Source organism: Ambystoma mexicanum, chromosome 6q (genome assembly GCF_040938575.1).
Source record: "Ambystoma mexicanum isolate Mex_15411 chromosome 6q, UKY_AmexF1_1, whole genome shotgun sequence".
NCBI classification, from domain to species: domain Eukaryota; kingdom Metazoa; phylum Chordata; class Amphibia; order Caudata; family Ambystomatidae; genus Ambystoma; species Ambystoma mexicanum.
In genome coordinates this window covers 973404479-973476567 of record NC_090937.1, presented here as the reverse complement: position 1 = coordinate 973476567, position 72089 = coordinate 973404479, and positions in this window count along the sequence as shown.

Below are 72089 nucleotides of genomic sequence, written 5' to 3'. Positions count from 1 at the left end.
CATGGCGAGAATGCTATGATTGATATGAATAGTATGGGATGCGCAATTGCGTAGTGGACGATAAGGCAGGACGTTCCCAAATACATGTTACTTCACTAGACTGGAATTACGTGCTGGGGCACTGTGGAGTTTGCAGGCTGCATAACGCACAGACTCAATGGATATTTCTAATGTTATGTGAGTAAATATTCAGGCGTTTTCATTACGGGATGAGGGAATGATGAATGGATGCATGGGCAGGTGATTTGATACAGTGTTTGCCATGTACAGGGCTTCTTGGGATCTGTCCGCCCCCCCTGCGCTATGTGATGCAGGGCTGCCATAGTGGGACCATCGTCTATCTGGCCTTGTTGAGCCCTCCCTGTCTCGACGCGCCTTCAGACACTTGTGTCCATGCACGTTACCAATCCCATCTGAAGGATTCTGTTTTCACAGGCGCATGCACAGGTACACTCGTTTGTGATGGTGTTTTCACCTCGATATAGATAGTTATGATTCGCAAGTGGTTTTGGGGTGGTGATGATCCTTTGGAGTGGGCTTGCATGCATATGGCTGTGGATCTAGTGTGATCATTGAAGTGAGTTGTTCGAATGTAGTTCTGATGGCCATTCTATTCTGTTTCTTTTCTTTTGGTTGACAGGTATCTCCTCCCCTTTTGCCACTGCCATCTGTATGCCACTCCTGCAGATGGATTTTACTCCCGACACCTGCTGCTTCGTGTTAATCAGTGGAGCAGCATTACGATCTTATGGGACGATCGCCAATGGGCCACATGCCCTTACGCAGTACTGGTGGCTCGGAGCAACATTTCGGCCTTTCAGCTGGACTAGTGCCTCCCCATTGGGACGGCCCTGCGGTTCTGTGCGCTTCCATGTTGCCTTTTCGTACGTGTATGTGGCTCTGTGTACCATGAGGGAACAGGGCGTCACACGAGTAGTGGCTGGTCATTTCTTGCGGATGCAGCCCACAATGGTGAAATGTGTTTTGGAGTTCATGGCCTGATGGCTGTATGGGCTTGGTGATATTGATGTGCATTAAAATTCTATTCTGATATGGGCCGTGTAGCGTTCTTCTTTGCAAGTGATGTGGCATATTCCTATTTGGGGAGCGATGTATTGTGAGGGGATCTGCATTGGGTTCCAGCTTCGGAGTTTTGTTGCGTGGTCCTGTACTGGGCGCGTTTGCCTACGAAGCCCGTGAGGTCAGGGATGGGGGCTGCCAATATGACAGTTTGAATGTTGTCATGCTCAGGGGCGGGGGATTGGGTTTTGTGTGACAGATGCCGGTCAGCCAGGTGGACTGGTGGAATGTTGTGATTTTCTGAATATTGCTGGTCACAGGTGCCTGTGTTTGCGTGCGTTTCTTGGTGGGGGACTGTGGTCATGTCCATTGGGATGGCTTCTGTATTCGTGCCATCTGTGCCCTGCAGCTCCCATTGGCCCCTCTTGTGGTTCATTTGTTCGTTGGCATGCATGGGTGACTTGTGCATTTCACTGGTTGCATTGTGGCTTCGTTGCACCTACGGGGAGTTGTACTTTGTGGGCAGGGAGCGGTGTACGGGCAGTCAGTGGGGCCGTTTACGGTTGATTCGCGATGCTGTACTTCTCACCATGGCGGAATGGTGCATTCCGCCATGCTTGATGGCGTTAGGTACATGTCCGCTGGGGTCGGAATTGGCGTACCGTTGCGCCATGGTGGTGTTTACGGTTTGGTATGGCGCGCGCGCGCGTGCTTGGTGCAGTTTGCGTTGGCGTTCACTACGGTGTCGCTAATGGCATCGTACTTTGCGGTGACGGGTCATAGTCGCACCGAGCGCTATTCGATGGCGGTATTGCATTTCCGCCATCGTTTTCCGAATTCCGCCAGGGTCGTAATGAGGGCCAGTGTAAGAAAACCTCATATTAAATGCATAATTGTTTCGTAAGCACACACGTTCTAATTCTGTGTTGCATGCTAGCAGAAGTCATTCTGTAAAACTGAAAAGAAGTATCCCTTTTGCAGAATTCACATATATTTGAAGAAATTGTTCTAGTATATACATCTTTTATAAGAAAAGTAAATTAACAGCTAGAAACCTTCAAAAACGGGGATACCCTACTAACGTCATTGGTGAAGCATACAAGAAAGTGTGTTCCTTGAACACATACAATTTACTGGTGACATAAAAGAAAGATACCGCTGTATCCAATATCAGGGACTGATTATGTGGTATATGGCTTGACGTACAGCTGTACGAAGTGGTTTGTTGGGAGCACTACATGTAAACCTAAATTGTGTATTCTCCAAAATGTGAGGACGATTACAAATTCAGACTGTATGTACCCAATTGGCAAACTCTTTCAAAAAATATATTCAGGTTGCCTCAGAGATTTTCAAGTTTTTTGGGAATCCACACATTATAGATTCCCCTAGAGGGGGCAATCGCCAACTTAAGTTGAGGCAACTGGAAACTAATTGTATTGTTGACTTCGATATACACAATTTCCCAAAGGACACAATGTGGACGAGGAGTAGCACACATTTTTGGGGACATAATGACCTTTCATTTTTGCACATGTATGCAAAAGTGGCTTGCTTGTTTACCTCGACTTATTAATGTAGGGTTAAACAGGACATAAGACCTTTCTTTTCTTTTTTTAATGCAAGAAAGTGCCACGTAGGGTCACAGCTTTACTGATATGACTGACAGTATTTTAATACAGTATTAGAGGTTTTCCCTATGAATGAGGCTTTTTAAGCATTTTTACAGTTGTTAAAATGTTTTTCAGCAGTTAATTGTAACACTACATATAACCCATCTGCTGGGCAATAAAAATATGATTGGGATCATGTTCCATGAGCTGTACCCTAAAGAAAATGGGTTAAAGGATTCCAAAAGCTTTTCAAGCATTTTCTTTATGGTACATTTTCTCCCTCAATTTGTATGGGAGAGAGGAGGAGCGGAATACAACTTGTATTTCATCTACCTCCCTTCCGCCCGCCATACAACTACCCCAGCATTTAAGCCGGTCATGCATTTTCATGCTGGTGCAAATGCTGGGGATCCCTATGGAGCCTGCCGGCTTTATGCACCAGCATAAAGCAGGCAGACTCTATATGGATCCATTGTACATGCTCCCTACCATGGTCACATGGTCGGCAGCATTTACAATTACAATCAAATGCTGCCTACCATTCTTGGATGGCAGGTAGCATTTAATTTTTATTGTAAATGCTGCCTGCAATGCTAGCATGGAAGGCAGCATTTCTTAATTTGCAGGGTGGAGTGCAAATATGCAAGGAAAAAGGCAGCGTACACAGGTGTTCGGTGCCTTTTGCCCTGCATATTTGCGCTCTGCCGTGCAAATGACCAAAATGTGGTTCCGGGGAGCAGCCTACGTGTATGTCTACACGTAATGGCTCCCTGCCACCAAATTACTCTTCGGAGCAAAATAAACTCCAATGCATTTGCAATGAGATTGGTAATAAAGTCAGGGTATTTAATCTATCTAGAACGTAATGACATTTTGCAGACATTAGACCATTTTTATGAATCTATTTTGGGTCATTTTAATTTTTTTTCATTTGAGAACAGATATATGATTGTCTGAAAATGAAGTATATATTATAGTCACTTCAACATAATTTCAAAATAATACCTGCACGATATGTATTTATTGCTATGTGCAATTTGAATGGTATCTAGTATAGATGAGATTTGCTAGCATACATGAATTAGTTTATACATTATTTGGGGGATGGGTCACAAGAGTACATTTGTTCTGCTACCACAATGTTTATGATGAAATGGGGTGATTTGTTCTTTTCTTGTTTTTTCCTTCTTTGCCTTGAGCATATGCAGTACCACTTTTTAAATGTATTCCCTGTTGGAGTCCATAACAGTCATTTAGCAATAAGCTGTAAAGTTATGATGTGAAAAGGAGGCATTCAAATGTGGCTGCCAAGTAGTACCATGTGGCACCAAACAAAAAATATTTTAGCTTCATACGAGATATTGAATGGGGTAAAAGGACCACTTACTTACCATCAGTATATGCTGGGATCTACTTAACTGCCTGTTCCTATGTGGTTCTTCACTGTGAACAAGCTCTCAGAGAGCAAAACAATTCCAATAACATATTTTTGTATTTACCAATTAGTATGGAACTGTAAGTGCCTCCTTGGGTAATACTGTTTACTGTTGTCCTGGCGAGCAGTGTAGGTGAGCACCCGCTACAAAGAGCAGAGCGTGCAGACCCTATTTATGTTTGCCTGTTGGATTTGTCACATATGTTTCTCTGTTTATATATACTATAGGGTGGAAATAGCCACCCAGTAGTTAAGGTGAGTCGGACCCCCAAGGGAACTCCTTAAAATTCTATTGTTAAAACATTTTAATTTCAGTAACGGATTTGACCGAAATTCTGAAAGTGATTAGGGACTCACGGGCTCCCTCAGACTGTACAGCTTTGTTAAGAAGACTCATTTTTTTTCAAAAGTCGCTGGCTGCTTCCCATTCATTTTCCCATAGACAAACAAGTTCATTTTTTGCCAAAGCGCACAACCCAAACTGCTGGACAGATTTGAACCAGGTTCAAAACAACTTGGGCACAAAGGGTTAACTCGCGATCCATGCTTGGTTTGGGGTTATTCTGTGCAGTAGTTATTTAAATATTTGATGGAGACGGGGTGCCCCCTTCTCAAAAATAGATAGCTATAACTCAGGAATTTACGCAAAACTAGGTGTTTTTAGAAATTAAACAGCCACCATCTTGTTTTTATCTCGATGTGAGAGATATTCGAGGTATTTGGAAACTAAAACATAGGAAAAAAGCCATGTGCAGGTCAGAAAATATGCAAATCAAGCTAGAGGGCACCAAGTGAAATTTGGGACCTGCAGGGGGTCAAGGGACACCAGGGTATGTGTGGTTTCTGTGATGTCATCATTGTGGTCATAGGCTGCGCAACAGGGGCGTGAAGGTAAGGTAGCTTTAGCTGAATTCAGGGGTTTTATTGCACCTTAACGTCCATGCAACTACAGTTTTTCCTTGAATATATAGAGACACACACACACACACACACACATCAGGAACAGCACAACAACCTGCCCCACAGCATGAAGCGAGAAATCGCTTTTACAACTTCAAGAATAAGAAATAGAATTCTTATACCATATTTGCTCTGACAGCCACAACGACTATCTGTTCAGGGATCCCATAGTGTCAACTCTGAAGCAGATTGAGGACATCTGAAACACAGAACACCACATCAATATATCACAGAAGATGCAGCACCTCAAACCATGTCTCTCGGTGAGATCACATCAGTGTTGGACAGTGATACGTTCCAGTCCCTCATTAAAGCTGCTATCCTAAACCACAACTGAAGGCACTTTCAGAAACTGCAGTCTCATTGCACATCAGAAGCACTAGCATCACAAAGGGGTGTCTTCATAGTCAGAAATTAATTCTCAGTATCAGAAACAAGGTGTAAGTGGTTTCAACAAAGCACTCCACCTAAGTGTTACGCTCACCTGGCTCCCACAGGGGCGTCGATCGGACCCGGACAGCTACGACCTCCTCCAACGTGAAGCGTAGTGCAGAGATGACCGACTGGACTGGACCGCCTAAACTCGTCTGCTTGACCCATAGAAGTATTCTCCTGCAAGTGGAGAAAGGGATTTAGCCACCCGTGGATTCTAGTAATGGCACCCCACTGTTCTCCCCACTAATCACCACCGATATTCACTTTCAGTAAGCTCACCTTATGTTTTTAAATGATGAGCTCTCCATCCTGCGTGGAATGCAGGGACACGTAGATACCAGTTACTTCACTGGTTTGAAGGCGTTGGAAGAGTTCTGGATGAATATTGACTCCGAGGTTCCAGGCGAGAACCCGTATATATAAAGTTCAAAGAGTTCAATATGTCCGATGTTCACTCTTGTACATTCCTTTCTTGTGTTGCAGCTGGATCCAAGGGAAGATTGTCTTGTGGCAGCTGATGGTGTTCAGGTAAGAGTCTGTATTACCCAACACTGTCCGGAAAAAGATACGTGTATTTAAATTGCTGGTTTCTCTCTTCTTACAGGTGCGGCGTAAGAAGTAGCGGTTTGTTACAGAATAATGCCTCCGGTTGTTAATCAGGTAAGTCTATGGTGGAGAGGTTGTTTTTGTTGGCTCTCTCGGCTCACCTTATGTTTCTTTTGTCCCCTAGATGGTGGAATTCGGCGAAGAAAATGATGGAGGCTGCGCCGGATCGGAAAATGCTGTGAGGACTGGTGAGTATGGCGCGGCGCTGCAGCTGGTGATGCGACGCGTGTAGAATAATGTCCTTTTCAAGTTCGAAGACGTGATGGATCCGGAATTCAGGTAAGGATTGAAATAATATCTGTATTCTAACCTTTCCTCCTTCTTACTTCTATTGCTAGGAGCTCTGGATTCGAGACAGGCGTGGCTGAAGACTGGATGCTGACTGCAGGCACGGTGAGCGTTACGCTGCTGGATGCAGAATAACGCGAAGCATGTGCTGCTGTTCGGGCGTGGGATACGGCGCCAGGACTGATTTCTATTATGAGCCTGGCGCCTAGGGCACCAGGACTGAACCCAGACAGCCCCCAGCCGGGGCTGCTGGGGTTTTATTAAATATCTGGATGCCTGCTCCCGTGGCTGATGGGCTTGATCCGGATGCCCGGGGGTAGGCATCATGACAGCACTCCCCCCCAAGGCCCCTCCTAAAGTTGCTCTTCCCCTTGGTCCTGGTTTGTCTGGGAAGTTCCGATGGAATTTCTTCACCAACCGAGGTGCATGAACGTGGTCACTAGGCTCCCATGACCTTTCTTGTGGTCCGTAACCCTTCCAGTCGATTAAATAAAAAAGTCTTGATTTAACCATCTTAGAGTCCAGGATATTTTTTACCTCGAATTCAGGTTCTCCATCTATTAGGATGGAGTCAGGTGGTTTGGTTAACCTTGTCCCAGGTTGAACTGGTTCTAAAAGTGAAACATGAAAGACAGGATGAATCCGCATATTAGAGGGTAATTGCAATTTGACGGCCACCAGGTTGATAATGGCCTTAATGGTGTAAGGTCCCAAATATCTAGGATTGAAAGTTCGAGTTCCCTTTAGAGGTATATGTTGGGGGTGGTGACTGGTTGATAGCCTTGCGTCGATTTGCGCCAATTGACAGCATTTCTTCCAAAATTGCGAAATGAATTGACTACCTCGGTCAGAGACCAATACGGAAGGAAATCCATGGATTCGAACAATGTTTTCGAGAAATTCCTTGGCCAAAATCGAAGCGGAAGGTAATCCTTTTAAAGGAATAAAGTGGGCCATTTTGGAAAAAAGATCCACAATAACTAGAATGGTGTTAAATCCATTACACGGAGGTAGATCTGTAATGAAGTCTAAAGACAAGGTGTGCCATGGTGTAGGTGGAATATCCAAAGGTTGTAAAAGGCCAGCTGGTTTTTTCTTCTGAATTTTGTTTTGGGCGCAGATACCACAAGACATCACAAATGACTTTACGTCCTTTCGCCAGGTGGGCCACCAGAATTGTCTTTTCATTTTAGCTTCAGTTTTTGCGATACCTGGGTGTCCTTCCATAAGGGCGTCATGATAATTGGAGATGACTAGTTCTTGTAGTTCCTTGTGTGGTAGAAATAGACGTCCTTGATAGTAAGGTAGGTCATTGATGACTGAATAATCTTGCCCTTTCTTTACCCAGTCCTGCAGGGCTGCTGGATCGAAAAGTTGTTGGATTTTTAAATGAATGTCTTCTGGAGTCTGTAGAGTAGTTATGCCAAGAATTCTTTGTTCTGAAATTATAGGCACCGGTTCCGGGTTCGAATATACTTCTCCCATCCCTATTCGGGATAAGGCATCTGCTTTGCCGTTTTTACAACCTGGTCGATAAGTGATCACGAAATCGAATTCGGCAAAGAATAATGTCCACCGAAGTTGACGCGATGATTGGGCCTTGGCTGTTTTCAAATACTGCAGATTCCTGTGATCAGTGATTACAGTGATGGTATGCCTGGCACCGAGAAGATAATGCCGCCAAGCCTTGAAGGCGGACTTGATGGCTAATAACTCCTTATCAGTAACCGCATAGTTTAATTTAGGTGCTGAGAACTTTCTTGACCAGAATGCTACTGGATGAAGTTGACCGGTTTCGGGATCCTTCTGGGACAGGACCGCTCCCATGGCTAAACTGGATGCATCGGTTTCAACTATGTATGGAAGCTCAGGGTGTGGATGCTTTAAGACAGGTGCAGACGTGAATTTCGATTTTAGCTCTTGGGAGGCTCTTTCAGCCTCTTCAGTCCACAAAAAACGTTTTTTTTTTCTCGCAAAAGTGCTGTGATGGGGTGTACAATATGTGAGAATTCAGGAATGAATCTGCGATAGAAATTAGCAAATCCAAGCTGCTTTGTACCCCTTTAACTGAACTAGGTGATGGCCACTTGAGGATTGCGTACACCTTTCGAGAGTCCATTCTAACTCCTTATGGAGTCAGGATAAATCCCAGGAATTCAACTTCTGTAGAATGAAAAACACATTTCTCCAATTTTGCGTATAACTTGTGCTGGCGTAGTTTCTCAAGGACTGCATGAACGTGCTTCACATGGTCTGATTCTGAGGAGGAGTACACTAGAATATCGTCTATGTATACGACAACACAGACGTCAATGAGTTCACGAAGGACATCGTTCATAAAATACTGGAAGGCTGCTGGTGCATTGCACAACCCGAAGGGCATCACCTGGTATTCGAATAACCCGTACTTGGTGCGAAAGGCAGTCTTCCATTCATCGCCTTTCTTTACACGTATCAGATGATATGCCCCTCGGAGGTCTACCTTAGTGTAGATACAAGCATCCTTTACTTGGTCTAGTAATTTGGGGATCAGAGGCAATGGGTATCAGTTTTTTACCGTAATCTGATTTAATGCGCGGTAGTCTATGTACGTTCTAAGGTCACCTTCCTTTTTAGGCACGAAGAATAGAGCTGCGGATGCAGGAGATTTGGATGAACGAATGAAGTCATTAGCAAGATATTGGTCCAGATATTGTCGTAGGTGAAGATTTTCGGGTTCCGTAAGGGCGTAGATTCTACTGCATGGAGGTTGTGCACCGGGTACTAGGTCGATTTGACAATCGTATGATCTGTGAGGTGGTAAGGTATTTGCCTGTTCTTTTTGAAAAACATCCTGAAATTCTTGATATTCCTGAGGTAACTGCACAACTGGATTAGTGACGGTGGCCAGGCTTTTGTTCAAGGTTTCTTTCGGGTAACAGGTGTGTGCACAATCTGGGAAGGTCACTCTCTTCTCTCGCCAATCAATACCAGAATTATGTGTTTCCAACCATGGCATTCCCAGAATTATTTGGAATTGCAGGGTCTTGATTAAATCAAACACAATAGTTTCTCGATGCCCATCTTGACCCAACAGTGTCAGCTCAGTAGTGGAATGAGTTACAGGCCCAGAGGCAATTTCAGTTCCATCGACTGTGGTGATGACATCCGAAGCGGTCTTTTTGCAAAGGGGTAGATTCATCCTTGAGGCCAATTCTTGGTCCATGTAGTTTCCTACGGCCCCGCTATCAATGTATGCCCTTACTGCGTGCATACGTGATGGCTGCCTTGGATCAATTAGGACCATTGGTGCAATTAGGTGGGAGGTCTGAGTGTCCTTCTTTAAGCTCGGCAAGCGGACCTCTACGCTTGTCGGGCGTGGTCGTTTCCCGAATCAGACTGTATTTGACTTTTGTCAGCAACTCCTACTTCTTTCTTGGGTGGTTTTATAGGGCAATCCCGTAGAAAATGTCCTGCGGTTCCTCAGTACAGACACAATTGCATCTGCCGTCTCTTTTCTCTTTCCTTTTGAGTTAAAGGTCCTTTAACCTCCCCGATCTGCATAGGTTCTGATGCATCTGTTCCTTTGGGGGTAACATTGGGTTTAACCCATACCCGACTCCCGAACTTAGCTCGATCAGCCTTTCTATTCTGAAGTCAGGGGTCTAACTGGACCACTAAGTCTATATATTCTGCGCAATCCTGAGGTGGGTTCACAACTTGAGCTAAAACATCTTTGAGTTCTCCCCGAAGCCCACGATGAAATAATGTAATTCGTTTCTCCTCAGGCCATCCGGTTTCCACCACCAACCTATTGAAGGTTGCGATATAGGTTAGCAGATCCTGATATCCCTGTCGTAGGGATAAAAGTTCGTTATCCAGGGCCTGTCCCTGTGAATGTCTGCCGAATATTCTTTCAATGCTTCTTTGAAAACCCTGAAAATCCCAAAGAAGAGGGTCATCCTGGTTGACTAGTGGAATTGACCAGTCAGCTGCGCTGCCACTAAGATATAATAGTACAGAGGCTACTTTGGCTTGGTCATTTGGAAAAGCTCCAGGTCTGCATAAAAAGTGCAACTGGCATTGATTCATAAACACTGCAAACCTTTTTGGGTCCCCAGCAAAGCGTTCGGGTGGAGCTAAAGGAATAGCCCCTGGTAGGATTACTTGTACAGGATTGCTCGATGAAACAGGAGCTGGGTTTTCCCCGAGTCCAGGTAGGGGTGTTTGCCCAGCTTGATTTTGCAGTAGTTGTCTAGCAAGATCATCTGTGCGTTCCTTTGACACAATCAGTTCTCTTCTGAGGGCATTAGTCTCTTGGCGTGCAGAGTGCACTTCCGTTCTAGGTTCCCCGAATAATTGGGCTAGTTGGTCTGTTTCAGAGGTTTCCATAACGCCTGGGTGGGGATTTGTAGATAGGCTTCGCGTTCTTTTACGCTCACCTGGCTCCCACAGGGGTGTCGATCAGACCTGGACAGCTGCGACCTCCTCCAACGTGAAGCGTAGAGCAGAGATGACCGACTGGACTGGACCGCCTAAACTCGTCTGCTTGACCCGTAGAAGTATTCTCCTGCAAGTGGAGAAAGGGATTTAGCCACCCGTGGATTCTAGTAATGGCACCCCACTGTTCTCCCCACTAATCACCACCGATATTCACTTTCAGTAAGCTCACCTTATGTTTTTAAATGATGAGCTCTCCATCCTGCGTGGAATGCAGGGGCACGTAGATACCAGTTACTTCACTGGTTTGAAGGCGTTGGAAGAGTTCCGGATGAATATTGATTCTGAGGTTCCAGGCGAGAACCCGCAAGTATAAAGTTCAAAGAGTTCAATATGTCCATGTTCACTCTTGTACATTCCTTTCTTGTGTTGCAGCTGGATCCAAGGGAAGATTGTCTTGTGGCAGCTGATGGTGTTCAGGTAAGAGTCTGTATTACCCAACACTGTCTGGAAAAAGATGCGTGTATTTAAATTGCTGGTTTCTCTCTTCTTACAGGTGCGGCGTAAGAAGTTGCGGTTTGTTACAGAATAATGCCTCCGGTTGTTAATCAGGTAAGTCTATGGTGGAGAGGTTGTATTTGTTGGCTCTCTCGGCTCACCTTATGTTTCTTTGTCCCCTAGATGGTGGAATTTGGCGAAGAATATGATGGAGGCTGCGCCGGATCGAAAAATGCTGTGAGGACTGGTGAGTATTGCGCGGCGCTGCAGCTGGTGATGCAACGCGTGTAGAATAATGTCCTTTTCAAGTTCGAAGACGTGATGGATCCGGAATTCCGGTAAGGATTGAAATAATATCCAGGACTGAACATAGACAGCCCCCAGCCGGGGCTGCTGGGGTTTTATTAAATATCTGGATGCCTGCTCCCGGGGCTGATGGGCTTGATCCGGATGCCCGGCGGTAGGCATCATGACACTAAGTCAATGGCTAGCGTGAGATGCCCAGCTGGAACCCTTAATTATATATTTTTATGTCTAAAGTTCTTTTTATTTCTGAACAATGTACCCTTATATCACGCCCCTCTCTTTGAATCCCCCCCCCCGGGTCTCACTGAACCAAGAAGAAGGTTGTTTTGCAAAGTTAAAAGATTTTTTATTTGATGGATTTGAACAGTATATATATATATATATATCACACTTTTATGAATTATGAACAATATCTGGATATCACACTATTAATATTTATACATTGATCAGCGTTGGGTAATATGACAGGCAACAATCTCTTTAATCAATAGGAGTATGGATGATACTACTCAATCCCCCCTAATATGCAATATAGAGATGGAAGGGGAGAAAACAGGTTTCAGGAATAAACACTCTACAAATGCAGTTTCAATCCCAATTCCCCCCAGCAAGCTTAGAAAGAAATAGGACTGATTTCAACACAGGTCAAATGCTTTTAAATGTGGCTTGTAATGAATGGGAAAAATACTGAAAATGAATTTAATTCGCTAAATTGGATTCAGAACTAGTGGGAGCCACTTTGGATAGGTTCAGGTAAACACTAGCAATGATGATTGAATGACTAGTAGATAGGAAACTGAATTCAGAGGTTAAATGCAAAGAATAGCTGTTTATATGTGATGAAATTTAGCCAAATGCAGATTCGTGGCAACCTTTTCCACATGCGGAAAACGCAACTGCGGCAAAACTATATGTGTCAGAAAGCTGAGGATGTTAGCTTCAATTTGACACTTAAATTTCGTTTCTAGCATGTACGGTTCAAAGGTTACAGAGGTTTTTAGTAAAGGTCGATTTTTCTCAAAAAGAGTCAAGATTTCAAATGAGAGATGCGCTGTTGAAGATTACAAACAAGGATTTCTTAACACTAAGAGACTATGAAGATGCAAGATACCAACGGTACAGCCACCAGTCCAGAGGCGCCTCTGTCTGATCTTTGTCCGCTGCGACACTTGCCTTTCTTCAGCAAAATATATTAGCGCAAAGATAATTTATCGCCTACAATTATCACAGGATTATATGGATGAAAGAAGGATTCAGGACAGACAAAAGAGATTCTACAATGCAGTTCTGGATATGATAGAATGGGTTGGATAGGATTACTTAAGGATAAGAGATTGGCTATGGACAGTTCTATGCTATAGATACTCACAACTATGGTTTTGGAATAGGCCCGTCAGAGATCTAGTCAAGGGTTTTGGACTGGAATCTGCTCGCCATCGGACAGGATTCAGGCGCTTGATTCTGCACTCAGCAAGGCACTCTGATCTCTGCACGGCCTCTTGGACTGGATCTGACGGGTTGGTTCTGGGTTACAGCTCTGCTCTACTGGTTTGGATCTCTGGGTTCTAGCAAGAGTTCTTGGCAAGAAGCAGAAAAACAGCACAGCCCGGCTGTTGAATTGGTTGTGCCCCTTGGAAGTTTGGGGTTAAAATCAGCTTGCAAAATTTTAAAGGCCAGCTGAGAAGGGTTCAGCTTTGGATTGGGCCTTCTGCTTTCAGGGTTCTGGATTCTTGATCTGGGTTCTGGAGTCTTGATCTGGGTTCTTCCTGCAGAGTGCTTCACCAGTAAATCAGTTGATGGGTGAATGTGTGTCTTTTCTAGGTACTGCAAAGTCCCTATTTATATATTTCCCAAAGGGGTGGGTAGGCTGATTATACTAAGCCCAACCCTCTAAGAAGCCTATTGGTTAGAGAATTTCCTCTCCCCTGATTTGAGAAGCAACCAGAGTGTCATGATATGTCATAGTGATGCTGCAATTTACAATTCAGGGAAAAACCTCCCCTGTGTTCCTACACAGAAAATCTGTTTTTCATATAAAACATATTTCCAATATCACCAACTTGCTAATAATACATATTTACATTACAGATAAGGCACATATCTGTCAAAGTCCCATCTTTTTACCCCCAAGGTTTTGGCTGGGCCAGAGCAGTACCAGGCTTCTTCCTGCCAGCAGTTGTTTTCTGTCACACCCGAATGTGCATTTCCTTTCATTCAAGGGAGTCTTTGTTTCTTGTCAGAGCAACAGGTCAAAGTCCCCTCCCATTTCCTTTCACACCTCCCTGCCAGTTCTTTAGCAGAGGGCAGGGGGGAAGATTCCTTTGTTTGGGAGAAACTGTGGAATGTCTTTGAAGCTCAGTGTGGCTGGCTGTAACTTACTTTTAAAACAATGTTTAAAATAGTCTTTCTCTAAAATACAATTTACATGTTTACAAATATAGCCACAAAACATTTAATTCCAGCCTTTTTAAAACATAGAGATTGAATTGTCACCCTATGTTGCTTTTGATGGGAAGTCTCTTCTTTTCCATACTTTGATTTTAAGGCACAAGTTTAAATGACAGTATAAGTAAATGCCGGCTTCTGACACAGGCAAGCGGCGGTACTGCGGTACTCTAACATATTTTTCCATGCAAGCATCTTTGAATGTGGATTTTCTTCTGATAAAATATGTTTCTGCTGAAATTGTGCTTAGGTGAATTGTTTAAATAAAGTGATGTTTAACACCCCACAAGGATGTTGGATCTTTTGTGATGTTTGGGAACCATGATTTTTGCACTTTCCACAGCCAAGGAAAAACGGATTTTTAAAGCAGTTTTGGGTTTCTCTTGCAATGTAGCACTGCTTTTTCAAGTAGTTTCATTTTCAACTGTGGGCAGCCAAATGATAGGTTTTGGCAGTGGTCTCCTGTGTTACCACTGACATAGGCAAAATGGATTGGGGGCCTATTTTTTCCGGTTTTCCTGCTCACTTTCAGAGAATTTTAGCACAAAGATCTTTCTGGCGGCCACTCAGTTGTTTCTGATGCAAGCAGCGCACAGTGATGTTGCTGGGCATAGACTAGTGGGTTAAAACATCTTTTTGTTTCTTTCGGAATTGTAATACTACATGAGCTGAAGCTCAAAGCAATCAGGGTTGCTCACAATGGATATCAAGGTGCAATGAAAGCCAAAACAAGACTTTGGGAAAATGTAATTTTCCCGAATTACAAATGAAAATCAGAAAGGTAGAATGCAACTGTCTGATATGGCAGGTGATGGGTCTGTTCCATACCTGAATGGAGTAAAAGGCAATAGTTACACTTCAGGATGGACATTGGTACTCTTCAGAACTGGATACACTTTGTTGTTCTTATCGAGAAATGATCTCAGTTGAATTAGTGTTGTCCACAGTAAATTTGAAAGTGCCCCCACACCCACACCTGGAGAAAGTATTTGCCACTCATGGACTTCCAGCTTCCATTTGGACACACAGTGTACTTTGAGGCCTTCATGTATAATATAGGTTTAGTTTAGTTTAGTTTATTCATTTATAATGCGCACCAGACCCAGAAGTATCAGGACGCAGCAATACAGGTAATGCAAAGCTTGAATAACAGGTTACAAAATAGGCAAGGCAGTCAGCGACAAGTGGCGCATATGCAAAATGTATATATCAGAATATTACAGTTTAGCAAAAAATATACAGCGGGTATAATGTACATCGGTGGGGCCTATTATTAACAAAATATACAGCAAATATACGACAAATATATAGCGCAATTCTTAGCAGAAAGGTAAGTATATATACAGTAGTGGTGCCAAAGTGAGAGCATAGCTAAATATACAGGTAGGCTATTGGGTGTTGTTTGACTTGAGCCAGTTGATGTAACTTAGTCTAAACTTTGGGAAGGATTGGTCTTCTCTAATGTGGTGAGGTAGGGAGTTCCATAGTTGGGCAGCTTTGACTTGAAAGCTATTGTCCCCGACTCTGGATAGCCTAAATCTGGGTATCGTGATGCAATTAGTATTGGTAAGTCTTGTGGGTCTGGTGGAGGTTCTTCTATTAAATCTATTGATGAGGTAGCTAGGGGCAGCATTATTCAGTGCCTTGTGTGTCAGGGAGGCAGTTTTTAGGTGAATCTTGTTAAGTGTGGAGAGCCAATTGTTTTGGCGCCTTATCACTGAGATATGTGATCTAAGAGCGTTATTTTGCAGCACATGAATTTTTTTGGATGATCGATTTGTTAGCGCCAATGTAGAGTGTGTTGCAGTAATCAAGCCTAGATAGGATCAGGGCTCTAGCCAGGGTGATGCAATTATCATCCAACAGAAAAGGTTTGCCCGATCTGATCAGCTTACAGGTGTAAACTGAATAGAATGTGGAATGTAGGCAAGGGAGCCTGGAGAATGGAATGTGGAATGTAGGGCTGGGGACAGCTGTAAGGCAGTTAATATGAGACATTCAAAGAAGTAAGACCTAATCCATGTCTCAGCGTCATCATTAATGTTATGGAAGATATGCATGAAATCAGGATCACAACAATTGGCGACGAGGAGATGACCGACCCACGCATATGATTAAAAAAAAAGTATGGCTGACAATAAGGAACTAACGATCAGCCTATGGAGATGGCTGAAAGGACACTGATGAGCCCAAGGAGATGGCTGGAATAAAAAAAGAAATAAAAAAAAGAGGTTGCCCAAGGAAGGGCCAAAGAAAAAAAAAAGAGGTTGGCCAAGGAAGGGCCAAGGAAAAGGTTGCCCAAGGAAGGGCCAAAGGAAAAAAGGTTGGCCTAGGAAGGGCCAAAGGAAAAAAGGTTGCCCAAGGAAAGGCCAAAGGAAAAAAAAAAGGTTGCCCAAGGAAGGGCCAAAGAAGAAACAAAAAAGGTTGTCAAGGAAAAGGTTGCCCAAGAAAGGGCCAAAGGAAAAAAGGTTGCCCATGGAAGGGCCAAAGGAAAAAAAAAGGTTGCCCATGGAAGGGCCAAGGAAAAGGTTGCCCAAGGAAGGGCCAAAGGAAAAAAGGTTGCCCAAGGAATGGCCAAGGAAAAGGTTGCCCAAGGAAGGGCCTAAGAAAAAAATGTTGCCCAAGGAGAGGGCCAAAGGAAAAGAAAGATTGCCCAAGGAGGGGGCCAAAAGAAATATTGTCCAAGGAAGGGGCCAAAGTGACCTGAGGAGGAGGTTGCACAAAAAAATAAAATAAAGAAAAACAACAAGGAACAAGCAAAATAAAGGTAACGTGACAAAGTTGGAAGTGACATCAGTTGGGAAAAGAAAACTGCAGCAGTCATGGAGAAGGTAAGATGCGCTGCGCTTTTAAGCCCATAGAGTAAACAAACCCAAAGGAGAAATGAACATTATGCTGCAATGTATTAAGCTGGCTTTTATGAATTTATGCCGATGCAGCGTGTGTATGGTTGTGATTAATAGTAAGCTGGTGTGTGGCCATTGAAACCTGCAATTTATTAAGTAACACAGTGTATGGTGCTGTATATTCATTAATGGAAAGAGCCGCTCCATCAGGAAAGCATTTTATTTTAAATTAAAATTGAATGTAAACAAACCTCACTGAGCGCAGGACCAGTGTTTTGTTTTGTATTTGTTTTGCTTGAAAAGATAATGGTCATAAGGAAGCATGGCCACATTGAGTGAAGTCATAAAGGTTACCATGGCAACCCAGCAAGTGCAAATACAAGCAATTTCCTAACCATATTATGAAATGAGGTGAATGAAGTTAGAAACAAAATGCTATTGTAATCTGGAGTATACGGCCCAAACAATCAAATATTACAATATTGTGATGAAAGATAACATTTCATGATAACATTACAAGATTAAAGGAAACTGTAATGTTACATTTACTAACAGTGTTCCTGCCAACTTGAACAGGTTAACATGAAGAAAGGGAAATAATGTTGGAATACATGAGAGTCCACTGCACTCGATCATCTGGCAAATAAACAAAACGTTGAAAACTTGCCACCGTGTTTTGAACAGTAACATGTATTTTCGTTTACATTAATGCCAATACACCATTTTGAGTTATGTGTTGCCTAACTAAAAATTACAATTTTGACTCAAACCCTGCCATTTGGTGCAATCAGCATTAGGACTACCTGCTAAATAAAGAGAGGGTACAAATTGAAAACTTAAGATTGCTGCAATGTGAAGATGCGGCACAGCTGGTGAACTGTTATGGACCCTGAACTGTAAAAGTCGTGCGTGTTTGGTGTTAGCGTGTTCAATCTATTAATGCAGTAATCTGAAAAGAAAACATAGCAAAGTAATTAAAGGCAAAAGGTCACCTGATTCAAAATACAAATGAAAATGAAATGAAAGCGAATTCAATGGAAATAATACAAAATAAAGACAATAGTGGAGAATGAAATGAGAGGAAATAAATGACAAGGAAATGAAAGGTTGGCATAGCAATGCAGTGAGATAGAGGATGTAATAATGCACACCACATCAGAGCAGGAAAGAGGGAGGAACGAAGTGTGAAAGAGGATAAAATAGTGGCACTTGCTCTTGAACAATAAAGAAGTCAATATAGCAGCACTGTTTCAACGCAGGGCAAAACTGCCAATTTAAAATGAGCAATAATGGGAAATGAAAGGAATACAAAGGGTGCAAATGTAAATGCTGTTGTACAAAGAGAAGAGAATTATATCAAAGAGAGTCTGTCAAGGCAGTAAAGCCAAATGAAAGAAGGTCTAACCACAAAGAACTTTAAAAATGGGGGGGGGCATGGAGAGAAGAGGGCTGCAGTTTAATGTGAAAGGTGTTGGCGTAGCAACAGGGGATGCTTCGCTCTTCCATGAAATGTTCCAGGATGAGTTGGAGGAGAAACATCAAAAGAAGGAAGAAACAGTGATGAAATATAACAGATGGCATGCCACAGTCTAGGTCACTTTAATAATCTCAAACAATACTTTAATAGACACAGGCTGTGCAAGGACTACAATATGAGAAGTGCCAGCACTGAGAAGTTGAGCCCTTTCATGCCAAAGAACTCCTCTGCTAAAATACTGCACAAACACTGGAGTTCCTCACGTGTGTTTCATCCCCACTCAAAGACATCCGGCGGTTCACAAAAAAACATCCACTTGGGGGAGAGGAGACGAGTTCGAATGCTGCTTTCCCTTCTCTGTGTCAACTTCTTTCTCGAACTTCTATGATACATTTCCGAAATGTCAAATGTTGGTGGATGGAAAGCCAAATGACTCAATTTTCTCATCTCTGGCAGATGAACTTGTGTGTTATTGGCAATGTGCTTCTCAAATGGGTGACAGCCGTCTATATGCATGTTGGTATGTAATACAAGATGGATGTTCAAAATTTTGGAGATTGCTTCCGCAATGACAGAGTAATTTGAAAGTCGTGGAATACATTACAAAATAAAACAAAGCAATAATGACAGCCTGCAAAAAGCTCAACGAAGAAAGACTAAAAAAAAAAAAAAAAAAGGAAAAAGAGAAGGAAATGGGAGATATGATGAAGTGAAGGATGCAGTGGAAAGTGTGAGGGGTGTAACAGGGAGGCTCCTGAAGTCAGCAGTAATGAGTTTACAGTGACAGTAGCTCTCACTACCTGTATGGAGAGCAGGATGTGATAAAATGTGACTGAATAACGATGACAACACAACTCATTCCAGATACAATAACCCAGCTGAGTGGAGAACATGGAGGCAGATTAAGGAATAACTGAGAAGGAGAAATTCAGGCACAGACTGCATTAAAAAAAAAACTCAAACAGAACTGGAAATAAGGAGAAACACATTGGTTATGCTGTACCATACAATGATACCAAAAAAAAAGGGATGCCAAGGTAAAAGTGTACAGGGTGGGTATATTGTCAGTGGAAGCACGCCGGTTGACTGTCACAGCATTAACTTTACATCACAATGTGCCTTGTGAGGAAGGAACCTTCACAAGAGAATAACAGAGGCGATTCAATGACACAGGAATGAGAGAGGCCTGGCTCTGATGGGAGTATTTTATTTGCAGAGCACAAATTGTGTATTATTCAACGGTCTATTAGTTAACAGAAGTAGACTGTGAATTGTGGACACCTTGAACAGTTGGGTATGATGAATTCAGATGATAAGTAAGGGGGGGATGTTGTAGCTGAATAGAATGTGGAATGTAGGCAAGGGAGCCTGGAGAATGGAATGTGGAAGGTAGGGCTGGGGACAGCTGTAAGGCAGTTAATATGAGACATTAAAAGAAGTAAGACCTAATCCATGTCTCAGCGTCATCATTAATGTTATGGAAGATATGCATGAAATCAGGATCACAACAGTGTGGGTGCCCAGGATGATGAGTTCCATTTTTTCATCGTTCAGGCATAGACCGTGCATGGTCATCCATGCGTGGATGATGAGATATACCCTATTGACCAAGGCCAAATCCACTTCATAATCCACGGAAAGAGGGAGGAGAATCTGGGTATCATCTGCATAGTTGGTGTAGGTGATACCGAGAAGGTCTAGATCATCGAAGAGGGGCTTGGTAAATATGTTGTATAATGTGAGGGAGACACAAGACCCCTGGGGGTCACCACATGTGATGGGAATGGGATCTGCTGCCGCAGAAGGAGCAAAAACCCTCACAGTTCTGTCACTCAGGAAGGATTCAATCCAGGTTAAAGCCTCTTTTGAAAAGTTGGCAGCAGATTCCAGGTGTTTAAATAAGACCCTGTGGTGCACCAGGTCGAATGCAGCTGAGAGGTCAAGAAGAAGGAGGAGGGCAGTTTTCCCTTTGTCTCTCAGCTCATCAGTCTGTGCCTTCAAGTCAATTAGGGCAGTCTCGGTTCCGTGTTGGGGACGGAAACCTGATTGGCGTGCACCTAGGAGTTTATGGGATTCCAAGAATTTTTGAATCTGGAGATAGGTGACCTTGTCTAGGATCTTGAGCAGGACTGGTACAGTAGTGATGGGGCGGTAATTGGTGGGTATGAGCGGGTCTAGCGTTTGTTTTTTTAGTAATGGGAGTGTCATGACCCTCAGTCCTGATCCCCACTGGCAAGCCCATTGCCCAGGTGGAATCAGGGCTCGGATCACTAATAGGGCCTGGCATCCACTTCTCATGCCCTCTTGGGGCCAGTCCTGGCACCTTTGGCGCCAGGCTCATCAGTAAGGAAAGACATCTGCTTGAGGAACTACTTTATTTAGGCTTTCAGCCAACATGGAGGCGTCCACATAGCTTGGTTCCTAGAACCAAGCTATGCGGTCTAGTGTTTTGGGTGTGGTGGACGAGGGACTACTTTCCCTGGACTACTTTACAGTGGCTATTTAAACCACACCCGAACAAGACAACACGCTTCGTGTTACTTTGCTTCTAGCAACGTGACGCTCACCGTGTCCAGCTTTCTCACGAGCCTGGTGAATTCCGGACCTGCAGAAAAACTAAGAACATCGTTAGCAGCAGAATCTTACCTGCATTCATCATCCTTCACTGCTCGCAGCTCCTAGGCAGCTCTGTTGGTGGAGTTCACCGCCCGGATCGAAGGCCCTGAGAAAAGGAGAAAGACATCATTAAAGGAGGTAGTGGAGACATTACAACCACAAAGCGCTTAAAGACTTACCTGTTTGGTTGCTTTTCGGCCGGCATAGCTCCGGAACTCCATCGGCCTACGAAAAGAGAAAAGTTCAGTGAGGACAAGACAACACTGCGCTACGCAAAGCGCCTCCTTACCGCATCATAGCGCTATAGCGTACCATCATCTCCCAGTGAGAACCAGCATATCCAGTTCTCCAAGCGGACACTCCGCGCTCCTAGGGAGATAAAAAAAGAGACATTTAGAACAGAGAAAAGGCATGCAAGAATTACGACGCCATCAATCGCAATAAGACTTACCTGAAAGACACTCCAAGGGCAGCAGTCAGTGAAGTAACTGGACCGCCCGCGCCCACAAAAGACAACGCGCCCCTGCACAGAGAGCAGGACGGAGAGCCCACCGATTCCAACAACCAGGTGAGAAGAGAATCTGGAGGGGCTGGAAACACAGGGGAGGTGGGGGAAACCTTACCTTGGTCGCCCAGTCCTAATATAGTCTTCATTTCCAGGCGGAATCCCATCGACACTGAGACCACACCAGGGAATCATTGGGAAGGGCACCAACTGGCTGGGTGGCGTCCTCGTGGATACCAGGTGAGCGTAACAGGGAGCACCCAAGATTGTGTGAGATTGGAGGGGACAGTACCAGAAGCAAATGAGGCGTTGATCAGTTTAGCTATGAATGGGGCCAGGTCTCTAGCAGCGTCTTTTATGAGTTGAGCAGGGCACAGGTCTCCCTGACAGTTGGAGGGCTTAAGTGAAAGAATTACTTTCTCTACTTCAAGAGTGGAGATTTTGGTGAAATTGAATCGGGGGGTAGGATCAGCCCTAGTTTTCTTCGAGAGGACTTTCAGGGCACTGACGTTAGAAGGACAGTTGAGGGATTGTTTTTTGAGAGATATTTTATTTTGTAGGGTAGTCACTTTGTTAGCGAGGGCCTGTTGTATGTCAGAGCACCACTTTATGTCTTTATTAGAAATTTCAGGGGTGGTGATAGGGGATTCAAGCTCTTTCAAGATAGTGAACAATTCTTTGGTACTGGAATTAGCCCCAGAGATACGCTTGTTGTAGGAGTTAAGTTTGGCGCGAATGATTTCCTTGTTGAATTGGGAGGAGGCTTCGGTAAGTTTGATTTTGTTGGCGGTGGATAGAAGTCTCCAAGTGGTTTCACAAGTCCTCTTTAGATGTCTGAGGTCTTTCAGTTCAGGTGTGAACCATTTGTTCAGTTGAGCATTTGGTTTGCTAGGTCTAAGTTTAAGGGGTGCAATGGTGTCGAGTGTGGTTAACATAATTTTATTATATTCATTGACAATAGTGCCTTGGTCGAGGTTGTCCTCTAGCAAATTAAGGGTAGGCAGGATTGCTGGAATCACTTTATCCCTTATTATGTTTTTCTTATTTCTAGTTAGGCATGGAGGGGCGATAGGTGTGGTAATCACAAGTGGTCTGGTAGTGAGGAGGGAAAAGGATAAGAGGAAGTGGTCCGTCCAGGGGTATGGCAAGATGGAGGTGATATTTACCATGCAGTTATATTCTGCCACCCAGTCGAGTGTTCTTCCTTTGATATGGATGGGCTCACGAACATTTTGGGAGAGGCCTAGTTCAGATAGTGTGCTAGCAATGGTAGTGGCATGCTTGTCGAGTGGGTCCATGAAACCTAGGTTGAAATCCCCCAGAACTAGTAATTGAGATGTTGTTTTAAGGTTATTTGATAGAATAGTATGGATATCCTCCTCAAATGTTCCAATGGGGCCAGGAGGCCTGTAGATAAGATGAATGGTTAGTGTTTGGGAGTTGGTTAAGAGGAGTTTAGCTGTGAGAGTTTCACAGGACAGAGTGTTTTGAGTTGGGGCGAGTCTCATAGAGAGGCTAGATTGAGAGATTATGGCAGTTCCTCCACCACGTACATTTTCTCTGTCTTGTCTGATTATGGAATAGCCATCTGGGACAGCAAGAGAAAGTGAGGGGCCTGCTGCCTCGTGCAGCCAGGACTCTGTAATGGCTAAGAAATCAAGGTTGTTAGTTAAAATTAGGTCAGCGATGTCTTTTCAGCGATGTCTGTAGCATGTGCCACAAGTGACCTAGCATTTATTAATGCTGCCTAAGGCGCTGAGGGGCTGAACAACACTCAAGTGTCAAATACGATGACACAGGGCCCTTTTGTGCAACCACCCTCGACTCACCTTTGAATGCATTGGTGGCGCTTGCGGAAACAGTGGAAGATACGCAATTGAATACAGCTCCTAATACTAACAACTTGTGGCCTCAGACCACATTAGCTGCATCAACATTTTCAAAACAATCGAATAAAGTGATTCCTGAGCAAAATTATATTTCTGAACGAGTTTAAGAAATCAAAGCAGCGGTAGATGAATATCTACATCAGCGACTAAAGTATGCTAGCTCAAATACTCCGAGACACGTGACGAATTGGGTTTCTCAGTCGCAAACTCAGGAAGAAAATCACACCACGAATTGGGCATTTCAGTCGCAAATTCAGGAAGAAAATTACTCCACAGAAAGAAATTGGATTCAAGCAACGCAACAGAACTGCACACGAACAGGTCAACGTCCCGCCACAATCGATGAGGCACAAAATAAGAAGACAGTACAATTTAAGACTTCAGAACACCCAATAAAAAAGCCACACGAAGCACATCCAAAGAAGGAAACAAAGAAGAACAAATTCCGTGATTTCCATACCCTGATTTTGAAATGCCGGAATGCTCCACATGCGCAATATGATCTTTCAAGAACGAGCAATATCTTCAGTGAACTACAGGAATGAGAAGATATTTCATCATCGGATATTGATCAGGTGGAGTTTTTGTGTGACAGTAATCTTTCTATTATCCGACTATGGATAAGATCTGGCTTGGTCTTGAACACTTTATGGCGAGCTAAAATGGCTCTATTCGAAATGGGATTTTTATTGGCACAAGACCCAGAAAGGACCTACAGCGAACAACAAGAACAAAAAATAGCCCAAAAACAAGATGTACAAGTGATTCAACGACAAGAGATGTGCAAATGTGACTTTTGTAATCTGTCGTCTAAAGCATAACCATCACTGAGCCTGCATACACAAAATGTTTCATTGGCCTCATGGAACTCAAGAGGTTTCCGACACTTATTGAACAATGAGCAGACTTGCATAAACGACTTCGAAATTGTAGTACTGCAGGAAACGTGGATAACGCAGAGTCCATTATGGGATGACCACACTATAGTTCATCTGCCAGCAATTGCCTCCACAAAAGGACGACCTATGTCAGGTCTATTGGTTGCGGTTAAAATTACGTCAGGCCTTAGACTTCAGGCTTGGCCCGCTCCAAATAACTTTATGCAACTTGTAAAAATTTCGAGAGGTGCAGTGGATATTGCCCTAATTAATTTATATCGCAACCCAGCAGCATTCCATGACAACATTTTTTAGACAGACCTGTCTAGTCTATTGGAACTAATCTCAAAAACGCCAAATATTTCGTCAACCATACTTGCTGGTGATTTCAATTTACATGGCATGTCAACTACCAAAAATCATTTGACACAAGATACCATTAGAGCGCAAAACTTCATGAGAGAGTGGAATCTGCCCATTGCGAATGGCTCTCTACCAGGAGACATACCTCCTCAACCCACTTGGCACAGAGGCAGATCCACAAGTATAATTGACTACTTATTCCTCTCCGAGGATTTGTTCATGAAAGTTCCAGAATTTAAAATTATCCAACAAACGGCAAGTGATCACAACGTGTTAGTGCTAAGTTGGCCATGGACAGATACCCAAGAACAATCACAACACTGGATGGCATCAAACTTACAAATCAACAATGCTAGAACCCGATTCAAATGGACGGAAGACAAACTACGATCAATGGAACGAGAACTACGGGTGCAAATAACATCTTCTGCCTTTCAATCTTATTCAGCAGTGTTGGATATGTTTAAAGAAATTCATCATATACATCTCGTGTGTCCAAAAAAGAAAAATAAACATGTCTATGATCACCAATTACAACAGGCGAAAACAATCCATAGAAAAATGTTAAGAACGACACGACTTCTTCCTGCAGATCAAAAACAACAAGTTATAAGAAACTTGAAATGCAAATATAGAAACTGGATTCGAGGTCACAAAGCTTCTATGTTTCAAAGGGATAGTGAAAACTTTATGTCCCTATCTCTTACTAAAAGCACATCCCAAATATGGTCCCTTCTTAATGAAACAGCTGTCTGTCAAGTTGGGAAGCACGAGAGGGCTGCATACCTGGTTTCTTGGTCTTTGATCTTGCCGAGGTCGCCAGTCTGTATCCAGTCGAAAGATGAGCTTGTGGCACGAGAGACCAGCCTCTCCGCCACCCAAAAACTGATACTGGGTGGAGGATGGACCGATTCCCAATGTCACGGAAAGCACTCTCCTGATTAACGTGACGAAGGGACTGTGCAAGCACAGGCAGGAGAGGCTACGGTCTTGTTGCAGATCATGGGCTGGGATGGAGTCCGTTGGAATAATGTCCAAAGTATGTGAACGAAGCGGAGGTCTAAGATTCCGGCGTGGCAGGTATATTCTTGGTCCACAGGAACGGATGAAGAGGGTAAGGCCGGACAGGAAAGGAAGGAACCAAGACTGAGCAGGAGATCTAACTGAAGGAGCCCGAAAGGTTACTCTAGGGCAGCAATCGCTGGGGACCTTGATCAGTGTATGCTGGCAGACCCAGGGAGGTCCAGGTAAAAGTATGCCGGCAGATCCTGAGTTTATTCTGGTAAGTTGCTGGCAGAGCCAGGGGAACCCAAGTATGGTAAGCTGGCAGGCCCAGGGAGAACCCAGATAAGGTAAGCTGGCTGGCCCAGGGAGAACCCAGGTTAGGTAAGCTGGCTGGCCCAGGGAGAACCCCGGTAAGTAATGCTGGCAGGCCCACGGAGAACCCAGGTAAGGTAAGCTGGCAGGCCCAGGGAGATCCCAGGTAAGATAAGCTGGCAGCCCAGGGAGAACCCAGGTAAGGGAAGCTGGCAAGCCCAGGGAGAACCCAGGTAAGGTAAGCTGGCAGGCCCAGGGAGAACCCAGGTAAGGTAAGCTGGCAGGCCCAGGGAGAAATTCAGGTAAGGTAAGCTTGCAGGCCCAGGGAGGAATTTCAGGTAAGGTAGCAGGCAGCCCTAGGGAGGAACTCAGGTAAGGTAGACTGCAGGCCCAGGGAGGAATTCAGGTAAAGTAGCAGGCAGCCCAGAGCGGGCTCAGGTGAGTGGCAGGCAGCCCAGGTAGGAAGCTCGCAGAACGAAGCAAACCGCGTTGAGACGCGGCTTGCCTCGAACTGCGGCTCCTTTTATGGGTCGCCAGCGCCCGTGAGGCTTGGAACGCAAGCTGCTTCACCTCCGGGCGCCGGCGTATCCAAAGCGAGTCCTGGAAGGCAAGCCCTTCCTAGGGCTCGAGCCCAGTCCACGGCGCATGCGCGGAACCGAGACAGAGGTCTTCCGCGCATGCGCCGTAGCCCTCCGGCCCCGACTCCCAACGCTCTCCCTCTGGCGAGCCCCCAAGCGCGGAAGCGCGGGTAGACTCGCCAGGAGGTGAAGGGACGAGCGGGCGCGGCAGACCCCGGTCTCCAATGTGGCGTGACACTATACCCCCTCCCAGGAAGGCCTGGGGCCCCGAGTTTCCAAGGAAACTGTCTATAGAACTCACGCACGAAGCGGGGAGCGTGAACATGTCGATGTGGTTCCCAAGTACAATCACAAGCTGGGTACCCTTTCCAATCCACCAAATAGTGGAGCACCCCCCTGCGATAACGAGCATCGCAGATCTCTTGAACCTCAAATTCCGGGACGCCGTGCACAATGACTGAGGTTGGGCGAGGGCAGGAGCGGCCGTAGGTATCGACAACATAAGGTTTCAACAAGGAGACATGGAAAACTGGGTGTACATGCCAAGAGGGGGGTAACTGGAGACGGAACGCTACTGAGGACAGCCGCTTGGTAATAGTGAATGGACCAAAATAACGGGGAGCCAGTTTGGTAGGCAAATTGCGAAGCGGCAGGTTCCTAGAGGATAACCAAACCTTGTCCCCGACTTGAAAATCTGGTTCCACACTCCTCTTCCTGTCCGCCTGAGCCTTCCTCCGATCCTTGGTTTCTCTCAGGATCTTGCGTGCCAACTCCTGTTGCTGTTGGATGCTTGAGACCAGGGCATCAGCAGATGGAACAGTACTGGTGGGTACGGGATGGAAGGGCAGCACTTTGGGATGTTGGCCAGTTGAGCAGAAGAATGGACTGACCCCAATGGAGGCATGAACAGTATTGTTATAGGATACTTCAGCAAGGTCTAACCCAGCCTTCCAGTTGGACTGAGTAGCGTTAGCAAAACAGCGGAGGTACTCCTCCAACGTCTGATTAGTCCTTTCGGTGAGCCCATTGGTCTGTGGGTGATAACCCGAGCTTAGAGCTCTATGAATTCCTAGATGGCCACACACCTTACTCCAAAAAGAAGAGATGAACTGGGAGCCACGGTCTGAAATGATCTTTTCCGGAAGGCCATGTAACCGATAGATGTCATGCAGAAACGCGGGAGACATTTGGGTCGCCGTAGGAATCTTGTTAAATGGAATGAAATGAGCTAATTTGGTGAAACCATCCACAACAACCATTGTGCAGGTAAATCCTTCGGAAGGGGGCAGATCCACAATGAAGTCTGTGGCGATGGTATGCCACGGGTAGGGTGCCACTTCAGTAGGTACCAGCAATCCCAACGGCCGTCTTCTCGGAATCTTGCACTGGGCACAAACAGGACAGCTTTCGACGTATTTCTGAACTTCGGTAGCCCATCCAGGCCACCAAAACTGTTGGGATATCAATTCTCGAGTAGCTCTCATTCCTCGATGACCTCCGATAGGTGAATCGTGAAATCCATGCAATATGCTTTCTCGGATTGTTCCCTTAGGAATGTACAGCCGTTTCTGGAAAAACAAGAGCCCATCATGTTCGTACACTGACCGACGTCTAAGAAGGGCCGACCTTTCAGGATCCGTCTGGGTGGCGTCAGCGATTGACTCAAGGTGAGGTGACAAAGTCAGTAAAAAATGCTGAGGGGAAATCAGTGGCTGATTCGGACAGGCCGTCTCTACCTCTTTCTCCAGGGACCGGGAGAGAGCATCTGCTTTCAGGTTGGAGGTTCCCGGAACGTAAGTGACATGAAACACAAACGGAGAGAAAAAGAAGGCCCACCTGGCTTGACGAGGCGTTCGACATTGCAAGGAGCGTAGGTACTGCAAATTGCGATGATCAGTCCGAACTTCCACTGAAAAACGAGCTCCGAGTAGATGATGTCTCCATTCCTCAAAAGCGGTCTTAATAGCCAACAGTTCCTTTTCAATAACCGCGTAGTTTCTCTCGCTGGGATTCAATTTGCGAGAGAAATAGGCTACTGGATGTTCTACTGACGTTGCTGGATCTTTCTGTAGGAGAACAGCTCCGACAGCGAAGTTGGAAGCGTCGGCTTCCACAATGTAGGGTAGATCATCCTGTGGATGGTGCAGAATCGGGGCTACCATAAAAGCTGACTTCAAGGTGTCAAAAGCCTGAGAAGCAGAGGAATCCCACTTGAAAACCACTTTACTACTGGTCAGCCTGGTAAGGGGCGCAGAGATCTGAGAAAACTGTGGAATAAAGCGCCTGTAGAAATTGGCAAATCCCAGAAAGCGTTGAAGAGATTTCACGTTGTGGGGTGGTTTCCACTCTTGTATTGCTTGCACCTTCTTAGGATCCATCTCTATCCCATCCTGGTTAATCACAAATCCTAAAAACTCGATACTAGGCTGATGAAAGCAGCATTTTTCCGCCTTTGCAAATAGATGATTACAGGACAACCGGCGAAGGACCTCACGAACGTGTTCCACATGCTCTTCAAAGGATTTGGAGAAAACCAGGATATCATCCAAATACACCCAAACTGACAAACCAATTAGATCACTAAAGATGTTATCCATAAACCGTTGGAAGATAGCGGGGGCATTGCATAGACCGAATGGCATAACTCTATATTCATAATGCCCAAAAGGTGTCTTGAAAGCCGTTTTCCATTCATCGCCACTCTTAATGCGGACCAAGTGGTAGGCCCCGCGTAAGTCCAGTTTGGTGAAGATCCGAGCTGTGTGTAAAGTTTCTAGGATACTGCGAATCAATGGTAATGGATAACGGTCCTTTGCAGTTATGTCATTTAGTTGCCGGTAATCCACACAGGGTCTCAAGGTGCCTTCCTTCTTCTTCACAAAAAACAAGGGAAATCCTGCGGGCGACTTGGACGGAACGATGTATCCTTTCTGCAAGCAATCTGACAAGTAATCCTGCAGTACTTGTCTTTCATCCCGGGTTAAAGCATACAGTTTCCCATGAGGAATGACACAGTCCGGTAACAACTCGATGGAGCAGTCGAATGAACGGTGTGGCGGAAGAGGTATGTCTCCTGGTTCAGAGAATACCTCTTCAAAGTCAGCGTACTCCTGCGGGATCAGAGAAGTGGCACAAAGACGGACCCCACTGCCATATGTTTCCAGAGCGGTTGAGAAAACCTGGGTAGGAGCTGATAATTTGCATTTCTGGGCGCAAACTGCGGAGGAAAAGGTCAAAGTCTGTGTTCTCCAGTCTATAACCGGGTTATGGTGTTGTAGCCAAGGTAACCCCAGGACCACCTTATAGGTAGGAGACTTGATAACATCCAAGGCGAGTTCCTCAGAATGACCGGCGATCTGGAGGATTAGACCCACAGTAAACTGTCGGACAGGCCCGGAGGACAAAGGAGTCCCGTCAATGACCTCTACCGGTAGGGCGGTGAGTCTAGACAAGAGCGGAATCTTGTGACTGGAAGCAAAAGTCTTGTCAATGTAATTACCAGAAGCTCCGCTGTCCAACAGCCCAAACACTTCCAGATTCTTATCAGGCAACTTAATTCAGATTTTCAAGGTCTGTAATACCGCAGGTTGCATGGGAAGAAGTATAGAACAAAATGTGGAAAGGTCTGAAGATGGAATAGGACCTGTCGCTGCCCTTCCATTACACGACAGGTCTTTTAGTTTCCCGCCTTCTTCTTCTGTGGTCGTAAAGGACACGTACCCAGATAATGCCCGGCAGCTCCACAATAAAGACATAGGCGTAATGTTCTTCTCCGTTTCCTTTCTTCCTCAGACAATGGACCTCTCATGGCTCCCAACTGCATTGGCTCCGATCCTGATTCAGTAGGACCGAATGATCCGGCGGGTAAACTGGTCATTCTGGGATTGTTTCTTTCGAGCCGGCGTCTTTCTGCTTTCCGCTCGGTTAGCCTCTGGTCAATGCGGAGCACCTGATCAATCATATGTTGGAGACTCTCTGGTTCAGGGATATGGAGTAACTCGTCCTTGTACTCCTCTCTCAAGCCTCGACGAAACAGGGTCTTCTGCGTGATCTCAGGCCACTGAGAATCGGTTGCTAATAGTCGGAAGCGGCTGATAAAGGTTATGATGTCGGCGCTTCCCTCTTTGAAGTCCATCAGTTGATTCTGTGCAGCAGAGGCCAGATTTGGCGTTTGGAACACCTTCAGGAATGCCTTTTCAAAGGCTGCGAAGTCATTCAAAATAGGACTGTTTGAAACCACAAAAGGAGTTACCCAGGCTAAGGCATTCCCAGTTAGGTTCCCCAAGATGTACCCGATCTTGGCCTTATCATTGTTGAAATTAGTCGATCTGAAAAGAAAATGAATTCGGCAGTGGTTACAAAACTCCGACACCCGTCTAGGGTCTCCATCAAACTTGATTGGTGTTGTATGAGCCAAAGAACCCTCCGCCTGTGAAGTACTCATTGCTCCTTGGGTTATCATTTGACGTAGCGTCTGATTCTCCTGACGCATGGCGGCCATCTCAGCCCTGAGTGCTTGTAACTCGTTCCGCAGGTCTTGCGAATCCTCCATCTCCATGTCTGAAGGCAGGTGTCTCAATCTGTCAAGTTGGGAAGCACGAGAGGGCTGCGTACCTGGTTTCTTGGTCTTTGATCTTGCCGAGGTCGCCAGTCTGTATCCAGTCGAAAGATGAGCTTGTGGCACGAGAGACCAGCCTCTCCGCCACCCAAAAACTGATACTGGGTGGAGGATGGACCGATTCCCAATGTCACGGAAAGCACTCTCCTGATTAACGTGACGAAGGAACTGTGCAAGCACAGGCAGGAGAGGCTACGGTCTTGTTGCAGATCATGGGCTGGGAAGGAGTTCGTTGGAATAAAGTCCAAAGTACGTGAACTGAAGCAGAGGTCTAAGATTCCGGCGTGGCAGGTATATTCTTGGTCCACAGGAACGGATGAAGAGGGTAAGGCCGGACAGGAAAGGAAGGAACCAAGACTGAGCAGGGGATCTAACTGAAGGAGCCCGAAAGGTTACTCTAGGGCAGCAATCGCTGGGGACCTTGATCAGTGTATGCTGGCAGACCCAGGGAGGTCCAGGTAAAAGTATGCCGGCAGATCCTGAGTTTATTCTGGTAAGTTGCTGGCAGAGCCAGGGGAACCCAAGTATGGTAAGCTGGCAGGCCCAGGGAGAACCCATATAAGGTAAGCTGGCTGGCCCAGGGAGAACCCAGGTAAGGTAAGCTGGCTGGCCCAGGGAGAACCCCGGTAAGTAATGCTGGCAGGCCCAGGGAGAACCCAGGTAAGGTAAGCTGGCAGGCCCAGGGAGATCCCAGGTAAGATAAACTGGCAGCCCAGGGAGAACCCAGGTAAGGGAAGCTGGCAGGCCCAGGGAGAACCCAGGTAAGGTAAGCTGGCAGGCCCAGGGAGAACCCAGGTAAGGTAAGCTGGCAGGCCCAGTGAGAAATTCAGGTAAGGTAAGCTGGCAGGCCCAGGGAGGAATTTCAGGTAAGGTAGCAGGCAGCCCCAGGGAGGAACTCAAGTAAGGTAGACTGCAGGCCCAGGGAGGAATTCAGGTAAGGTAGCAGGCAGCCCAGAGCGGGCTCAGGTGAGTGGCAGGCAGCCCAGGTAGGAAGCTCGCAGAACGAAGCAAACCGCGTTGAGACGCGGCTTGCCTCGAACTGCGGCTCCTTTTATGGGTCGCCGGCGCCCGTGAGGCTTGGAACGCAAGCCGCTTCACCTCCGGGCGCCGGCGTATCCAAAGCGAGTCCTGGAAGGCAAGCCCTTCCTAGGGCTCGAGCCCAGTCCACGGCGCATGCGCAGAACTGAGACAGAGGTCTTCCGCGCATGCGCCGTAGCCCTCCGGCCCCGACACCCAACGCTCTCCCTCTGGCGAGCCCCCAAGCGCGGAAGCGCGGGTAGACTCGCCAGGAGGTGAAGGGACGAGCAGGCGCAGCGGACCCCGGTCTCCAATGTGGCGTGACACTGTCCTCAAACAAGTTGACACACAACTAAATGGTGTTCCTGAACAAGAATGGATAAATCATTTTTCAATATTGTACCACGATGAGGAATTTGCTCACTACCATTATTCTATACAAAGCGAGGCTCCGTGGAACCTTGATTTCTCCATCGAGGCCATCGAGGAGTTCATAATGAAGTCTTCCTCCTCTCGTGCCGCGGGCCCGGATGGCCTAACAAATCAAATGATGAAAGAAAACCCGAATCTGTGGGCAAAAATATTGTACAGGATATTCCAACAAATCCTTTATACAAAGACCATACCTGCATCGTGGTGTACATCTTTAATAGTTCCAATTTTCAAGAAGGGTGATCATGGGGCCCCTTCCAACTATCGCCCCATCGCCCTTCTGGACACCCCCAGTAAAATATTTTGCCGACTTGTATTGAGGAACTTTAATCTTTGGACGCTTGAGGCACAACAACGAGACCCGAATCAAACAGGCTTTGTACCGGGCATGGGAACATCAATAAATTTAATCACATTAAATGCCTTAAAAAAAAAAGCACATTACACTAAAACTCCAATGTATTTTGCTTTTATCGACTTACAGGCGGCATTTGACTCTGTCTCTAGAGTCAAGCTAATTAATAAACTCATTGAAGCTGAATGTCCACCCACCCTGACTGATATCATTTACTCATTACACTCAGGGACTTCGATATGTATCAGACTCTCAATAATGGGTTTACTATCCACGTCTATTAACACTTCAAAAGGTTTAAACCAAGGCTGTCTATTGGCCTCCGCCTTATTTAATTTTTTTATACAAAATATCAAGAAGATGTTCAAGGAAGTGTCATCAGACTCTCCGAAATTAAATAATGTGGTTATCCAAGCTCTTTGGTATTCGGACGATCTTGTTCTCATATCCAAGACCCCTAGTGGTCTGCAAAAACATTTGACAGCTTTGACTCATTATTTTGACCTTAATGCTCTTACCATAAACCTAAAGAAGTCACAGGTCGTGCAATACGTGGCAAAAATCTAAATGTATAATAAGATGAGCTGGAAAATTAAAGATGTCGACCTTGATATTGTACAAAACTACACGTATTTAGGCCTAGCATTTGATGATGTTCTGAATGCTGACACTCAAAAACGTATTGTTGTAAACAAAGTGATTCCAGCCATATCCCAGACCAAAATAATTCTGTTTAAATTTGGCAAATTTTCCACACTGCCCGTGTAGGGGAGGACTGGTCCAGGAGACCCCCCTCGCCTGCGCTTTCTCCCCAGGTGAGGGCTATGGCTCTTTTGGGCGTCCCCTCATGCCACCCGGGCCCAGGTGTGGAGGGTTCACCCACTGAGACATTGCCCGCACGTATTGATTGCCCACATGTAGTAAAATTTAGCTAGGCCCAGAAACCATTTTGTCTGGTAAAGATGGTGTGGGCTCAGCGCACTGTAGTGCGGCCCCCACCCTTGGAGGGTTTCAGTCATCCTTGTTGCCGCAGCACCCTGGCAGATCCGCTGCGAGCACGTTCCCACGAACAAGACGGACATGAGCTAGCGTAATACACTAACATTGTAACAGTTCTCCTCCCGCAGTGTATCATCGCTCCCAGCATGACCCGGCCAGCAGGCCTGGGCAATGAAAAGAACAGTAAAATAGACATCAGGTGGCAGACAGTCTTTATATATTAATGTTAAGACCACTCGCAAAGTATGCTTTCTTCCACAAAATCCCTTATACTACAAAAGCCTGTAAAATGTATAAAATATAAGAAAGCATGCTTCCATGATATAAGCGATGGCGAGCCCACACCATTGCAGTTGGGTGCTAATAATAAAGGAACGCACCAGGAATCTATTTGTTACGTGTATCACTGGGAAACTTACACCCCATGGGCTCGCGCCATAACTGAACTAATGCTGCTAGAGGACACAAGAAAGACGAATGTAACCATACAGAGGGCCCATGTGAAGGATGCACGAGAAGGCGCATGTCATGTGTGCATGTCCAGGCCCCATATGTGCCACCACCGTCACGAACAGTGGCGGGTTACTTTCTATGTTCTCCACCAATCCTAATTCTACCTCACTTATTGCAAATATATATATGCATATAACTAAATACTGTACTTATTAAAACATAATGTATGAATAAGGTGCTCAGACTGGGTATAATCGAGACACATCCAGCAAAGCTTAAATGCATGTTTTGTATTGCTTACAATAAGTATTATAGAGTGTTCAAATGTTTGTGATGTTTTTACCTAAATCGGCAACACACGAGGGAGATACCTTTGTGAAATACGTGCAAGGCCATTCCCCCTCCCACCCTGCGAAGGCTGCCAAGGCATGAGAGCAGAGGCCGCGCCGCGCTGCTTTACCTCCCCCAACCAGACTGGAGCCGCTTCAAAGACTTGTAACCCCCTCTGTAGCACCCAAGGCCGCCACCCGCCACCTGCATTATTTACAGCACAGCAGTAAACCTCTGCCTGAACACACGCGCCCCCTCGTAAACCTCGCAACCCACCGGACCATCTCAGACTTATGGCCCTGTGCAATCAGGACACCCAACACTTTGACAACACACAGCGGAACATCCATAACAACTTCTAACAAGGCAGAAAGACCTGTACCGCCCGTCCCAGGCCCTGAAGCTTAGCCCCTCGACCTATGGCCCCGGTCAACAGGACACTGGTAACCATGTCCTGACGTATTACCTCCAGACCCCTCACAAGGTGCATTCCTCCTGTGTTGCATTAACCTGTAGTATAACCTATTGGAAGATTTACTAAAGAAGATAATATTGAAATGGCTGAATGACTGCGGTGTGCATGGCCTAGGGCAAATAAGTCAGGAAAAGACATTCATCTCTGACACTGGCCACGATGGCACAACAACACCGCCCGGATGAACTCTGCCACCCTGCCAGGCCCAGCCCAACCCACGAGGCTGACCAGTGACGTCTTCCAGCCAAAGCCAACCACATCGCAGCAGCACCTATAGTTAGTCGTCGCCACCCAATCCCCTTGAACTTGTGCCCCCTATAGTGTGTAGGTTCTTATGACGTTTTTTGTAAATATATACGCCTGTCTTTGCTATTGTCAGACAGAGCGCTCTCGGAGTTTGCAGAGTTCTTTGCATGCCCTATTCTGATTGATAAACTCCCATTTACGCTCACCCGCACTCTGTCTTGGCCTTATTCCCATTTTGGGAGAGTCCTTCATTGTCTCTCATTGCGGGGAGGATCGTGCTGTTTGGGGACGCTTGCTTTCAGTGGTGACCCCGATAGCGTGATTTTTATTTCTTACTAACTCATTATAACCGTCCCCTTTTGGCACGAGAATCTCCGGTCGAAAAGGGATACGCACGGTGAGCCGGCTCCGGGAGGCTGCCCGCCAACGGCGACCGGTACACTAAGAAGTGCGCACTCAATAGAGAGAGGGTACGGGATCCCGGTTGAAAAATCCCCTTTGAGTACCGCTCGCCGGAGCCGGGGCTGACTGTTGAGCTGACGGCGACACTGCCTGGACGGACCCAGTTTCGGAGACTATCGGTTCAAGACGGGCACGTGAGTACTGAGTGTGAGCGATTGTAAAGGGAGCGGGGAGAGAAGTGTAGGACAGGGAACGAAGAGGGGGTACGAAGATATACTAAAGATCATCCTAAAATTTCCTTTCTTTTTCTTTGCATATGGCCATTAGGATTAAGAGGTGAATAAGAGATAAAAGTGACGGGAACCTAGCTCCGAAAGGGGGTGGAAGGCGGCGCCGCATAGTGCTATATTGACTAGTACTGGGAATATATGACGAAGTGAAATACAAGATAAAAGTGTTCAGCAAAAGGGGGCACTGAGAATATATTAGTGATCGCTATTACTTCTTTCTTTTTCTTTTTTTTCTCTTTAGGGGTAGGGGGAGAATAAAAAACGAGAGTAGCACGAACTTGGGAAGAGAATAAGAGAAAACGGGTCCTACTAGAAGGGGGAGAGCAGGTTAAAACATATAAATATATGCATATGCGCATCCATCTATCTAAATAAGACAGACAGGGACAGCCGGCTAGGGAGGAAAAGGAGGGCAGTTTGAATGGTGCATTGAGTGTTACCAAGAGGTGTGTGCACCTCGTATGTGTCAGGGGACGATTTGAGGTTGTGAGTGTGCATAACGGTTATAAATGTATAATAGTTAAATGGTCATGGTAAGTGTGATGTGAATGTTTTGATTTCCGGATTGATATTGTTGAAATAAATGATGGGTCGCCCTTGTATGTGCCCCCCCCAAGAGAACAGAGTAGACGCTGTGTATAGCTAGTTTTGTATTGCGCAATAAGGGGAAGGGGGGAGAGCCCAAACGAGCCCAACATTGAATGTGAAGGAGCATAAAATAAAAAATAAAAAAAAATATTGATACTCCACTTACATTGTAGTTGCAGACACACAGAGACACACAAGCACTAGGAGGGCACAGAGATGGGGGCTGAAACACCCTTATCACATATTTGTAAGAGTCTCCCAGGGTACGCGGAGCGGATTAAGAAATATCACGACCAATGGATAACTGAGTTGAAGGGAGAGGGGTTACCCCAGATATGGCCAGAGGGAGGGTCATTTGATAAAAGTGTCCTGGATATGGTGGCCACATGCATTTTCTTGAAGTACAAAGGAAAGCAGTTGCAAAATAGGAGGGAAATATTAGATCTTTGGAGGTTATTTGAAGAGATACCACCGCCTAAAACACCAGCATTAAATCCTGATCTCCCATCCACCACAGACAACCCACTGATGATACAGAAAGATGTCAAAGAATTGTCAAGTGTAGCGCCACCAGTAGAGGTAATAAGTTTGTACCCGATATTAAAAAAGCCTGTACCCGCAGAAGGATACAGTGATCCGACGTATGTGCCTCCCCCGACAACCACTACACCCCACCGGCCCACTGCACCCCCACCATACGAAAGTACGAGGGAGCGAGGCCAGGCGAGTACACAAAGGGTGGACATAGAAAAACTCACAGATGATTTACAGTCAAGACTCTCAATAGCAAAAGATGAGCTCTCGAGGATAAAAGACATGTGCGGACAAACAGCACTTACCGCGGCTAGATCAGGGCGCACGTCTAGAGCGCCAGGTGAGAATAGAAAACCTGAAGAGGGGTGGAAGAAAGGTGAGATACTGTTCAGAATTGAAGAAGAACCAACACGCATAATTGAAATAGAGACACGCGAGGGAGATACTGACAATAATGAAAGGCCTATGGGGGATAGAGAGGAATTACTATGCGACATAAGGGACGAGTTAGAAGAAAGTGACAGGTTGAGCATGGCAATGGGAGGGGGAAGCGAAGGGGGGGATGGCACATGTTCAGTGAGAACACTGGACGATGAGTGGACGGGACGACTAAGGAACAGAGTGGGGAAAATGGCATCACTGGAAACATCAGCGGCCAAAACGGGTCCGGATGCCACGACGAAAGGAAATCTACAGCTCCCGTTGATACACAGGGGAGGAGGGAGGCCTAACTATATCCCATGGGCACAGATGGATAAAGCCAATTTATTAAAACTATTGCCCCCATTATCAGGAGGGGCAAGTAAGTGGATATACGCCTTTGAGAAACATACTGCTGGGGTACCCCTAGCTATAGGAGATGTGAAAAGTCTGCTCGTATCAGCAGTGGGTGATCAGGCTGAAAGAGTATGGGTTAAAGCCGGTTTCCCGGGAGTAACATTAGATTGTGACCGCCATGATGGGGCCTCCTTTAACACAGTGCGTGCTAGGGTGTGGGACGCCTTACGCGAAACATTCCCAGATACACCGGACTTACAGTCAGTGATGCAGTGTACAATGAATGACGGGGAGGAGGCTATGGATTACATTTTTCGGGTCCAAGAGATGTGGAGAGCGGAGACGGGCACGCCCTGGTATCAATCGACATCTTTATTTTACTTCATTATAAAAAGAGGGCTCCCAAAGGAAGTGCAGAAAGCGCTCGACAAGATAGCAGGTATTGAAGCAAAGGGATGGCCAGAAATTCAGAGCATAATAGTACACCATTGTAAACGAATAAAGGAGAGGGAGAAGGAGGTGGCGCAGAAAAGATTGGCAGACGAGGCGAAGTTAGTACAGACAAAATTGGTGAAGGTCGCAGCAGCAGTAGCTGCGCTCCCACACAGCAGGGAGGGAGACGATGAGGAGGAGGGGCTGATAGCAATACAAGGAAGAATGGCAACTAATTGGGCAGGAACAGGACAGCGGCAGTGGAATGAGCAGGAGCAAGGTGGAGGTCCGCAGTGGCAAGAGTGGACCCCTCTAGGGGGACGAGGTGGGTACAGGGGCCGAAGAGGAGGTGGAACGGGGTATGGGGAACGGGAGGAAATGGATGGCAGGGTCCTAGAGGTGCACAAGGAAGTTGCTGGAACTGCAGGCGATGGGGGCACTATTCTAGAGAGTGCAGAAGCAGACCCAATAACGGGTTCCAAGAGGTAGAACAATATGGCCATCCCCACCCGGGAAGCCCATATGGCCTCCCAATGGGACAACAACAACTAAGAAACCCAGGCCAAGGTAATGCTGGCCAGCAACAGGGACCCCAGTATAGAACACAGAACCACCCACAAAACAATGACAATATGCAATATACATCAGGTAACGCTTTCGCAACAGCAGCAAATGGGGCCCCTGCGCCAGCCCCTTACAACGTCATGTCAGTGGTTTCAGGAAATGTATTTAATGAGGGGGGGCGATGAGACACCCGCATAGGACAGCCCACAGAGAACACTTGCGTGTCCAGTTCTATCTACCACCTACAGTGCAGCAGAGGAACCATTGGTAGGGGCGCAGATAGGAGACAAGCAGTTTATATTCATGGTTGATTCGGGAGCGGAGAAATCATGTGTCAGAGAGGGCCGGTTCCCGTTATCTAACAGGAAGTTAGAGACGCAGGGGTTCTCTGGGGCTGTAATTGAAGTTCCTTACACAGAAGCTTTGGATGTAACAGTGGGGGGCAAGACTGTGAAGGCACCCTTACTGTATTACGAACAGTCCCCAATAAATTTGTTGGGGAGGGATCTCCTGAGTAAACTTAACATGACCATATCATTTACTGAAAGAGGAATAGTGTGTTCTACACCCGGGATATGCCCCTTGCGTGCAATGTTGGTAGTGCAAGCCTACACAACCACACAGGAAATACGAGGGCTGCCACAAAATGAAGAAATGTTTATTGAAGGGCTAAAAACTTTGGCCCTCGTAATTCCAGAGCTAAGAAGAATGGATTGGAGGATTCCAGCGGAGTTCCTCTTCCGCCCCATAGTGTGTCCCAATGCAACACCAGGATCAGTGGTATCGTTGGATTTGCACGCTGTGCAGGTATCAGCGAAAAGGATCGCTGTGATTGGAGTGGACAGGGAAGGATGTGAGTGGCGCACAGTGCTGTGTACAAACGCCAACCTCGCCCTACGAGAGGTAACAGATGAGGATCTCTTTTCAGACACAGAAGGGGATGGTGAGATAGTAATGGAAATAGCGATGCCCTGTGACATTTTGATCCAAGCCAGGGAGATCCCCGTCCAATTGATGGCAGTGGTAGGAACACCACCGTCATTTTTTGATGACGACATGAGGCTCGTACCAAACAATTTATGGACAACAGGCCCCCATGATGTAGGGCTGTTGCACGGAGTACAACCTGTGATAATAAAACTAAAGCAAGGAGCAATCTTACCCCGAGTCAAACAGTATCCATTGTCCCGTGAAGCTGAAGAAGGGATAAAAGAAACAATAAATGCACTACTAGCACAAGGGATAATAGTGCCTTCAAACTCCCCATGTAACACATGTATTTATCCAATCAAAAAAGCGAAAGGAGGATCTTGGAGGATGATACAGGACTTACGCCCCCTCAATGACGTTATTCAGAAAGAGTTCCCTCTAGTCCCGAACCCTGCATCAATACTATGCAGCATCCCAAAAGCGGCATCACATTTCACAGTAGTGGACTTGAAAAATGCATTTTTCTCAATACCCCTGGCTGAAGAAAGTAGATACCTTACAGCCTTTACACTGGGGGGTAAGAGATATGAACACTGCAGACTACCACAGGGGTACTGTGAGAGCCCGAGCATATTCAACCGCATATTGCATGAAGACTTGGGAAACCTATCAGTTGAGAGTACGATTATTCAGTACGTAGACGATTTATTAGTGTGTGCACAAGACGAGGCAACATGTAGAAAAGATTCAACAACGCTCCTGACTTTACTTGCCAACAAGGGATACAAGGTAGACAAGGAGAAGTTACAGTACTGCCTGACTGAGGTCCTATACCTGGGACAGCTCATATCAAAAGATGGAAAAAGAATAATTCCCGACAGGGTAGAGGCAATAAGATCAGTAGGAGAACCCACAACAGTGAAAGATATGCAGAAATTTTTGGGGATGTGCAACTATTGCCGAGCATGGATACTAGACTATGCAGCATACACGAGGCCCCTCCTACAAGCACTCAAGGAAGCACAACAGGAGAATGAAAAAATAAAATGGTCTGAAGAAATGAGCATATCATTTCAATCATTGAAAGAGCTAATTTCAAGCGCTCCAGTACTAGCAAACCCTGATTATGGACGCGAATTTTACCTATTTTCACACTGCAAGGGAACACTCATGACAGCAGTACTGACACAAAAAACATCCCTAGGACACAAGCCATTGGCTTACTATAGTGGTACTTTAGATGCAGTGATGCAGGGTCATTTCGCGTGCGAACAATCACTAGCTGCAGCCGCATTCGCGATTGAGAAAAGTGCCACAATAGTAATGGGTTGCCCTGTGACATTGTTTGTGGAACATTCGTTATTTGCAATACTTGAGAGATCAAAAAGCACACTGACAACACAGCGGGCAACAGCCTACGAGATTATATTGTCCAGCGCCAACATCCATATAGTGAGATGTAAGACAGTGAACCCCGCCACATTCATTACAGAAGCGTGCACATTAGAGGATATGCAGAACCACGATTGCGCAACCTACACAGGAGAAGGAGGGGAGGACACAGTGGTGTATGAGAACGCTCTAAGCGAGGGGGAAGTGTACTTTGTGGATGGGTCTGCATCAATTGATGTGGACACGGGAGAAAAACACGTTGGCATGGCAGTAGTGAGGCTAGAAGAAGGTGAGTTCGAAACACTAGTACAGTACCGCCTCCCGTCACATTACTCTGCACAGGCAGCAGAACTGATTGCGCTCATAGAAGCACTACATGCAGCAAAGGGTTGTGCAGTGACAATATACACAGACTCAGCTTACATGACGACGACAGTACATGGAGGTCTAGCAAGATGGGGGCGTAGGGGATTCAGACGGGCAGACGGAACACCAGTACAGCATGCAGAATTGTTAAAAGAGTTAATTGAGGCCCTACAAAACCCTACTGCAGTAGCAATAGTGAAGTGCCAGGCCCATACATCCAACACAGATGTTGTGTCTTTAGGGAACGCGGCAGCGGACGCTGCCGCCAAGGAGGCTTCCTATTTTCAGAAATATGACACAGGTGAGTTCATGATTAAGAACAAGACAACCGAAGAACTCCCAGAAGGGTACAACATGATGTCCGTATCACAAATACTAGAATTGCAGGAAGGAGCTAGTGCAGAAGAAAAATTGACGTGGACAAAACGGGGGTGCAGCCAGTCGGGAACAGACCTACTATGGCGGCAAAATAACTCAGGGAAAGTGGTAATGCCACTACAGTTACTAGAAGTTGCATTTCAACAGCTACACTTCCCTGCACATAATACTAAACAGCACATCGCAGCGGAAATACAGGAAGAATGGTTTGTGCCCTGTCTCCAGGAGCATGTGTCTCGATTAGCAATGGAATGTACAACATGCCAAATATACAACTCAGGAATGACATTACGCACACTCCGGGGAACGATTCCCAAACCCATTGGCCCATTCAGAGAACTGCATATAGATTACGCAGACATGGGGGAAAGGTGCAATGGCGCACGGTACATGATCGTGGTTGTGTGCCCATTTTCAAGGTGGGTGGAAGCAGGACCCTGTGCGCGACCTGATGCCAAAAGCGCCGCCAAGTTCCTAGTAAGGGAAGTGTTCCCACGCTGGGGAATTTGTGACGTGATTCGCTCAGACAACAGCTCTCACTTTGTGAATGAACTTTTCAAGGAAGTTACCACATTATTGGGTATAAAACATAAATTGTGTTCGATTTATCATCCCCAAAGTAATGGCGTAGTGGAAAAGATGAACGGACTGTTGAAGGGCAGGTTATCAAAACTATGCTTCTCATTGAAGAAAAATTGGATTTACTGTCTACCCCTGGCGCTATTTGAATTGAGAAATCAGCCAAGCAAAGACCACCATTTGTCCCCGCACGAGATCGTGACCGGGAGACGAATGAATACAGCACACTCTCCACTGCGCGAACACTCAGATGCTCACAGAAGCGCCGCAATATTGGGAGATGAGTTTACAGACTATTTGCGAAAATTGACAAGAGCAGCGCGCGCCATATCAAAGCAACTCTCCCCACCCTTCACTAGAGAAGAGGGAAACGTAACAGGATCTGACACGGAGCCAGAGCAACAACTACAGCTGATGCCAGGCGACTCAATTTATGTCAGAAGCTTTGTGCGTCGGTGGAATGCACCACGATTCCATGGCCCATACGAGGTAATATTTTGCACGCCCACGGCAGTGAAGGTGAAGGGCTTGAGGTACTGGGTGCACTTGACCGACGTACGGAAGGCATACAGCAATGTACAAGAGGAGATAGATGAGGAGGCACAGACAACAGCAAACGATGCAACTGAGTAGAATGTCTAAATATGAACTTGTGTGTGTGTGTCAGCACTGGACTAGAGTGGGAGAATAACTGATAAGGATATTTAAAAAAAAAAAAATGTGTGTTTTCTTTTTATCTTGTTGAGTGGTATGTAATTAATGAAATAACAAAATTATAGCCTGAATACACCCTTGTCTGTGAATACCCCTCCCCGCATCCCCACCCGCTTCCATTCCCCGTCAAATATATATTGGCACCGATGGTGCTAGCAAAATGTTTACACACATGCACTTAATGCACTTTTATATCTCAAACAGGAGCTTCCATGGCATCTAACGGGCAGCCTGCAACGGATAGAATTAGAAGAATGAGAGAATTAGTACATGAGAGATGCAGATATTCGTATGAGTGTGGATTATCTGTATGCATCACATTGTTTTTTATGCTAATGTTTGGCCTGGTTACGTATTGGTTTATAGCGTTCATCTCTATCGAGATGAACGAGGGGGGAGGGAGTAACAGCACTACTGGGCGGATTAACAGCACTACCGGGCCCAATGCAACTACAAGTGTCAATACTAGGGAAGGTGATTTTTTGATATGGGACGGAACTAAACTTGTATGGGGGTATCATACCACACCATCCAGTGTTGTCACCTTACAAAGAAAAAAGCCACAAGGTGGAATGCAGAACAACACAGTGTCTCCACCAGGGGTATCTAATTACAATGCCCACAGTCTAAATGACCGAAATCCGTCTGCCATATCATGGTTGTATAACACCCTCACCAGCCAGCCTGCCCCCATACTAAAAAACAATCTGCCAGCTAACGACAGGAGAGAAGACAAAAAGCTACTAGAAATGCACGAAATATTATATGATGAATGGGCCAAGGGGGGCGGGAATGAGAAAGGGGGGTCTAGCTTATCCATTGCCCAGGGAGTTGGGAAGTACATGAGGAACAAGAACAACAGACGGAAGAGGGAAGCAGGGAGGAGGAAGTATGATGAGTACTATGGGCTAGGTCTAGATAAGATGGAAGACCCACGACACCCCCATCAAACAAATAAATGGTATGCAGACATGAGTGCCACAGCTAAACAGACAACCAACGAGAGCTGTTATGTCTGCTCCCTCATCCCTCACGCATCAGGTACACCCAAGGTATTGTTACCCAAAGAGTTGCCAATTGTAGGTGCCCAGTGTCTCCTTCATCTCACGTTGTGCAGGATCAAGAACACCTTTCAGGCACACGAAGTGACTTTTCAAATGCTGCAGAACGAGAAAACGTGTTACCCAAAAACAGCAGGAGTGGTATGTTTGAAAGAACCATTTTTTGTAATAGAAGGGACACTTTTTTCTGACAACAAGCGGAAGGATGAAGAAGTACTGTGCAAAGCGGAAGCACTGAGAGGTGTGGCACCGGAGGAATTGCAGTGGATAGAAGAAACATGTACGCCAGTATGGAGAGAACACATTTCAAAACTAACATGGGTAACTGCCATCGAAAAACCGTTCAAACTGCAGAGCGAAATGGACTATGGACTGTGTTTTAAAGGAGAAGGGAGAACCCCCATGGGAACAAACAAGAACTGTAACAAGACCCTCACCATCCCAGATCTGAGAAAAGGGACAGCGGCCCTGATGGACACGTACTGGGTATGCGGCAACCAGGCATACCTACACCTCCCCCAGTCATGGAGTGGCAGTTGCTCAATGGCCACTCTGCACTAAGCCCTAATGGTGATACCAGAAAGCCACATCGATGGGAGCAAAAGGACACAGGAACGCGTGCAACAGAGTGTGGCTCAACCAACTGCAGAGTCACAAATATATGTCCTGTCTTCCGGAAGCAAGGGAGAAGTGCTGACCCGTAACAGACGAGCATCAAATTACATATCAAAGGCATCATCAGAACTATTGGCTCAGATCCCAGACAAATATCGATTATTCAGCTCAGCAGAAACATTTTTTGCCTCGCTCGTCTCAAGTGTCCAAGCAAGGGCAAACGCAAAATGGCTCCAGATAACCCGCTGGGAATTGATTCAGCTGGCAAACGACACTGAAGAAGGATTCAATATAATAAAGGTGGAACTAAGAGCTTTACGACTAATGACCATGCAAAACAGGTATGTCCTGGACCTGTTGACGGCGATGGACGGCGGTGTTTGCCGAAAAATAGGAAGTGCCTGCTGCACTTTCGTACCTTCTGAAGACGCAGAGAATGGCTCCCTGTCCCATGTGATCGAAGCAGTCCACAACCTAGGAGAAAAAATGAAAATGGAAGGTGGAGCAGAAGAGAGTACATGGTTCGACAACATCTTCTCCTGGGTTCCCTCATGGCTTGGAACGACTGTGAAATTTTTGATACCAGCTGTTGTGTTCCTCCTTTTACTTTTTTGCCTGTGCCAGGTGGGTCTTCGAGTTTGTGCTAACGCAGTACCAAATGGTGCAATGATGATGGTGACAATGGGCAACTCACACGGTACAATAAAAACGATGCAAGAAGCACAAGTACAAACAGGGATAGATAACTCACCCAGGTACCAACTGGTGCCTATGTACCACGATAAGGATATTGTAGATAAGTTGTGGCACACCACCATCAAAGAGCCCCGTACACTAGAATGGTATGAGGAAGTTTGGGTAGATTTGGAAGGAGATGGTGGATGCATATATCTAATGTGTACCCCAGATGAATACGCCCGGAGAGGTGAGAGCTTAAGGGGAGTGTGCAGAGCATGGCTGCCCATCAAAGGAACTCCTGCATGGGATGAGGCGGTGATGGACGAGGCAGAATGTAGGAGGATAGAAGATTTAAAGAATTTGTTACTTTAGTAACGAAAGGGGGGAAATGTAGGGGAGGACTGGTCCAGGAGACCCCCCTCGCCTGCGCTTTCTCCCCAGGTGCGGGCTATGGCTCTTTTGGGCGTCCCCTCATGCCACCCGGGCCCAGGTGGTGGAGGGTTCACCCACTGGAGACATTGCCCGCACGTATTGATTGCCCACATGTAGTAAAATTTAGCTAGGCCCAGAAACCATTTTGTCTGGTAAAGATGGTGTGAGCTCAGCGCACTGTAGTGCGGCCCCCACCCTTGGAGGGTTTCAGTCATCCTTGTTGCCGCAGCACCCTGGCAGATCCGCTGCGAGCACGTTCCCACGAACAAGACAGACATGAGCTAGCGTAATACACTAACATTGTAACAGTTCACCTCCCGCAGTGTATCATCGCTCCCAGCATGACCCGGCCAGCAGGCCTGGGCAATGAAAAGAACAGTAAAATAGACATCAGGTGGCAGACAGTCTTTATATATTAATGTTAAGACCACTCGCAAAGTATGCTTTCTTCCACAAAATCCCTTATACTACAAAAGCCTGTAAAATGTATAAAATATAAGAAAGCATGCTTCCATGATATAAGCGATGGCGAGCCCACACCATTGCAGTTGGGTGCTAATAATAAAGGAACGCACCAGGAATCTATTTGTTACGTGTATCACTGGGAAACTTACACCCCATGGGCTCGCGCCATAACTGAACTAATGCTGCTAGAGGACACAAGAAAGACGAATGTAACCATACAGAGGGCCCATGTGAAGGATGCACGAGAAGGCGCATGTCATGTGTGCATGTCCAGGCCCCATATGTGCCACCACCGTCACGAACAGTGGCGGGTTACTTTCTATGTTCTCCACCAATCCTAATTCTACCTCACTTATTGCAAATATATATATGCATATAACTAAATACTGTACTTATTAAAACATAATGTATGAATAAGGTGCTCAGACTGGGTATAATCGAGACACATCCAGCAAAGCTTAAATGCATGTTTTGTATTGCTTACAATAAGTATTATAGAGTGTTCAAATGTTTGTGATGTTTTTACCTAAATCGGCAACACACGAGGGAGATACCTTTGTGAAATACGTGCAAGGCCATTCCCCCTCCCACCCTGCGAAGGCTGCCAAGGCATGAGAGCAGAGGCCGCGCCGCGCTGCTTTACCTCCCCCAACCAGACTGGAGCCGCTTCAAAGACTTGTAACCCCCTCTGTAGCACCCAAGGCCGCCACCCGCCACCTGCATTATTTACAGCACAGCAGTAAACCTCTGCCTGAACACACGCGCCCCCTCGTAAACCTCGCAACCCACCGGACCATCTCAGACTTATGGCCCTGTGCAATCAGGACACCCAACACTTTGACAACACACAGCGGAACATCCATAACAACTTCTAACAAGGCAGAAAGACCTGTACCGCCCGTCCCAGGCCCTGAAGCTTAGCCCCTCGACCTATGGCCCCGGTCAACAGGACACTGGTAACCATGTCCTGACGTATTACCTCCAGACCCCTCACAAGGTGCATTCCTCCTGTGTTGCATTAACCTGTAGTATAACCTATTGGAAGATTTACTAAAGAAGATAATATTGAAATGGCTGAATGACTGCGGTGTGCATGGCCTAGGGCAAATAAGTCAGGAAAAGACATTCATCTCTGACACTGGCCACGATGGCACAACAACACCGCCCGGATGAACTCTGCCACCCTGCCAGGCCCAGCCCAACCCACGAGGCTGACCAGTGACGTCTTCCAGCCAAAGCCAACCACATCGCAGCAGCACCTATAGTTAGTCGTCGCCACCCAATCCCCTTGAACTTGTGCCCCCTATAGTGTGTAGGTTCTTATGACGTTTTTTGTAAATATATACGCCTGTCTTTGCTATTGTCAGACAGAGCGCTCTCGGAGTTTGCAGAGTTCTTTGCATGCCCTATTCTGATTGATAAACTCCCATTTACGCTCACCCGCACTCTGTCTTGGCCTTATTCCCATTTTGGGAGAGTCCTTCATTGTCTCTCATTGCGGGGAGGATCGTGCTGTTTGGGGACGCTTGCTTTCACCCGCAATTCAATATTGGCGACAAAAAATCACGCCTACTCTTCTTTATGGTTTGGAAACTAGAACATTCATTGAAAATTCCTTCTTTGAAAAACTTGAAGCAAAATTTTGGCGGCAATCATTGAGACTTCCTGTATGCACACCTGGATCCTGGCTGAGATATGAGTTGGGACTCACATCCTTACATGCCAGGTATCATTGGCAATTATTTGTATTGTTTAGAAAATGTTTAATCTATGATAGAGCGAATACTTTGTTGTCAACAGTGTCAAATTATATGTTTCAATCAAAACATCGATTCATCCAAGAATGGATAAATAATGTTATATCAATTCTGGCCGCGGCTGAAGCCACCTTGACTCATTAATCCGGACTATGTCAACAAAAAAAAAAATGTCTGCGAGATTGGATTAATACTCGTACTGTTTGCTGTACTTATAAACACTTCAATGCGCAAGCATTTTTGGATACAAAAATGGGGGTCACAGAGACCTATTTGCTCAAAGCTCCAAATCCAAAAATATGTGCAGCTATTCTGCGCCTAAATCTCTGGGGTACTCGAGACATCCAGGCTCAAAGAAAACAGCTTAATCTGAAACAAAATTTTTGTCGATTTTGTCTTGATCCTTCTAGTCAAGAGACACTTCAACACCTCATAACTAAATGCACTGCACTATGTGATTTGAGAAATAGATACTATGCAAATCATTTGATCTACATGTCATATGTGCTACCAGAACACAGATGGGTAAAAATACTCACGACTGAAAACATGGGTCTATATATTGCCACAGCTAATTTTCTTAATGCTTTGAATCTAGAAAGCAGGCCTAGTCCCACTGAAAAATAAATAAATAAATACATTTAAAAAAAATAGGAAATGGGCAGCTTACAAACATTCTATGAAGTGAACTGTGGCTTATATGCTTGCATACTTATATTTTTACATATTTGATACATATTTGTTACAGCGCTTAAATGTTCAAATGTTTAAATGTCGTAATTGTTACCGTGTTCTGTACATTTTGTGATGAATTATGAATTTTTATGTAATTTTATGAAGTTTTGATAAAAGTTTTTTTGTAAAAATTGAAAAGTTGAGAAATCAGCTAAATCAATAAAATAAAAATGCTGCCTTGAGTGGAGGGGCAGGTGTGGCAGTACTTAGGGGTGGTGGTACTTGGTCTAGTCTCTTAGGGTTGAGAGTGAAGTGTCTTTTGGAGGTGGCCTTGTAGAGAACATTACTATTAAGAGTACTGTTCTGTGTGGTCTGGAGGACCGTGTGGTGGGTAGTTCTTATGTTTGTCGCTGGTATGGAACTAGCGAGTGGTTCATGGAGTTTACTAAGGCGTTATCAGAGTTTAGTATTTCTAGCCTCTAGTGTGCTGGGAATGCTGTGGTGAGGTCTAATATCACTAAGGTGTGCCATGTGATGGGGCCCATCACGTATTGCATGAGGCAGAGTGCTTGGGATTTGTAGTGTCAGGGAGGTGTATGACCATAGCAGAATAAACAAGGATAGAAGATTAGAAGGCCAAACGATGGAGTTGAGTTTACGCATGTTAGGCATAGACCTGTAGGATATAATGTGGCTGGAATGTTTGAGAGTAGGCAAGATCGCAATGTCCAAAAGGCAAGTACAGTTGGGATGGAGGTGGCTCTAATAGAATATGTGGAGCATGCTAGGCATTGTATCAGGGGCCGGTATGGGTGAGAGCAGAACAAAATGTGAGCACCCGCAGTATTTGCAGCCAGTAACTGAAGCAGCAGGCTCTGAGAATAGGCAACAACAATATTTGCAGGCAGTATCTAACACAACAGGCTCTGAAAATAAGCCACATAATTTGTAGGCGTATATAACACAACAGGCTCTGAGAGTAGGTAGCAGCAATATTTGCAGGCAGTATCTAACACAACAGGCTCTGAGAATAAACCACAACAATATTTGGAGGCAGTATCTAAGACAACAGGCTCTGAGAGTAGGCAGCAACAATATTTGCAGGCAGTATCTAACACAACATGCTCTGAAAATAAGCCACAACAGTATTTGTAGGCAGTAATTAGAACAACAAGCTCTGAGAATCGGGACGTGCTAGGAAATAGTCACGTGGGCTAATATGAATGGGAGCAGAACAGAATGTTAGGAAGCAACAATATTTGCCGGCCAAATCCTGGGCAACAATCATCTGCTGAATTGGAAATGTGCAGTGGTACTTAGACTAGTGGAGCTGTGTAGTGCAGACGCCAGATGCAGTTAGAACCCAATAAAAGTGTTGAAAGGGGGATGGCGTAATGGCACGACTGTCAGCGAAATTAAAAGTGGGGCAAGACTCCTGACGCCATTACCGTGTCTCAATCGCACTCGTGAACGGACGCTCGGTCAAACACTGCAGCTTACACTATGTGCTGTTTGGATATTATGGGCGCTAGGTACTTCTATGAGAGGTATTTGACTAATTGTCTAAGGCAGGCAGAGTTTTAGGCAGAGGGGGCTGAATGCAAGTATAAGCAACAGTACGAAGTTAAAGATATTTCTAATGAGCTATCAACAGACATTACGCTAAGTAAAGAAGTAGGGGCTAGTGCGGGCCCTCAAGCCGCAAACAGGACCATTAGCGTTAGCGTGCACAGCAGTATGTAGACATTGGGTTGCAAATGCTATGCACAATTAACTTAAATGAAATCATAGTAGTGAAAGGTCTGTGTTAGATGTCAATGTCAGTAAAGCTGTGCGGTGCCGGCAGTAGCGTTAAAGGAATGGTTTGCCCGAAATGTTTTATTTCAAAAATAGATAGCCAATAATAAAAAAAAAGATTGGCATTTCTTTTTCGAAGTCCCTATGTAAAATTTTGAGCAATTCAAGCTCAAAGATAGCACATGGGGGCATCCATTTTGTGAAATGGATGCCCGCCGCTGTGCTCGCTTTGGCTTTTGCGGCACTAATGAAGGAAAAGCCAGCCAGCTGTAGTATTTGTATTTGTATTTGTTTTATTTGTAACGCGCACCATCCGGCCCGGAGGCATCAGGGTGCAATTTAGACATGGTTACATAAGCATACAATTAAATATATTCAAAGCATTAAACAGTACATAGTATACAAGGCATACAGCAATATACATATTTACAGAAGGTAGATTAGAGCAGGAGTTTCCCAGGGCTGGTCCGGACATCATGGCTAGTTGGAGAGCCAGGATTTGGTTTTAGCTTTGAAGGCACTAAAGCGTTCTTCGGATCGGATGGTGAGAGGGAGGGCATTCCAAAGCTTAGAGGCTAGGACGGGGAAGCTAGATCCACCCGCCTTTTGTAGTTTGAACCTAGGGATGGTTAGGCAGTGTGTCTGAGCCGTTCTTTGCGGACGGGTGGGCGCGTGTCGGGATAACCGGCTACAGAGGTATGGTGGAGCTTGGTTAGCTAGGCATTTGTGGGTGAGGCCTAAGGCTTTCAGTGAAATTCTCTGTTTGACCGGTAGCCAGTGTAAGTTAGATCTAGATTCCGAGATGTGGTGGTTTCGTGGGATGTTTAGGGCTGCTCTGATAGCGTTATTCTGGGTAATTTTCAGTTTGTTAATTTTCTCTTGGCTCGTTCCAAGGTAGAGGGCACTCGCATAGTCAATTTTGGCCATGAAAAGAGTTCTGGCCAGAGTGACCACGTTGGGGGTGGTCAGGAATGGCCTGCAAGCTGCAATGAGTTTGCAGGTGTATGCTGAAGAGGATCTGACTGCATTTGTTTGTCTGGATAGGGATAGGGTGGCGTCAAGATAGACACCTAGGGTTTTGGTGTCTTTCGAGACTTGGATGGTGTTGCCATCGATGACAAATGATTGGTAGGATGGCTCAAGTTTACTAAGGCGTTGCGTAGTGCCCAAGATGAGGAGCTCAGTCTTGTCATCATTGAGGCATAACTGGTGTTGTGCCATCCAAGCTTGGATAACCAAGTAGACCTCGTTCAAGGCCTTAGTGTCAGCCAGGTAGTCACCAGTGATGGGAATGAGTATCTGGGTGTCGTCAGTGTAGTTTGTATAGGAGACACCCAGATAGTCAAGTACATCAAAAAGTGTTTTTGTAAAGACGTTATAGAGCGTTGGCGACACACAAGAGCCCTGGGGGACACCGCAATGAATCGGGGAAGGATCTGCAGCTGCAGATTGAGAGAAGACCCGCATAGATCTATTGCTCAAGAATGATTTGATCCAGGCCGTGGCTGATGGTGAGAAATGGGCGGCCGAGTGAAGATGCTTGCATAGGATTTGGTGACTGACCAAGTCAAAGGCCGCAGAGAGGTCGAGTAGGAGTAATAAGGCAAGTTTGCCGTTGTCCTTTAACACTTCGATTTGGGTTTTTAAGTCAAGTAGAGCTGTCTCTGTTCCGTGTTTGGGTCAGAAACCAGATTGTCTAAGGCCTAGAAGATTGTTGGCTTCCAAGTGCTCTTGGATTTGCAGGTATGCTGCGCGGTCTAGGATTTTTAGCAGGAACGGGACAGTGGTGATGGGTCGGTAGTTGGTGGATATGCTAGGGTCGAGGGAAGGTTTTTTGAGCAAGGGGATCACCCAAGCATCCTTAAGGTTGTCGGGGACAGTTCCTGTTTTGAAGGATGCGTTGATGAAGGATGTGATAAATGGGGCCAGGTCGTGGGCGGATTCCTTAATAATTGGGGAAGGGCAGGGGTCGCCCTGGCAGTTGGACGGTTTGATCGTCAGGATAATGTTTTCTACCTCCGCAATGGTGAAGGGCACGGTTAGTTCGGCGTAGGTTTGCTAGCAAAGTGTTCCAACCAAAGGGCTGGGTCATTGAGGTAGGGATTGAGGTTGGTAGTGAGGTGTTGGAGGCCTGAGGAGGGTGTCATAGCAGAGGTCGCCATACGCAGGGTCTGTGGGCCAAGACTGAGGCGAGACATAGTGTCAGGTGGCTGAGTGTGAATCGACCGTGTCAGGTACGTGCGTGGCTGAGTGAGGATTGTTGTTTCAGATGGCGGAGAGTGGAACAGTAAAAGGAGGAGCGCCCTAAGGAGCATGGTAGATGAACACCAATGGGGTAAGCTTCTTAGCTATGGGCAAGTGCAATTGCCACTAGGGCGATGCAAAATCAACAATAGGCAGGTTCGATTTTAGCTAGGGCAATGCAAAATCAACATTACTAAATTTGACAGTCCCAGCAGCAACTAAAAGTGTGCATAGCAAGAGCACCTAGATTTGACAATCCCAGCAGCGACTAAGATGCATACAGCAGAGTGCACCTAAATTTGACAGTTCCCACACTCTAAGTGCAGTAGTAAAAACAGTTGAGCAGAATCAAGAATACTATGAGTGTGGATCACTGCTATGACCAAAATCAAGACAGTTTCAAATCATCTAGATATAGTTACTAGGAAGGCATTCTATGGGCAATTTTAAATGGCACGATGGCGAGCGACCAAAAGGGTCTCAGATAGGTCACAGGGTGCAGTAGCTAGCGAGCAAAGGGTCTGAGTAGGTCACAGGGTACAATGGCGAGCGACCAAAAGGGTCTCAGATAGGTCACAGGGTGCAGTAGCTAGCGACCAAAGGGTCTAAATAGGTCAGGGCAGAGAGCAATGCCACGTTTAAGGCAGGGGTACCAGACAGTAGTGAGGCAATCGATAGGTTATGCTAGTACAATACGTATACATCAGGCGAGGGCAAGTAGGGAGCAGTCTAGAGAACCATTCCAGAGTATGGGACATCAAAGAGGCATGGTGCGTCGAAGCATTATCAGGCAGAAGAGCAGTGTGACAAAACATGTGGAGCAGATCATAATATGTGAGCAACAAGTTTGGACAATGCAGGATATAGGCAGATTAATTCAGGAGGCACACATGTTAGTCAGAGGCAAGTGCAATCAGGGAGCATAGCAGGAAAACATAGACAATATGGCACGTGTTAGGAAGGGGTGCTGCAGATGAGCACGTTGTTTGCAGGCTGAGGCGGTCACTTTAGATGATAGGCAGAACGCTGTATCTCAAAGACACTGAAGTACATCAAAGGTAGTGCAAGTAGCGTAGATTACCTTACATTGTAGGTGGTCGGGGTAGCAGGAAGGGCGCTAGAGGCCAGATGAGATATACACATTTTTGGGCATAGGGGCAGCGCCTTGCGCCTGGCTGCGCTCGGTCAGGCTCAGTCAGGGGGTAGCCTTTGTCTGTTGCCTTCGTCGGGGGCCGGCTTCGCCTGCCGGTGCACCCCGATTGGTTAAGATGTGGCGGACAACCAATCACAGGGCAGCAGGCTACTGGGGCTTCAGAACAAGGCAGAGTAGGTGAGAGGAAAAGGCGGCGGTCATTTTTAAAAGGCAAAAACCTCGTGTTTTTGCAATAGCAAATCTAGGTGTTATGAGCTTCGTTTTTGGTGTGCATGCAGTGCAGGGGGCTGATAAGCTTGCTGTGGCTGCACAAGCTGAAGGCTTTCAATAATGAAAAAAACGGGCGATTTTCGATGTGATGAGGAGAGGATGCCTAAATGCAGAGGTATAGCCTCCAGGCTTACCTATGAACAGGCAGGGCTTCAGGCGGCATGGAGCTGCTCCTGCAGCTAGTGGGAGAGGGAGCTCCTGCTCGACCTCAACAGAGCTCAGGAAGGTAACCAGGATCAGTCAGGGGGTAGCCTTTGTCTGTTGCCTTTGTCGGGGGCTGGCTTCGTAAACAAAAGCTACCACTGGGTGGCTTTTCCTTCATTGTTGCTGTACGCGGAGGACAGGGACCGGAGACTACAGGCAGAAAAGCTGCAGCTGCATCTCGGTAAGTGCTATTTTTTTAATAAAAATAAACACTAGCTGCGGTTTTTTTCTAAGTTTTCCGGGCTGGAGGAGCCCAGAAAACTTAGAAATAAAACCGCAGCTTTAAAAACGTTGTATTTATGTTTGCAGTAGCTTTTGAAGTGACCGCAAACATAAATACAACGTTATTGTGTTTGAAAACGCTGCAGTTTTTCTTTCTAAGTTTCTCAGGCTCCTCCGGATCGGAGGAGCCTGAGAAACTCAGAAAGAAGAACAGCAGCGTTTTGGAGGAGCCTGAGAAACTTAGAAAGAAAAAACGCAGCGTTTTCAAACACAACCGCGTTGTGTTTCTGCCTGCCGTGGCTATCACTTTGGGTCTCCGGTGCTCCCCCAGGAGAGCACCGCAGACCCAAAGTGAAAGCCAAGGCAGGCAGAAACACAACACGGTTGTGTTTACATGCCGCAGTGTTTCTGCCTACTGCTGATTTCCCATTTGGGGCTCTCGGGCTCCCCACGGGGGACCCGAGAGCCCCAAATGGGAAATGCTAAATGCTGCAGTGCTTCTGCCTAAATCTGCTTTCCCATGTGGGGCTCTAGGAAGCCCCAAATGGGAAAGCAGATTTAGGCAGAAACACAATGCGGTTGTGTTTGAAAACGCTGCAGTTTTTCTTTCTAAGTTTCTCAGGCTCGGAGGAGAACACCGGAGACCAAAAGTGAAAGCAAAGGCAGGCAGAAACACAACACGTTTGTGTTTACATGCCGTGGTGTTTCTGCCTAAATCTGCTTTCCCATTTGGGGCTCTAGGGCTCCCCATGGGGAGCCCTAGAGCCCCAAATGGGAAAGCAGATTTAGGCAGAAACACTACGCGGTTGTTTTCCGCAATGCTAAATGCTGCAGTGTTTCTGCCTAAATCTGCTTTCCCATTTGGGGCTGCGGTTTTTCTTTCTAAGTTTGTCAGGCTCGCAGGAGCCTGAGAAACTTAGAAAGAAAAACCGCAGAGTTTTCAAACACAATAACGTTGTATTTATGTTTGCGGTCACTTCAAAAGCTACCGCAAACATAAATACAACGTTTTTAAAGCTGCGGTTTTATTTCTAAGTTTTCCAGGCTCCTCAAGCCCGGAAAACTTAGAAAAAAAACGCAGCTAGTACTTATTTAAAAAAAAAAAAAAAAATAGCACTTACCGAGATGCAGCTGCAGCTGCAGCTTTTCTGCCTGTAGTCTCCGGTCCGTGTCCTCCGAGTCCCGGCACCAATGAAGGAAAAGCCACCCAGTGGTAGCTTTTGTTTACTACAGCTGGCTGGCTTTTCCTTCATGGATGCCCCCATGTACTATCTTCGAGCTTGAATTGCTCAAAATTTTACATAGGGACTTCGAAAAAAAAAATGGCAATCGTTTTTTTTAAATATTGGCTATCTATTTTTGAAATAAATCATTTTGGGCGAACCATTCCTTTAATTCTTTGCTTACAAGAGTGTGAGTTGGCGGGCAGTAGACAGTTTGTGGGTAGGCGGTGAGGCGTACAATGATGGTCAGGCTCACCGTGAATTAGCAGGAGGCGGACGGGGCCGTCAGCAGGGATCCACGGGCCGCTTTCAGTGGGCGAAGCTGGAAGTGCAGGCTGAAGATATTCATGGAAGGGTCGCGGAGAAGGCGCACTCTTTGCTCGACTGCTCGGTCAGGCGCAGTCAGGAGGAGCCTTTTTTGGTTGCCTTCGTCGGGGGCTGGCTCTTGCCTGCCAGTGCCCCACGGTTGGTTACTAAGGCAGGGGAGACCAATCAGGACGCAGGTGAGGTTTAGTGGGTGATGGGGTTAGCCAAGAAAGCGACGGCAGCCATCTTATAACGGCTAAAACCTTGTGGCTTGGGCTGCAAATGCTATGCACAATTAACTTCAATTTTAGCCCAGGAATCAGATAAGGGCATAAGATCGACACAGGCTCAAAGCATCTAATTAATGGAATAAGGATGCGATTTTGTAACGGATGGCATGGCCTCTGTGATTTTCGTTGGGTAAAGCCTCCAGGCTTACCTTAAGCACAACCAGTGCATGGGAGGTAGGCAGGACTACTCCTACAGTCTTCTGGGAGAGGGAGCTCCTGCTCCAGCCTCTTCTCGTCGATGTATAAGGAATTCTACATTGAAGGATCAATCCTTGCCATTTCAAAACCAGCAGGTTCATTGGGTGTTTCATATGAGCACTCAATAAAGTGTTTCAAATGTCCCAAGAACAACTGGCAGACCACAGAAAGCCTCCACTATGTTCACGTGGAAACATTAAAACAAGAATCATGTGTAGTACCACAATACTGGGACAGAACACCATACTCATAACTCAAGTCTTAGCTTGCATCTCTCCAACCAAGCGTATGACATGTTACAGATGGCTCACAGAAGACTCCAACAATCCGAGAAGTTACAAGCATTTTAATTTTAAGGTTTTGGCAGGTATCTTTGTTGGCAGTTGGATCACGAAGAGTATGACGAGGTGGTCGCTCCAGAGGATTTGCATTGGAGGTGCAGTTGTGACCAGGTTTCTGTGGCCTGCTGTGTGTGTTGCTCCTTTCACCCGTTGTCTTAGGTGCATTGTCGCTAGGTGATTAATAAGGCTTTTGGGTGAGTCGATGTTCTCTTCTTCAAACCAGATGTTGAAGTCTCCCAGGCGAGGCTTGCCATTAACTAACAGCTGTGAAGCACACATGCATTCAAAAGGCATGCAGTACAGCATATAGCATAGTGTACAGAAATCTCATGGCCTGCACATCGAGCGGGCACATGAACACAGAATAAGATATATACATGTGGACATCTAAGCCACCCCTTATTTATCTAGCTACTATACTTACCTAAGGTTCTGTAGGTTAAGAAAGCAGAGAGTGCAAAGCCGATAAATTGCCTAATGAACAATGCCAGTATACAATAACAATTGAGGGGCCACAACATGAAATTCAGGCAATCCAGAAGACAATGCCCCTACAGGATAATATACCCAAGAGTTAAAATCATGCCTGCACTACCACTTAGAGATACCAAAGAAAACAGCAATGACCTATTATCTCTACTGTACTCATGAGGCTATGTCATCATTCACACCACCTCTTCATCATGCATACAGCCTCCCATCAAAGTCACTAAAACTAAGCTGCAGCTACTGACCAAGCTAAATAATCTAAAAACATGATTCTGCTGGGGGTGCCATCATCTAAGCAACATGAAACTATGTTTTGTTCAGATATTTATTTAAAGAAGAAAATGAAAGACAAAACAATCCATTCTTTTACAGTGTCCCAGCAATTTGCAGCTGTAGTAAAGAAGCTGTGACCAGAAGCACAGTGAGCATTCACGTTGTCATAAATGGGTACGGCAGCAGTCTTTTTAACGAACATCATGCAGGCCAGTGTCGCAGTACCTTATATTTTATTGTGAATGTGCAGTCCAATGTCCAAAATCCATGCATATGACTACAAATATAAGACTTCAGGACAACTGCATAAATTGTATTTCTCCTGTAACTAAGTTCTTAAGTAATCTTGTACTGTTTGCGCCCAGCTACCCCTTCGGGTTTGGTTCTGCGCTATACCAAATAAACAAACAAACAAACAAACAAACAAAGACTTTCCGCCGGCTCGGTTCATGGGAACAGCAGCAGGGGTGGACTGGCAAGGGCCGCAAATGGAAAATTGCCCTTCAGGCTGGCAGAGCTCCAAAATGCAAAAATAAATTATTGAAAAAGATGAAATCCTTCAGAATCTAGCCTGCCACGAAGGAATTGAACGCTGCAAAGCCTTTTCAGATTCTGTATGAATAGGGTGAGGCATTCCTCTTGATTTCCGCAATGCTGTAAATGTGCCTGGGTAGCCCCCACGCATGGGCCTCCACAGTGACTGAGAGTAAGAAGAGTCTAGACTGCAGGGGCATGTTCATACTGCCCACTGGAAATCTCTGCATTTAAATAACAGATTCTGTGACCCTGGATGGTAATGTTGGCACCAAAGCTCCCTATACACCATTGGTCTGTTAAAATCCAGAGTAGCTTATCACAACTCCTACTTGCAAAGGAATTAAGGGTCCATATCTGAGAGTCTGTGTTCTGTTCATTTCTGTATGAATGCTTCCCTTATGTTCTGGTGAATTTCCTGATCACCAGTGTGCATATAGAAAAAGAGTTTAATAGCACCCTCAATTGCACCCATGGATGTTACTTATATAGTGGTAATAGAAATGCCTGTCGGACTTACTTTTGGACACAATTGTAAAACACATCCAGGAAGATCTAATATTCAAGTATTAACTATTAGATGACTAAAAACGAATGGGGCATTCAGAGTTGGGAATTTTATTAAGGTTACCAGCTCCTCTGGTGGTATTTCTGAAAATCCGCTCTACTCAAAATTTACAAACAGCAGAGCTGGTCTTCCTGGAATACCTGCAGTGCTATTTCAGAAATAGCACCTCCAATGGCGGTAATGTAAACCCTTTTTTTTTCAGGCATTTTCAGCATCAATGTGAAGAGAGAAATTGATTATTTACAGTAGTGTCTCATAGCACTACTGATTTTATTTATGCACACAAGTTTAATACTGGCAACCCGCCCTTGGGAGCCGGAATTATTTAAATATTTGGGCATACAGATATATCACTCGCCAAAGGATATATTGCAACATAATGTGGGGAGAGCAATCACAGATTTAGGGGACTCAGCACCCTGGGGGCCGTGTTCTAAGGGGGTTGGTTATTGACATTTGTAGACTCAGTGCAGAAATTCCAGATGCCAAGGGGACAATTTATTGAATTTCCCACAACTAACGAGAATTATAGCCACCACATGGGACTCCACACCAGAGGAACCTCCGATTTCCCTGGTACTCTGGGTCATCCATATGATGCGCTCAGAGAGACACTCAATCACACAATTGTACGCAGCGCTACAAGAAAGCGAGAAACTGTCCCCCTTAAAGCTAAAGAGAAATGAGAACGTGGCTTGGAAACACAATTGGGGGAAAACATGGGCAACGGTCTTTACTAGGATTTCTAAGGTTTCACGAAACGCAAGATTTCAACTACTTCTGTTCAACATTATGCATCGGGTATATATGACACCACAGACGTTGCACATGATAGACAGAAAGCTGTTGCACAACTGTCCGAGATGTGGAGGCGAGAGTGTGAATTTCTGGCATATGATTTGAATGTGCCCATACATAGAAGGCTACTGGCAGGAGGTGTTAAAGAAAATTACTGGGTAAAAAATTAGAATGCACTCCTCAGATTTGTTTGCTAGGTCTCCTTCCCCCGGGGAAAGGTGAAGTAAAGGAGGTAATCCAACAACTTAGCAACATTCCTGATAACAGAGGGGAAAGGACTCTGAAACCCTGAGACTACAGTGTGGCACCCTCCTTGATGACTTGCACACGTCACCAGATGATCTTCCTCATGAAGGATGTGAGACACTGGTATTGAGATAAGCTGCAAAACATCAAGGCCCGGTCAGGAGGTCGACAAGACTAGAAGGGATTACTATCACTCGCATGTTATTCTCCTCGAGATGTTGGGGCAGTGCCTGAGTTGTGGGGGGGCTGGGATGGGAGAGGGAGGGGATTGGGGATGGTAAGGAAAGGAACAAATAAAGAGATATAAGCTGCAATACGGGGAGGGGCATGCAGGGTGGAGGTGGACGGAGGGGGAAAAATAAGGGTCATTACGGTTGTTCTGTTTATTTTACAAAATTTAATAAACATTTTAAAATACAAATACTGGCCCTTTTATGCATTTTGTGGGTAAGTTGGTGAGAGGAGGCAATCAGATATGCTCACCTTTTCCCGCCTCAAAAAAAGACCAGTTTGGGTCAGTTTTGGCCAGTCTGTATTTCGTGAGGTAAAAATAGGTGGATTTACTGCAAAAGTCTGCCTAAACTACCACTACTGGCATTCCGATAGAACACCACTGATGATACTTGATCAAATCCTGAATTGGGCGGATGGTAAAATCAATAGTATTTGCCAAATAATGACGATTTCACTGTTACATCATTCATCGGTTGGAGGTCCTTCGACACTCTGCAGCCAGGGCTGCCAACCTGGCCCCCCGTTATACCCATGCAACCCCTATCCTTCACCATTTGCATTGGCTTCCAGAGGCCAAACGGATTTCTTTCAAATCTATCTGTCTGGTCTATCTGTCTGGTTCGTAGCACCTAGTATGGGAAGGACACGGAATACCTCCAGCAGAAATTCTGTCACTGCATCCCGATCCGGTCACTGCGCTCGGCCCACTACTGCTAACTGGTCATTTTAAACATATATATGTATAATTTTATACATAGAAGTGGCTGAGCCTTCTCTGTTGTGGCAGCCAGATTATGGAACTCTCTCCCTCTGCCATTGCGGAAAACCGAGGACTACCTGTCTTTCAGGCGAGCATTGAAAACCTTTGTATTCTGATTTCAACCACTCAGTGGTCTCCCCCAATGTTGCTTAGCAGCAAGATTCCTTCGGGCGAACGCTGTGCTCTTTAAGTACGATAAATACCTAAATAATAACACCTCCCACCGCTGAATGACCCCCTAAGTATGTGATTGTTTTTCATTGTTTTGTCAAGAATAGTCTTCTCTTATGTGATCAACAAAAAAGCACACATGCAAATCAACACCAGATTCAGATATTTAGATACAAAGTTACACTATACATTACACTGTCACGAATACACTCAAACACATTACCACAGTCACAGAAACTGTAAGCACACACACACACACACACACTCCACCTTACTTGAAAAACACATACAAATATAATAGGCAGCTCTTGCTCCCTCTCCATCACCAGGTCGAAGTTATATTCCCCTTGCAGTTCTCTCTGCTTCCGCGAGTTCAAATATACAGTCGACTTTCCAAGAAAGTGCAACTTGGGAGCACAATAAAAGCCACATCCCCTTGCTGTCTTTTGCTCTGCATTGTCCCAATGCTGACCATATAGCCATAATTATCAGGAAGACCCCAACCACGGCTTCTTGTTGTGTTCTGCAGAGGCTGACTGGCAAATCATGGTGGTCTACTGTCTAACTGTAAGCAAGGGCAACAGAAGGTGGTGAAGGGCAAGGAATGGGGTTGGTGTGATGGGCAATTAAAGGGCATCATTGGCAAGGAATTGTTGACTGAGCAATTTGTGAAAAGGAAGGAAGTGTGTGTAAGGTAAGGGGAGGGGATTGAGTTAATAGTTAAAGGATGGAGCAAAGGGCGAACAGAGGTCGGAAATGTAATTGTAAAAAAACAGGGGGTGATTGATAATGTGGTGAAAGGGAAGGACACCAGAGTATAATGGTTAAGGAAAATAGGGTAAATGAGACAGAGATACACATCTGGAATGGTAGGTCAGGTTTTTGACTGTTGCTGACATCTATGTTTGACCTGATTGTGGGACTGGCCTGATCCCCTTTCGTTTTTCTAAGTGATGCATGCTTGCTTTATGAACATGCTTCAATTACTACTTCTCTTATATTTGTTCAGGTTGTTTATCATGTGACTTGGTACTTTGAAAGTACACACAATTGTACGGACTAAGATTATAATTATAGTAAGTTTTCATTATAATTACAACCTTAGTCTGTTTCCCAGATGTATTTGCCTCAGGATACAGCTGTCAATACATTGGAGGTTTAAAAAAAACATATTTAGCAAATAGTATACTAGTTTAGCCCTTGAAAAACTACTTTACAGAAAGATTTAATTTTGTTTCTAATATTGAAGATGGGATAAAAGAAGATGAAGTCTCCCCTGCTTTCTGAATTGGAAATTATGGAACCATGAAGAAAGGGCTGTAATCCTCATCTTCCACACTTCATACATGATGTGGTCCTAAGCAAATCACTTTTATATCCCTCACTGTGAATACTGTATTGGCTGCCAGTGTCTCGACCCCCAGCTATACCTCTGAGGATGCAGTTATAGATACTGTGCAATCTGGCTGGTCCTCCTTCCCCCTCTTCTCCGAAGAGTCGGTCCTTAAGGCCCTTCATCAGATCAAATCTAGTGCACCCATTGATGTGGTGCCTTTAAGAGTTCTGAAGGCGATTTCATCTGAACTCGTAGGGGTGATTACCAGGCTGTTAATACCTGTTGTCAAACTGGGTTTATTCCACTTGAGTTAAAGGTTGCTACGGTAATTCCCTCCCTGAAAAATTCCTCCCTGGATCCTTCTTTACCCACCAACTTCTGGCCTATTTTTCTTCTCCCTGCTTTTATGAAACTCTTAGAATCACTGGTCTCCCCTCTTCTGTCCTCTTTTCTTGAACAATCGAACTGTCTTGACCCAGCCAGTCTGGTTTTCGTCTGGGAAGGGGGACTGAGAGCCTTCTGGTCTCTGTCCAGGACGACATGGCCAGGCTGGTCAATGCGGGGGGGGTATCAGAGCCTTGATATTATTAGATCTGTCAGTGGCCTTCGACACGGTTGACCATCTCTCCCTACTATCCCGCCTGACCCAAGTATTGCAGGTCAAGCGCTAGCTTGGTTTTCTTCTTTTCTTAAAGATAGATCTCAGTCCCTTCTGCTCTCCCCCTTTCTTCCAAAATCTGTCTGTCTCACTTGTGGTGTCCCCCAGAGTTCTGCTTTGTCACCTATCCTCTTCAATATTTACATCTGAGCCCTAGTGTGCCTTATACGATCGAGGTGTCGTAGTCCCTCCATCAGTGCCTGACTGCCGTGGGAGAGTGGATGGGCCTAAATTGGCTAAAGTTGAACAGTGACAAAACATAGGTGCTGGTGGTGGGTTCTCCTCCCGACCCTTCACTCTGGATTTCAACTTTTTTGGCCCTCTTGTCTATGTTCCCTTCCTGTCCCTACGGTGAAGGTAACGAATTTGGGAATTATCATGACTGCCACCTTGTCAATGGACGCTCAGGTATCATCCGTCTGTCAGACTGGGTTTTTTCACCTAAAACTCCTGAGACAAGTCCTTCATCTCATATCATCTTCCTTGTGCCCACTGGTTGTAGCTGCAATGATATCTAGTAGGCTGGACTATTGTAATTCTCTTTATTTTGCACAACCCAAAGGCCTGATCCATCGCCTGCAGCACCTTCAGAACTCCGCAGCCTGGGCGGTGACTGGACCACCCTGTGGTGCCTATATCTCTCCGGTTCTGCGTCGTCTGCACTGGTTATCAGTGGCTCAGTGCATTGAATTCAAGGCACTCTGCTTTGTGCACTGTGCTTTGCATGGACAGGGGGCGGAATATTTATGTATTAAATTCTCCCACTACCTCCCCAGGTGCTCTTTGAGATCCGAGTCTGCGAGTCTGCTGGCCTGCTTTGTGGTCCATAATTTCGCCGGGCACGGGTTGGTGGACGTGCCTTCTCCATTGCAGCAGCACAGCTGTGGAACAAGCTGCCTGCCGAATTGAAAAATACTCTCAACCACTTGGCCTTTAGGAAGGCTTTAAAAACACATCCATTCTAATTATGATGGTGACTTAGTTGATGGTTACGTTTTTGGGGCCACCTTCCTCCTCTCTAGTGCCATGATGCCTTTAGGCGACCACGCGCTTTATAAATTGGCCTAACATAACATAACATACAAGTGACCGTATCACATTGCTTTTCAAAGTTTTGGTTTGTGCGATGGAGCATGGGGGTGCACAGTGGTTTGACATGGGTGAACCGCTTGGGCTGTCAGTGGGTGTCCACACTGGGCTGTTGGAAGAGGTATAGGTTGTTTCACTTGAGAGACAGGTGTACATATATTGTTTACCAGAATGCAGAATAAGGCTTGCATGGATATGTATTTTTGTGTTCATGTTCTGAAATGTGGCTTTATGCATTTCCTTTTTGACAGAATGTTTTCCTACCAGAAATTGTGTTTTATTGCCCTGCCGATGGCAGAGGTGTTTTGGAATAAAGTTACCTCAAACTGAAACTTGAGTTGGCCTGTATAAATCGATTCACTCATTCATACACATTCTGTCATCTATGAATGGTTGTGCCCGATGAGTGAAGATTTCCACCATGGGCTTGGAAAGTTCTGATTCTTCCATGTGGCTTTCAGCCATAGCCAGACAGGATCAGCTACTGTTGTCTATTGTTACTTTCAATTCTGTGTTTGCATTTTGCTGTTTTTATGTACTATATGTTGTTGTTTAGGTATGACTGATGTATGGGTTATGTATGGGTAGGGTTGTACATTGTATATTATGTATACATTTCTATTGACTTTTATTATTTTTTTCTGCCTGTTTTTGTTTGGTTGTTTACATCATTAATTTTTTTTAATGAACATATGACAGCCTTTGTAATACAAATCTTTTGTTCTATATGTTTTGCTTGCTGTTAACCCATTGAGGTCTGCACGTGTGGGTTTGAATCCTATCCTTGTCACTAAAATGTTGGATTTAGTTTAGGATTTAAGCGCAGATTAGGCAGAGGTTTCAGATTTGCAAACCAAACATCTCCTGAACTATCAGATGGTGCAGGAGGCAGAAAAGGAGATTGCCCTCCACAGATCTCCTAGTAGGTAAATAGCAAGATAAGGAGAGAGAACTAGAGAAAGAGAGAGGGAGGGAGAGTTTGTGTGGTTGAATAAATTGACGGGTGAATGGTCAAGGTGACGACTGGATGGTGTGCAATGAATAATTAAGTAAAGACATATCTTTACTAGAGGCAGGAAATGTAAATGTCTGGGATCAAGGAGGAGGTAGCCTTCCCCTGCTGCCTCCTACTTGGCTACCTTGCCCACTCCTTTCTCCTCTACTGCCCCCCCTCAGGATGCTACTAAACCTCTGCAGGCCATACCTCTGATTTGTACCCCTCCCCGGAAGTCATTCTAGGGCGGCAACCTTCTCCATATTGCCACTCTTAACTGTTGCTCAGCTGTCAAACACTCCTCTAACATCTGCCGCCCCCTGGAGGAACTTGACCTTAATATCCTCGGTCTCCCCGAGACATGGTTCACTGCCAGCTCTGTCACAAGCTTTGACACTCTCCTCCCTGACGGCTACAAGATTGTCTCAGCACCCTGCTCCGGAGGGTGTGTAGCCCTGATCTTCCCGGAGTGGATTCCTGCCTCTGTCATTCCTACGCAGGCCTACTCCTCTTTCGAATTTCTTGTCTGCAGGTTCTCTCTCTCTCTCTCTCTCCTAGCCATTCCCTTACTGTGGCTACTATCTATCGGGCACCTGGTCAGATCTCCTCCTTCCTCTCAGAGTGGGCAGACCTGGTCTCGACCACTTAATTACTCCTTCTTGGAGACTTCAACATCCACCCTGATGCCTCCTGTCCTTCCTCTGGACTCTTCTGCGACCTTTGCGACTCTCTCCCACTCTCTATTCTTTCCTCTGGCCTGACTCACTCTCCTCAGAACATCCCCTCTCTATCCCTCTCACCACTCCTCTCTCCTGGAGTAATCACTTTCTTCTGTCCTCCCAGCTCACCCTCTCTATCCCTCAGGCCAAGCCATCTCCAGGACTGCCACCCACCTTCTCGGTCATCTGACCCATGAAGCGTGTGTCAGTTGAGGCTTTCACCGCCGCTTTCTCTTCTCTCCTCCCCCTTTGGCTGACTCACACCCTGACGAAGCCCTTTCCATTCTCCACTCCGCAATCTCTGAAACTCTAGACGTTCTTGCCCCTGTCATGAAGAACCGCCTGAAACCCAAAGCCAAGTGCAACTCCTGGTTCGATTCAGACCTCTTCACCCTTAAAAGCAAGTGCAGGGTGGCTGAGAGGAAATGGCGTACTTCATGTAATCCTCTGACAAACTGGCCTGCCGCCTGCTCCAAAGGCAATAACGGCTCTCTGTCCGCACCAAGAAGAGAGCTCACATCCAAGCCTGCATGTCTGCGGCATCTAACAACTCGGCTGAACTCTTTAAAATCTCCAAGGAACTGGCCAATCTTGCTGGAGTCTCTACCTCTTCTGTTCTCTCCCAGGCCCTCTGCACCGCACTGGCTTCTTATTTCATCTCTAAAACTCAAGACATCCTGTCCTCGCTCTCCTCTTCTCCCCTTACTCCCTGCTCTTGTTCTGGCTCTTCATCGGCCACCTCCCCTCCCACCATCTCTGCCTTTCCCCTGTTCTCACCAGACAAGGTTTCTAGACAAGTCCGATCTATGAAAGTCTTGTCAAAACAGGTTCATCCCTGTTCCTCCAAAACCATTAAAGACCACATTGACTCCCTGTTTCCTGCTCAAGCTGACTTTTGCAACCACTCCTTTGCCACTGGAGTCTTCCCTTCCCCCCTGAAGCCCTCCCTTGTGCACCCTCTTCTCAAGAAATCCTCTGCCGACCCTTCCTGTCTGGCCAACTATCGGCCAATCTCCATCACTCCTTTCCTGGGCAAACTCTTGGAAAAGCTGGCCATCTCCCAGCGCAATCCTCACACCGAATCTGTTGGTTGTCTTCATAATCATCAGTCTTGCTTTAGAGCTGCCAGAAGCACGGAAACTGCTCTCCTGAACATCCGTGAAGACCTGCTCTCCAATCTTGATTCCAACACCCCCTGTGTCCTCATCTTACTTGATCTCTCTTCTGCCTTTGACACGGCCAAACGTGCCATCCTGCTCAACCGTCTCCGTGATAACCTGGGTACCACCGGTCAGGCCCTGGCATGGCTGACTTCTTTCCTCTCTGATCGACCCTCCCAGGTTAAACTTGGGTCCTTCCTCTCTTCTATCTCTATCTCTACCTGTGGTGTTCCCCAGGGGTCTAACCTCTCTCCCTGGCAGTTCAACCAATACCTGGCTCTTCTTGCCCACTGCATTGCCGCACTCTACCCAACTTCCAGTGCTATGCAGATGACACCCAGCTCATATTCAGGCTACCCTCTGCCACCTCTTCGCCCTTTCTCATCTATGACTGTCTGTCCGCCATCCAGGAGTAGTGTTTCGCCAATGATCTGTGCCTTAATGCCAGTAAGACTGAGATTCTCCTCATCGGCACACCCGCTCCCTCCTTTCCTGTCACTCTCTGGCCGGCTTCTCTTGGACCTCCTCCTACTCCTACCTGTGAGGCTAAAAGCCTCTGGGTCATCTTTGACTCCACACTCTCGCCTCACATCTCTGATGTCTCTAAGAAGTCACACTAGCAGCTGCACCTCCTCAGAGGTATTCTTCCCTTCCTCTCCTTCCCCCAGAAGCTCACGGTCTCCAGAGCTCTGGTTCACTCTAGGCTGGACTACTGCAACAGCCTCTTTCTAAATCTACCTGCCTCTACTCTCCGCCCTCTTCAACATTTCCAAAACAGGACTGCGAGACTTGTCCTTGGCCTCAAGCCCTGGGATCATATCTCTCCAGGACTGAAATCCCTTCATTGGCTCCCAGTGGCTGCGAGGATTAAGTTTAAAACCCTCTGCATTGTCCACAAGGCCTTCAGGTGCCTTGGGCCTCATTACCTTCAACTTTCTCTCCCTAAATATCTTCCTTCTCGAGCCCTTCACTCATCCCCCTCCAACTCCCTCAGGGTCAGTCGTTTCTCCAAGCAACGAGTTGGGGGTTGAATCTCTTTCCTCTGCTAGGGCCTCCCTCTGGAACAGCCTCCCTGGCTCCCTGAAACTCGAAGAGAATCATCTCCGGTTCCAGAGACACCTCAAAACCTTTCAGCTCTTTGCTTCTGCCTTTTCTCCTTCCCTCCCCTGCTAACTTCCTGACTGAATCTGACACTACACTAGTTACCTGGCCACCATCTGATCTATTGCCCAGGTCCCCTCTGTTAAGATGGATTTCTGAACTCTGACCTGGAGGGGCATAGGTTCAGAAGGCCAGCCTAGTTTCTTGGAACAGGGTAACCTCTGGACAAGCCAGACCAATCAGGGTAGCTATGGCAGGTGGTCAAGACTAAGTCTCAGGAGGGGTGAGGGTGACTGAAGGACCTCAATGAGCACACAAAGCAAGGACACTTAGAAATTACTCCAGACAGGTGTTATATCAAAAATATAGACACATTTATTACAAGGCCTTTGTAACATAGACCCTAGCAAAAGAATCACAGTAACACCAAGTAAACCAACACAACACTATCAATACAATGTATATACAAGACCATTGGAGTCTAAAGGGTTAAATGCACGAAATATGTCGACAACCTAAAGGGGAAGGAAACAGGCAATGCAGATCATTTTTAGGCCCCTTTCGACATCGACAATACACCTAACTAAGAGGTAGTCCAAGCCCTAAGAAGAGAGGAGCCTTGTACTCAATAGTACCAGCAATGCAAGCGCATGCGGTTGTTCCAATGGGCAAAATAGGGTCTCTTCAGGGGTCTCTAGCAGCTTGGGAATGCGGATGAGGCAATGCAGAACAAGTTCCCACTATTCAAGAAGGACCTCCACTTGAAGGCAGAAGCAGTTCGAGAGTTCGGGGTGAGGTCGCTATTTCACAATAGCAGTGGAAAGGAAAGGGGCCCCCAGGGGCCACTTGTGCGTAAAAATGGGCCTTTGCGCTAGGGGCCACCGGTTTGGGTATGGAGTACTCACCAGTCCCCGACGCAAGCAGACCCAAACTTCACCAGTTCAGTCCAATTCACTTGCAGGTTTGAAGGCGGCAAAAATGTCTTCTCGGCACCTTTCCGTTCCTGAGATACAGCGATGATTCCCAAATAGGACAGTGGAAATGTCTACGCTACGGGTGGAGGAATTGACCCAGTTTCACTGCAGTAGGCTTCAGGGGCAAGAGGGTCACAAATGCAGCATACTTGCAAAAGACATTGCTGCGACAGGGCAACACAGTAACCGCGTTCACTCCGGTCCTGGCACACTCGTCTCACCTCAGACCTGGGAATGCCAAGTGTACGAAATTCGGTGTGAGCGTCCCGGGGACACAGAGCTAGCAGTATACCACGTTTCGAGGGCCTCCTCGAAACGGCGGTAGTGGCAGAGCAAAGCAACTGGGTAAGCTGGTCAGTCCACTGGTTAGCCCAGGGACACTTCCGAGAAAGCTTACTTGCAGGGTTTGATGAAGGTGCCGAGGATAGTTGGTCCCACTATTCCAATGGGTCGAAGCGTCTTCGCAGACCATCTAGGACGACCAGATGCAGAGGGGTCCCACGTTGCCAAACCTTCCAATGGGTCACCAGCGGTTCCTCGACTCGACTTTGTAGTTGCAGGATAATTGGATCCTATCCTTTGTTCAGTGAGAACTCAGGAGATCGACATGGTATGGGTGTTTTTGGCCTCCTCTTATCCAAAGTTCCCTTTGCGCCAAAACGAAGAGGACCCAATGTGAGATCTGCTCGCAAACACACACTCAATACGTGGTCCAATCAAGGACCACGGTGGTCCCAGTCATTCAGGGCACTCCAGACTCTCTGGCACCCACAATGTGTATTGGAACTAGACGTTCCAGCTCACATCTTGGAGGCACACACACAAGGCATGCAGAAGCCCGTGAAAGCATTGGGTTTCACGGGAAAGTACATGACCAAATAAGGACTGACCCGGGTTGGCTCGACCTGGGGAATGTGAAGGGGCAAGATGGCCAAAGGACAGGACAAAGAACCTCGTGGCATGGCCATTTTGGAGCCAGGCCACCTATTCGTGCCAAACGCGGTTAACATGGCAGGAAAGGGTTAAAAATAAGTGAAAAGATAGCTGCCACCAGTCCTGTCCATGACACATCTGCCCAGTTCATAAAAAGTCCAGCAAGAGTATCTAGGGCCTTAGGAAAATGACTATAGACCCAAGTGTGCTGTATGGTAAGATACATTGCACACTTGTTACATGTTGCACAAAAGTTGCAACACGGGAAAAGGACTAAGTCTCACAGTACTGCCTGTTTTAAGGGCATGCCAGTTTCCCCATAAAAAGTGAGCGAAACCCCAGAGGATTGCAGCAAAGTCAGTCAATGGTGTCTAAACAGCAGCAAAAAGTTTGGGGGTTGACACATGGAGGTAAAATTACATACAATTATGAAATCTTTCCTAACACCTTCCCCTGTCAGTTGCACACCTGCACTGCCTTCCTGGCAACCCCCGCACTTTGGGACTGTTTCTGTATCCCTACTAGTCCCACTACCAGCACTCGACACCCGTTGTCTGCACTTACCCTGCACTTGCCACCTGCTGGCCGTACTTATTTACGTATTGTTATTAATTTATCCCATGTACTTCCCTGTCCCCCTCCCCCGCACTTTCCCACTTCCCCCTCCCATGGACTTGCGCGATCTGAATGACACTTGGCCTAGTAGGATCGCTGTCCGTCTTCCCTCTGTTCCCCCTCCCTTGCCTCGTCGCGCCTTGAAACACTTGTGTATAGGTGAGTTACAAATACCTTATCATATCATATCATCTTCATGCATTTGTAGTAAAAGGTCATTCATTTCCTGGTGGGGCAATAGAAACGTTGAACAGACGCATTCTGATTACCGGTTTTTTGCTCCCTGGTGCAAATGTAGCATTTCATCTTTTGCTAGATGTAGATGAAAGACATATAAACATACTTGTGGACCGGGCACATGTTTTTCAAGGTAACTCTGGACTCTACTGAAAGTCCAAGCCCATCATACAGAAGTAGGACATTTTTCTCATCCCAGGCTCCTGGTTTCTTCCCTGAACATTTGGTTCAGCTTCATGGATACAATACGTGGATCATAATGGCGTGTGAATGGGTAAGGGAGCCCATAGAATGTGAAGGAGCCCCAATTGTGGACTGTGACAGATGTGGGGGAGCACACCATGATAATCAATTTACACTGTAAATATGAGATACAAATGCAGCAAGCAGTGTTGTGAGCTTCAAAGGAGCAGATAATATTATAAACCTCACATAGTATTCAGTGAAATGTGTTTTCAAATTAATTTAGTAAAAAGCGAATGCTGCATTTTTTGTAAGCAGAATCAGTTGGAGACTGTTCCACAGAGCTGTCTGGAGGCAGGACAACACATTTTGATACATCCCAATTATTGTGGCACAGCACTACTGAAAGAATGACCTCAACCTTCAGCATTAAATGGAAACCTGAATCAAAAGCAACCCCCCCCCCCGCTTGACATATATACATATAGTCTTCCTACGATATATTGCAAACTAGTGTATTTCCAAATATAACATATATCGCACACACATACATGAACACTAGAACTTGTAGGGCATTTTATTGGTAATACCGAAAACACCCACTGTTAGGAAAGAGACGCATATACCTACCAACTGGTCAGATATTATAAAGGGAATCTGATTAAAATCCTGTTTTTAGCTATTTGCAATATGCATGCTGAAATATATAGTTGCACTTTTC